At 43.6% G+C, this 60,948-nt stretch overlaps 1 long non-coding RNA gene and 8 other non-coding genes across 9 annotated transcripts; all 9 read left to right on the top strand.

Annotated features, from left to right (window-relative positions):
- Window positions 1–10,990: 10,990 nt before the first annotated feature.
- On the top strand, window positions 10,991–43,236 carry LOC137522433 (uncharacterized). Its single transcript, XR_011022295.1, has 10 exons — window positions 10,991–11,066; window positions 12,308–12,347; window positions 14,963–15,005; window positions 18,179–18,221; window positions 20,002–20,044; window positions 22,637–22,679; window positions 23,119–23,161; window positions 23,863–23,905; window positions 41,479–41,668; window positions 42,667–43,236. It is a non-coding gene; the product is annotated as an uncharacterized lncRNA (long non-coding RNA).
- LOC137523166 (small nucleolar RNA SNORD103/SNORD85) lies at window positions 12,423–12,501 on the top strand. Its single transcript, XR_011022528.1, has one exon. It is a non-coding gene; the product is annotated as a small nucleolar RNA SNORD103/SNORD85 (small nucleolar RNA).
- Window positions 15,079–15,163, top strand: LOC137523163 (small nucleolar RNA SNORD103/SNORD85). The gene has a single exon (XR_011022525.1). It is a non-coding gene; the product is annotated as a small nucleolar RNA SNORD103/SNORD85 (small nucleolar RNA).
- On the top strand, window positions 18,297–18,381 carry LOC137523158 (small nucleolar RNA SNORD103/SNORD85). Its single transcript, XR_011022520.1, has one exon. It is a non-coding gene; the product is annotated as a small nucleolar RNA SNORD103/SNORD85 (small nucleolar RNA).
- On the top strand, window positions 20,116–20,199 carry LOC137523159 (small nucleolar RNA SNORD103/SNORD85). Its single transcript, XR_011022521.1, has one exon. It is a non-coding gene; the product is annotated as a small nucleolar RNA SNORD103/SNORD85 (small nucleolar RNA).
- LOC137523164 (small nucleolar RNA SNORD103/SNORD85) lies at window positions 22,745–22,829 on the top strand. Its single transcript, XR_011022526.1, has one exon. It is a non-coding gene; the product is annotated as a small nucleolar RNA SNORD103/SNORD85 (small nucleolar RNA).
- LOC137523160 (small nucleolar RNA SNORD103/SNORD85) lies at window positions 23,239–23,323 on the top strand. Its single transcript, XR_011022522.1, has one exon. It is a non-coding gene; the product is annotated as a small nucleolar RNA SNORD103/SNORD85 (small nucleolar RNA).
- LOC137523161 (small nucleolar RNA SNORD103/SNORD85) lies at window positions 23,986–24,070 on the top strand. The gene has a single exon (XR_011022523.1). It is a non-coding gene; the product is annotated as a small nucleolar RNA SNORD103/SNORD85 (small nucleolar RNA).
- On the top strand, window positions 41,745–41,828 carry LOC137523165 (small nucleolar RNA SNORD103/SNORD85). Its single transcript, XR_011022527.1, has one exon. It is a non-coding gene; the product is annotated as a small nucleolar RNA SNORD103/SNORD85 (small nucleolar RNA).
- Window positions 43,237–60,948: the final 17,712 nt, after the last annotated feature.

Here is a 60,948-nt window from a genome sequence, read left to right as displayed (position 1 = left end):
CCTCTAGATTGTAAGCCCGCAAGGGCTGGGACCTCCTCCTAGTGTTTCTCATACTGCTGTTATTTTAACATATGTACATGTACCAACTACATATCAACTATGTATGTATCTGTATTTATTCTATTCAATGTCATGACTGTACAGTGTCTTGTATTTCTTATGTATATTTGTTCCCCATTATTTGTTTGTACTATGTACAGCGCTACGGAAGATGTTGGCGCTATATAAATAAAAAATAATAATAATAATAATGGCTATCATTCATGAAGGTGCTGTCGGTATGGAGAATCAGTGCGGTAAAACACCGCTGGCGGTGTTTTAGACTTCTGGCTGATGATTCTTAAAAAAGTATCCAGTTGCGGTAGCAGTGCGGAGATTCCTCGAACTAGGCTGGCGGTAGGCTTGCGGAGACACGGAAGCTGCCGAGTTGATACATTTCTCCGTGTTCCGCTCGGCTGCAGCTGCCTAGGACGTCTGTGTCTCCATTCACTTACATTGGTATCGCCACATCAGAGGGAGCGGTACTTCCCGACCTCACACCGCTTGCGGTGATCTTTATGAATTAACATTTTGCTACATTTTTTTTTTGTTTCATTAGTTTTTATTGAATTTTCTGAATAAACAGGTTTACATTTATCCGCAATAACAGTTGCGTATTAAACAGACGTTCTGTACATATGCATTACTCATTCATCATCAACTTGAAAAATATAGAAAATATACTATGTCTTAATCATATCTCCTGTTTTCCCCAATTTACATGGCCTCTCTGGGCTTGGGTATGCAGGAGGTTAGGCATTCAGCTAGATTATTAGACATAGCGGGAACCATGAGAGATAGAGAGAAGGAAAGAGCAAGGAAAGGGCAAAAGCCAAGAAGACAAAATAAAGAGAAAGACCAGGCCAAACTGGGAAACGGGAGGAAGGGATGGGAGAACCTTTTATGCAGCATTTTTCAACATGAATATAGGTTATTTGGACTTCCAAGGGCAGCGTTGCTGTAGTTAGGCTTGTTTTCTAGGGGAGAATACTACACTAGAGTATGTTAGTGAATTTAGTTTGGGGCAGACCTTCATGTGGGTTGTAAGGTTTTATGGGGTCTTTACAGATTAAGGAGTGGTGGCTCACGTGTTCCTTGTGTAAGATTAGATTTCTATGAAATCCCTTATCCAATCACACATTTTACTACATTTCTTACAATATTAACCGCACAAGGCGGTGATTTATCGCTGTGCTCGGTAATGTCAGCTTTTGATGCGGAAGGAGCCTTTGAGAATGCAGATTTTGCTACGTGTGCGGTAAAGTCAGCTGTTTAAAGCATTTCCGCATGCGGAAATGCTTTATGAATGATAGCCTATGGGCTCTATTCTCAATCACACATGCAGTAACAGATTTTTTACCGCTATATTACCGACAGTGATAATTTCCGCATTTTTTCCACATTCACTAAAAATGTTCCGCATGTTTCCCGCATGCGGGAACAATGCGTAAAAAAATTTGGGAAACATGCATAATTACATAGTAAACATGCGGAAACCATGCGGAAAAAAAAGTTGCATAAAAAAACTAGTCCAAAAAAAAAACCAAATTAACCTATTTTGGTTTCTGGACGTAGAAACTACGTCCAGGAACCATGCGCGCTGCCTCGCGCTCCCGCGGCCGATCGCGCGCGTGCACGCGTGCTCCTGGCCCGCGGTTCGTTAGCCAGGCAATCAGTGAATCGGGCTACGGTGCCCGATCACTGATTCCTCTCCCCCGCTGAAAAAGCGACAGCTTCTCTCGGAAGCTTCGCTTTTTCTGGCTGTTCCCTCCCCGATGCGTCACTCTAAGCGTGTGTTACGCTTAGAATGACGTCAAGTAAACAAACTCATGGCCGCCATCTTGTGGCCAAAAAGTAATACTACAACCAAAAGTAAAAAAAAATTAAAATCAACACACATTTACATTTTAAACCTATTGTTTACCTCCCACCCTCCCAAAACTACCCAAATAAAATGTTTAATATAAAAAAAAACCATTACAATAATAAAAAAAAACATGTAAATATTTACCCAAGGGTCTAAACTTTTTAAATATCAATGTAAAGATGATATATTTCTATATTTTTTTTATTTTAAACTTGTAAATAGTGATAGATGCAAAACAGAAAAAATGCACCTTTATTTCCGAATAAAATATTGTCGCCATACATTGTGATAGGGACATAATTTTAACGGTGTAATAACCGGGACATATGGGCAAATACAATACGTGACTTTTAATTATGGAGGCATGTATTATTTTAAAACTATAATGGCTGAAAACTGAGAAATAATGATTTTTTCCGTTTTTTTCTTATTCTTCCTGTTTAAATGCATTTACAGTAAAGTGGCTCTTAGCAAAATGTACCCCCCAAAGAAAGCCTAATTGGTGGCAGAAAAAACAAGATATAGATCAGTTCATTGTGATAAGTAGTGATAAAGTTATAGGCTAATGAATGGGAGGTGAACATTTCTCAAGTGAAAACGACAGAACGCGAATGGGTTAAAGTCCACCAAAGGCCTCTTGCACACTGCAAGCGATTCCGATTTAGATTCCGCTTTTTAATCGGTTTTTACATCCGATTCAGATTCTGATTTGCAGTGTGCAGGGAGCAAACTGCAAATCGGAATCGGATGTAAAAACCGATTAAAAAGCGGAATCTGAATCGGAATCGCTTGCAGTGTGCAAGAGGCCAAACACAGCACGCGAGGCTCCAGACTCGATTTAAGTCAATGGGAAGCGAAATATATCACCAAGTACTAGTAGGTGATAAAAATTCGGTAGTTAAGTCAGAAATAAGGCGCCTCTTTTTTGCGGAAACTACCGACTTTTGCGGACTTTTATCACATTTTTTACACATGCGGGTAATTAATGCGTAAAATTGTGCGCATGCAGTAAATGTTCATGCGTAAACATTTGTGAATGTCAAGATGGTTTTTTTTCAGTCGGGAATTTACTGCAAGTGCATTTCCGCATGCGGTAAATCATTGAGAATAGAGCCCAATATCTGCAGGATCTCTCACCATCTGACTCACTAGCAAAAGGGAGACACTATCTGCAGGGTCCCTCACCATCTGACTCACTAGCAAAAGGGAGACACTATCTGCAGGGTCCCTCACCATCTGGCTCACTAGCAAAAGGGAGACACTATCTGCAGGATCCCTCACCATCTGGCACACTAGCAAAAGGGAGACACTATCTGCAGGGTCCCTCACCATCTGGCCCACTAGCAAAAGGAAGACACTACCTGGGGGTCCCTCACCATCTGGCTCACTAGCAAAAGGGAGACACTATCTGGGGGTCCCTCGCCATCTGGCCCACTAGCAAAAGGGAGACACTATCTGGGGGTCCCTCTCCATCTGGCCCACTAGCAAAAAGTAGACACTATCTGCAGGGTCCCTCACCATCTGGCTCACTCACAAAAAGGAGACACTATCTGCAGGGTCCCTCACCATCTGGCTCACTAGCAAAAGGGAGACACTATCTGTAGTGTCCCTCACCATCTGGCTCACTAGCAAAAGGGAGACACTATCTGGGGGTCCCTCACCATCTGGCTCACTAGCAAAAGGGAGACACTATCTGGGGGTCCCTTACCATCTGGCCCACTAGCAAAAGGGAGACACTATCTGCAAGGTCCCTCACCATCTGACTCACTAGCAAAAGGAAGACACTATCTGCAGGGTCCCTCACCATCTGGCTCACTAGCAAAAGGGAGACACTATCTGCAGGGTCCCTCACCATCTGGCTCACTAGCAAAAGGGAGACACTATCTGGGGGTCCCTTACCATCTGGCTCACTAGCAAAAGGGAGACACTATCTGGGGGTCCCTCACCATCTGGCCCACTAGCAAAAGGGAGACACTATCTGGGGGTCCCTCACCATCTGGCTCACTAGCAAAAGTGAGACACTATCTGGGGGTCCCTTACCATCTGGCTCACTAGCAAAAGTGAGACACTATCTGGGGGTCCCTTACCATCTGGCTCACTAGCAAAAGGGAGACACTATCTGGGGGTCCCTCACCATCTGACTCACTAGCAAAAGGGAGACACTATCTGGGGGTCCCTCAACATCTGGCTCACTAGCAAAAGGGAGACACTATCTGAGGGTCCCTCTCCATCTGGCCCACTAGCAAAAAGTAGACACTATCTGCAGGGTCCCTCACCATCTGGCTCACTCACAAAAAGGAGACACTATCTGCAGGGTCCCTCACCATCTGGCTCACTAGCAAAAGGGAGACACTATCTGTAGTGTCCCTCACCATCTGGCTCACTAGCAAAAGGGAGACACTATCTGCATGGTCCCTCACCATCTGGGTCACTAGCAAAAGGGAGACACTATCTGCAGGATCCCTCACCATCTGGCTCACTAGCAAGAGGGAGACACTATCTGCAGGGTCCCTCACCATCTGGCTCACTAGCAAAAGGGAGACACTATCTGCAGGGTCCCTCACCATCTGGCTCACTAGCAAAAAAGGAGACCTCAATAGGATCCTGAGGCTTCCCTGACTGCAGCTAGATATGTCTATTTACCTGAGCTTCAGCTCGGTTAAACTTTAATGCGGATCTGAACTCAGAACTCCCTCTCTGCTGTAAAAGATAACAGTTAAATAACCTTTAAAGAAAAACATTTATGTGTTACAGCTGATACAAATCCTGCAATAAATCTGCAGTGTGTCTACTTCCAGCTTTCAGGGAAGCAGACATTGGGGTAACATGTTTTACCAAACATGTTACAAATTAGCTGCTCTGCCATTACATCTTAATCCATCTCTGTTCCTGAGTGCTGGTGTATTCCGGGAGATGTGGCATTCATGGGCATTGATATATGTCAGGAGATGGAGCATGCCTGACCCTTAGGCTGGTTTCACAGTGGGACGTTGCGTTTTAGGGGACGTTATGGTCGCATAACGTGCCCCTAACGCAACGCCTGGTGGTGTTGGAGCAGGACGCTACCAACAGTAACGCAACGGGGGCACTGTGAACAGCCCATTGATTTTTCATTGCTGTGCGTTGGGGTGCGTTACAGGCTGCTCTAACGTGCGCCTGTAACGTCCCACTGTGAAACCAGCCTAAGTCCATGTAGAGAGGTAGTCTACTTCTCCCAGCATGCACAGCGGCCATGTGCATCTCCCGGCATACATCATCATCATCCAGGGACATGCTGGACTCAAAGGCTATCATTCATGAACAGGCTGTCGGTAAAGAGAATCAGCGCGGGAAAACACCGCTGGCGGATTTTTAGACTTCTGGGTGGGCATTCATAAAAAAGTATCCATGTGCGGAAGCAGTGCGGAGATTCCCCGAACTAAGCTGGTGGTAGGCAGGCGGTAGGCTTGCGGAGACACGGAAGCTACCGAGTTGATACATTTCTCCGTGTTCCGCTCTGCTGCAGCTGCCTGGGAGGTCTGTGTGTCTCCATTCATTTACATTGCACACTGCAAGCGATTCCGATTTAGATTCCGCTTTTTAATCGATTTTTACATCCGATTCAGATTCTGATTTGCAGTGTGCAGGGAGCAAACTGCAAATCGGAATCGGATGTAAAAACCGATTAAAAAGCGGAATCTGAATCGGAATCGCTTGCAGTGTGCAAGAGGCCAAACACAGCACTCGAGGCTCCAGACTCGATTTAAGTCAATGGGAAGCGAAATATATCACCAAGTACTAGTAGGTGATAAAAATTCGGTAGTTAAGTCAGAAATAAGGCGCCTCTTTTTTGCGGAAACTACCGACTTTTGCGGACTTTTATCACATTTTTTACACATGCAGGTAATTAATGCGTAAAATTGTGCGCATGCAGTAAATGTTCATGCGTAAACATTTGTGAATGTCAAGATGGTTTTTTTTCAGTCGGGAATTTACTGCAAGTGCATTTCCGCATGCGGTAAATCATTGAGAATAGAGCCCAATATCTGCAGGATCTCTCACCATCTGACTCACTAGCAAAAGGGAGACACTATCTGCAGGGTCCCTCACCATCTGACTCACTAGCAAAAGGGAGACACTATCTGCAGGGTCCCTCACCATCTGGCTCACTAGCAAAAGGGAGACACTATATGCAGGATCCCTCACCATCTGGCACACTAGCAAAAGGGAGACACTATCTGCAGGGTCCCTCACCATCTGGCCCACTAGCAAAAGGAAGACACTACCTGGGGGTCCCTCACCATCTGGCTCACTAGCAAAAGGGAGACACTATCTGGGGGTCCCTCGCCATCTGGCCCACTAGCAAAAGGGATACACTATCTGGGGGTCCCTCACCATCTGGCTCACTAGCAAAAGGGAGACACTATCTGGGGGTCCCTTACCATCTGGCCCACTAGCAAAAGGGAGACACTATCTGCAGGGTCCCTCACCATCTGACTCACTAGCAAAAGGAAGACACTATCTGCAGGGTCCCTCACCATCTGGCTCACTAGCAAAAGGGAGACACTATCTGCAGGGTCCCTCACCATCTGGCTCACTAGCAAAAGGGAGACACTTTCTGGGGGTCCCTTACCATCTGGCTCACTAGCAAAAGGGAGACACTATCTGGGGGTCCCTCACCATCTGGCCCACTAGCAAAAGGGAGACACTATCTGGGGGTCCCTCACCATCTGGCTCACTAGCAAAAGTGAGACACTATCTGGGGGTCCCTTACCATCTGGCTCACTAGCAAAAGTGAGACACTATCTGGGGGTCCCTTACCATCTGGCTCACTAGCAAAAGGGAGACACTATCTGGGGGTCCCTCACCATCTGACTCACTAGCAAAAGGGAGACACTATCTGGGGGTCCCTCAACATCTGGCTCACTAGCAAAAGGGAGACACTATCTGGGGGTCCCTCTCCATCTGGCCCACTAGCAAAAAGTAGACACTATCTGCAGGGTCCCTCACCATCTGGCTCACTCACAAAAAGGAGACACTATCTGCAGGGTCCCTCACCATCTGGCTCACTAGCAAAAGGGAGACACTATCTGCATGGTCCCTCACCATCTGGGTCACTAGCAAAAGGGAGACACTATCTGCAGGATCCCTCACCATCTGGCTCACTAGCAAGAGGGAGACACTATCTGCAGGGTCCCTCACCATCTGGCTCACTAGCAAAAGGGAGACACTATCTGCAGGGTCCCTCACCATCTGGCTCACTAGCAAAAAAGGAGACCTCAATAGGATCCTGAGGCTTCCCTGACTGCAGCTAGATATGTCTATTTACCTGAGCTTCAGCTCGGTTAAACTTTAATGCGGATCTGAACTCAGAACTCCCTCTCTGCTGTAAAAGATAACAGTTAAATAACCTTTAAAGAAAAACATTTATGTGTTACAGCTGATACAAATCCTGCAATAAATCTGCAGTGTGTCTACTTCCAGCTTTCAGGGAAGCAGACATTGGGGTAACATGTTTTACCAAACATGTTACAAATTAGCTGCTCTGCCATTACATCTTAATCCATCTCTGTTCCTGAGTGCTGGTGTATTCCGGGAGATGTGGCATTCATGGGCATTGATATATGTCAGGAGATGGAGCATGCCTGACCCTTAGGCTGGTTTCACAGTGGGACGTTGCGTTTTAGGGGACGTTATGGTCGCATAACGTGCCCCTAACGCAACGCCTGGTGGTGTTGGAGCAGGACGCTACCAACAGTAACGCAACGGGGGCACTGTGAACAGCCCATTGATTTTTCATTGCTGTGCGTTGGGGTGCGTTACAGGCTGCTCTAACGTGCGCCTGTAACGTCCCACTGTGAAACCAGCCTAAGTCCATGTAGAGAGGTAGTCTACTTCTTCCAGCATGCACAGCGTCCATGTGCATCTCCCGGCATACATCATCATCATCCAGGGACATGCTGGACTCAAAGGCTATCATTCATGAACAGGCTGTCGGTAAAGAGAATCAGCGCGGGAAAACACCGCTGGCGGATTTTTAGACTTCTGGGTGGGCATTCATAAAAAAGTATCCATGTGCGGAAGCAGTGCGGAGATTCCCCGAACTAAGCTGGTGGTAGGCAGGCGGTAGGCTTGCGGAGACACGGAAGCTACCGAGTTGATACATTTCTCCGTGTTCCGCTCTGCTGCAGCTGCCTGGGAGGTCTGTGTGTCTCCATTCACTTACATTGGTATCGCCACATCAGAGGGAGCGGTACTTCCCGACCTCACACCGCTTGCGGTGATCTTTATGAATGAACATTTTGCTACATTTGTACCGATAATCACCGCACAAGGCGGTGATTTATCACTCTGCTCGGTAGTGTCATTTTTCCATGCGGAAAGAGGCTTTATGAATGCTGACTTTGCTAAGTGGTCGGTAAAGTCAGCTGTTTTAAGCATTTCCGCATGCGGAAATGCTTTATGAATGATAGCCAAAGACCCTGTAAAATGCAGCCACAAAATGCATGGAGGGGTTGTAAGGTAATTTGTGGTAGATATTTCTGTGTAGATTGTGCCTAGGTCGCTCTGTGCTGCTGCACTCACCAAGTGGACAAAGATGCAGCTTAAAGCGGACCCAAACCAAACATTTTTTTAGTTCAAAATATTTAGTAGCACCACTCTGACACATACAAAGATAAATAAACACTCCTTTAAGCCTATGAGCATTTCAGTGCATGCTTTTCACCCTTCTCTTTTCATAACTAGGTTTATACAGGAGGCAGCCATTAGCAATTCCTCCTTTGCCGGACACCATCTACTCCACCAGTTTACCGGATGCTGCCCCGGCAATATAAAAGAAAGGGAGGGGTTCCTCCAATAAATGTAAAATATTTTATATTTGTCATCATGAAGCTGAAAAAAGGCTGCTATTTATTATAATTTAGGAAATAGGTTTTATTTCTGAAATCTTGCATTTTTAATTTGGGTCCACTTTAAACCTTTTGGAGACCACGGACATTGAATCAACGTCCAGCAGGTGGTGCTACCGTTCTGACCGGACGTTGATTCAACGTTCGCGCTAACAAACCGTCCCAACGCGATCGTGCGCACCGGAGATTAAGCTGTCATGACAGCTGGCATCTCCCCCGAGTGATCAGCAGCCATCGCGTATGGCTGCTGATCACGTGATCACTACGATCGCCGTCGGATCGTAGTGATCACTTTGACAGCTGCGGCGTTAGGGGGGAAAAGAAGAGGATCCACTCACCACCGTGCCGTTCCAGCGACAATCGGCGCCTCCCTCTGCTCTGGCCGGCATCTTTGCTCCATGTGTCAGTGCCGGGTCCCGGCTTGATGACGTCATCAAGCCGCGACCCGACCTGAGCGTCATTTGGAGCGGAGATGCCGGTGTAATGTCTGATCGCACTGCCCGGAAGCTCCCTTCCACACTGAGTAGCACGCATGCTCAGTGTGAAGTTAATTATGCTGCTGATGATAAAATAATAAATATCTCCGCTTCCACACATCATACGCTCACCAAATTTTCAGGGTAGGGAGAGGACCCCCAGTACTACCTCTATGCCAAATTGCAGCCCCCGAGCCCCGCTGGTTCAGGAGATAGATTAGAGAAACCTATATCAGGAACCAGTGGGTCTCGGGAGCTACAATTTGGCATAGAGGAATTTTGGGGGGTCCCCTCCCTACCCTGAAAATTTGGGGAGTGGAGGATGTGAAGAAGCAGAGATATTTAGTATTTTACCATCAGCAGCATAATTAAATAGGAACTGTGGCCGCACAGTCTCCTACTGCGCATGCGGGGCAGCGCAAATCCAAAGGCAACGTAATCAGACACAACACCGGCTGGAGAAGAGGTGGCTACCGCGGCTCTTTGCTGGAGCCTGAAAGATGAATGATAGCTGCCAGCTCCAGGGGGGACACCTGCCTCCATGAGGGACACCATGCCCAGCCAGCCACAGACCGGGACCGCCCCCCCCCCCCCCATGCAAATTGCCCTGGTCCTTAAAGAGAGTCTGAAGCGAGAATAAATCTGGCTTCAGACCTCATAGATAGCAGGGGCATGTGTGCCCCTGCTAAACCGCCGCTATCCCGCAGCTTAACGGGGGTCCCATCACCCCCAAATCCCCTCCGTAAAGCGGGGGAGCGCTTCCGCATTGGGGCAGGGCTAACCGCCTCAGCCCTGCCCCACGCACGTCTGTCAGACGCGTATCTCCGCCTCTCCCCCGCCCCTCTCAGTCTTCCTTCACTGAGAGGGGCGGGGGAGAGGCGGCGATGCGCGTCTGATAGACGCGACTGGAGGCAGGGCTGCAGCCGTTAGCCCTTCCTCCAGGAAGGGAAGATTTACGACCAAGACTACGACCAAGTCTTGCAGGAGTGGGTTTGGGGGTGAAGGGACCCCCGTTTAGGTGTCTCTTTAAGGGGGGTTAGGCAGGCGGGCGGTCCTGAAGTGGTTAAGCATGGACGTCGCCATCCAATCACCCCTGCCATTGCAGGAGGGCCCTACCTTCTCCCTCTCCCCAACCACAAGTGCAGCCAGTTAACAAAAAAAAAAACCTTCCCTGTTCACTCACATAAAAAGTTTGCAGGAGCAAGTGTAATTTTTTCCCGCCTATTCTGCAGTTCGCTGGCTCCTAATCACGTGACCTGCATAGGGTACAGGCCAGGACGAAGTGGGCCCCTATTAAGTCTAGTTACGCTGGTGCAGCTTAGTGATCATATAACATGAAACCATTTACTTGTTTACAGGGAATCTCATGCATTGTTTGCTTTACTACTCAAAACAGAAGTTTGCCTTCTTAAAATAGAAGCTATTTACGATTATTCAGGTTGGAGTGAGCTCTGAGAGGTAAGGCTTTTGGCCTCTTTCAGCCCCCCCTGCGAATTCTATTTCATCATGAGCTTGCTTACAGCAGGGAACACATGATGATGGCTGCTGATCACTCAGTCTATGAGTCTAATGTCTGTCTATACCAAGAGAGGGGCGGCACCCTCTTGGACGTCAGCAAGGTCCTCTGGCCCACTAGGGTGTAGCATCCACTCTTCCTGCAGCTAATGATCACGTGGATGGCGTGGCCACTTGGCTCTCTGACGTCAGGCTGCAGGCAAGGTCTTTTGGATTCGGGTCTGCAGCGTGGAGCACGTGTGCGGCTGGGTGCTGCTCTGTGCGGACGTAGCGATGCAGGTAGGATAAGATGCGCTCCTTCTACAAGTGTGTATTAGGAAGCCCGGATACGGGTCACGTGTGCAGCGGCCAGGTGGAGATCCAAATTCACTGCGGGACCTCCAATATGTAATCTGTAGCAGGGACTGGCTGATCCTTGTATAACTATGGATCAGACGCTGTTGAAGACAAGACAGGTAGTTTGTAGAATCTACAGTAGGATGATACGAATAGCGTGTGCATTTTCAGATGCAATTTTTTTTGCGTATGCATTTGCAATTTTTTTTTTTGTGTGAGTAATTTTTAATGTAATGTAATGGTTAATTTGCATATATTGAGCAGTGGTGCTCTGGGAGACCTCTCGAGCTCACTCCAACCTGAATTATCGCAAATTCTTTCTGTTTTAGGAAAGCAAATTTTTGTAATTTTTACAAAGGGGGTCCTATTTCGTACATGTCAAACTCTGGCCCTCAGAGCCATTACATTTGGCCCTCAAGTGGTTTCCCCACTCTGCATTGTTTGGCCCACTCTAGACCACCAGGGAAGCTATATTTTAGGTGAAGCTTTAGAATAGCAGGGAAGCCATGTGGGGAAGTTAGGGCAAATGCACTAAACACTAAGGAACTGTGTAGGGGCCTCTAGACACCAGGGAACTCTATAGGGGTTGGCGGGAGGGGGCCATTAGACACCTGAGAACTTTATAATGGAGGTTGGCCCACCACTTGGTCCCAGTGTGCCATTTGGTCCCACTTTTTGCGTTTCACACCCCTTTCTATGCGAAAATGCTATCATTGCATTACAGCATTTTTCTGCATGCGTTGGCTGAAAAATAGAAACATGGTGGTGTTTGGTACTTATCCGTTAGCCGGGCGCAGGTGGCGACAAAACTCCACCAGAGTTACATCTTTCCCTACTATCCATGTCGGCCTGGAGGGGGAATAGTAATTAGCGCCACCTGCCGGATGCCCCTGGCTAACGGATAAGTACCTGGTGTTTTTTTTCTGGATGCAATTCACGTATTTAATGCAGACTGGCCCATACCAATTCATTGGTGTGCTAATCTGTGAAGAAATGCATAAGTTTGCACCTAGTGGAGCAGGCTTTAAATATTTGAAACACCCTAAAGTCTAATTTGCATTTTCAAAGGTGGCTGTAATTTAGCAGTGACCACATTTAAATTTATTAATATGTTCACTTTACACTGCCACATCAGTAGTGAAATTGCATACCACCCAGCATGTGATGCTTTCCTTTCTTTTCAGTCCCCTGGAAGTTCAAGAATGAATCCCACCAGACCACATGGTAAGAAGAAAATCTCTGCTGTTGTAGACATGAATAGTTGGTTGTTTCTGTGTTTGGGGATATTGATGCTTTAGGTCAAGTAGTGATGACACGCTTGTCCTCACTTAGAAAAAGGTTCAAAAATGAGGACCTTAATCGAACTATCTGAGCTTGACTACTGATAGTTTTAAAGGACCACAGAAGTGAGAAGAATATGGAGGCTGCTATATTTTTCACTTTAACCCTTTGGGGACAGGCAGCTGGATCCCTAGTATAGCTGCAAAGGCATGGTGTCCACTGTATTGCCAGCAGCCTTTACTCACCTTCCAGGCTCCAGTGATGAGCAGCTCTGGCCGGCATCCCCGCTCGCATTGCCGTTAAGTTCCGGGTCATGTCTTGATGGTCGCAAGGATGTCGGCCAGAGCGGAGATCGCTGGGGGAACGTCAGGAAGGTGAGTTCCTGTCTTCTTCCCCTCATACCACCGCTGCTAATACTAGTCCGCCGATCCGCTGGCGACCGTAGTGATAGCCAATCGCGATGGCTCCTGATTGATCAGAGGAGATGCCAGCTGTCATGACAGCTTAAGGTGCGTACACACGCCGGACTGGAGGCAACGACGGGTCCGTCGTTACCTCCCGCTGGGTGGGCGTGCCAACGACAGTCCGGCGTGTGTACGCACTGTCGGCGAACTGATACGGCTGCTTCTGAGCGATCGGCCAGGCGGATCGCTCAGAAGCAGCCGTATCAGTCCGCCGACAGTGCGTACACACGCCGGACTGTCGTTGGCACGCCCACCCAGCGGGAGGTAACGACGGACCCGTCGTTGCCTCCAGTCCGGCGTGTGTACGCACCTTTAATCTCCCCTCTGGTGTGCACGACTGCGTCGGGAGCAGAAATGGCAGGTGGCGTAAATCCTACGCCGCATCAGGCTTAGACAGCCACAAGTGCGGCGTAGGATTTACTATACGTGGACCCCAAAAGGCCTGGCAGCCCTGCTGATCTATTTGGCTGCAGTAGTGTCTGAATAACACCAGAAACAAGCATGAAGCTAATCTTGTCAGATCTGACAATGTCAAGCGCCTGATTTGCTGCATGCTTGTTCAGGATCTATGGCTGAAAGTACTAGAGGCAGAGGATCAGCAGGACAGCCTGGCAACTGGTATTGCTTAACCACTTAAGCGCTCAGTCGTTTTCACTTTATGCATCTGAGCAATGTTCACCTCCCATTCATTCGCCTCTAACTTTATCACTACTTATCACAATGAACTGATCGATATCTTGTTTTTTCTGCCACCAATTAGGCTTTCTTTGGGGGGTACATTTTGCTAAGAGCTACCTTACTGTAAATGCATTTTGACAGTAAGAATAAGAAAAAACGGAAACAATTCCTTATTTCTCAGTTTTCGGCCATTATAGTTTTAAAATACATGCCTCCATAATTAAAACCCACGTATTGTAATTGCCCATTTGTCACGGTTATTTCACCGTTTAAATTATGTCCCTATCACAATGTATGGCGACAATATTTTATTTGGAAATAAAAGAGCTTTTTTCCCGTTTTGCATCCATCACTATTTACAAGCTTATAAAAAAAAAAATACATAGAAATATTTCATCTTTACATAGATATTTAAATAGTTTAAACCCTTAGGTAAATATTTGTGTTGTGTTTTTTATTGTACGTTTTTTTTTGTTTTTTTTTATTAAACATTTTATGTGGGTATTTTTTTTGGGGGGGGGAGTAAATAGTGTTTTTATTTAGGGAAAAGTGTGTGTAATGTAATTTATTTTTTTTTTTACTTTTAGATGTAGTTTTACTCTTTGGCCACAAGATGGCAACCTCGAGTTTGTTTACATGACGTCACTCTAAGCGTACAATGTACGCTTAGAGGGACATAGGCCTCAATTCACTAAGCTTTATCAAACACTTTATCAAACGTTTGATAATTTACCTCATGGGTAAAATCTCATTTTGAATTCACTAAGGTGTTATATATTTATTGAATGTTTTATTGATAAAACGTTCAATAAATCTATAGCACCTTAGTGAATTCAAAATTAGATTTTACCCATGAGGTAAATTATCAAACGCTTATAAAGTGTTTGATAAAGCTTAGTGAATTGAGGCCAAAGTCTCTGAAAAAGCGTAGCTTCCGAGAGAAGCCGTCGCTTTTTCAGCGGGGGAGAGGAATCAGTGATCGGGCACCATAGCCCGATACATTGATTCCTGGGCTACCAAATCCGTGGCCGGGAGTGCGCGTGCACGCGTGCGATCGGTCGCGGGAGCGCGCCTGTCCTCGACGTTTTTATATGGCCAGGAGGACAAAGTGGTTAAAAGGAAATAAATATGGCAGCCTCCATATCCCTCTTGCTTCAGGTGTCCTTTTTAAGGAACAATTTTCAAAGGTATAATGTATGTATTTACCCCATTCTTCACTATAAGGGTGATTAAACTTTAAAGGCAAATGTAAACAAATTGTAGAATGGCTTGTGTTGTCATGATTTGTCACACTGAGGTGTTTTTTTGTTTGTTTTTACAAACTCGTTAATTTCAGTTATCACTCACAAGCATGTAGTAAGATGTCATTTGCACGTGTGACATGTATTTAGACGTGACGCTCTCTTTTCTTCTTAGCTGTCCATAAAGGTCAGATGACTGAAGTCTTCCAAAACGCATGGTAAGTGGAATATATCTTCAAATTGTAGCTAATGAAAGAGAAGCTCTTGTGTTGTGCATTTTGAAGTACCCTGTCAAGCAGTGATGACACACTTGCCCTCACTGAGAACAACATTCAATAATGAGAACATCAACGTACTCAAATATATCTGAGCTTGACGTGATACTGTTTGTTTTTTTTTTTTTTGTTTTGTTTTTTTGATCATTTTAGAGCAGCCTTTCTCAAAACAAAGTTTTGCTTTTTTTTTCCTATACCTTCCATTGTAGCAAAATCACGCCTAAAATGGTCCATGCAGCCCTTCTGAGTGGAAAGCGGACGGATCGTCCTAATCTGAACGAGCACATAGAATAGCATGGTGTAAGCGCTTTCAGGGCGATTTTGAAAAATCGCAGGTGCTTAAAAAAAAATAGCCTCCAGTGTGAACGAGCCCTTAGGCTGGTTTCACAGTGGGACGTTAAAGTCCCACGTTACAGCAGCCAGTAACGCAGCCTAACTCACAGCACTGTAAAATCAATGTTGCTGTTCACAGTAACCTGTTGCATTACATTGTAACGCAGCACGTTAAAATCAAAGTGCTGCATGCTGTACGTTATACTGGGCTAAGCCACGTTAGACTGTTTGAACATGCTCAGTAATGTTGGAGGAGGAGGTCTCCCCTCCTCAGCGGCCAGCCACATGGCTAATTAAGATTCACTGCACTGCAAAGACTCGTAGTGTTGTCCGAATCGTTCATTTGATCCGGATCTTTTTTTTTAGTCAAATCATCCGGATCATCACAATGAAAGATTTGGTTCACAGTGGATGTCTGTCTGGAAGAAACGGGAATGTACAGTGCAGGGAAAGTCCTGTCCTGCTAATCATTTCACCCAGTCTGCTTCTCTAGTAAGTCAAATGATTCTGTTCAAAGATACGGATCTTTTCAATGATCCCATCAAATGATCCGAATCCTTAAAAAGATCCGGACTTCCTATGAGTAACCTGGAGTGGCTGCTTTGAGAGCTGCATAACGCAGCTCAATCTGACGTCCAACTTCAACACCACCATGCGTTGCGTTAGGGACACGTTATGCGACCATAACGTCCCCTAAGTTATGGTGTAAGTAGCCTTAAGGAGAGGGAAGGCTCTGGGTCCTATAGAGCTGTGTTCACAAACCCTGTCCTCAAGGCCCACCAACAGTCCATGTTTTGTAGAAATCCACAAAGGTATTAATCGGCTCTGCTGAGACATTAATTGCCTCACCTGAGAATGCTTGTGGTTTTCTGGAAAGCATGTACTGTTGGCCTTGAGGACAGGGTTGGGGAACTGTGCTATAGAGCCTTCCCGTTCTCATCCATGTCTCCGCATTCCCCTGCAAGCTCCCTCATTAGCAGTCCACGACTGTACGGCCGTAGACTGCTTTTTTTTTTTTTTTTTTTTTTTTTTGCGTACGAGGAATCGGCGCAGGATACAGTCGGTATATTTTTCCTTTTTTTTTTCTACCTCATAGACATGATCCTGCTGCAGCACAAGTTCCCGGCCGTGTTAAATACTATTCCCCCTCCAGGCCGCCATGGATAGTGGGGAATGAAATAATTCTGCTTCCAGCAATTGCTGGAAGCCAAATTATTGTGTTTTAAAAGTAACCTCAGCTCTGTCGTCTGACGGCGCCAAAGTTACTCCCTGTGCGCTGCTATAGCCGTAATTCCTATTATGGCCTATGGTGGTGCTGGCTGTGCCCAAGTCTCCTGCGCTGGATTCACTGTGTTCGGCTTTTTTCTGGGTTGGACTGGCTTCTGCAGACCGGCCGTTTCGTACTACACATGCGCGAGTGCAGTACAGAGCTGCCAGTCTTCGGGAGCCCGAATGCTTCCGAAGTCTTCCACTGCAGGAGATTCAAACAGAGGAACCTGCACGGGAACGCGGAGAACGGGAACTCTCTATAGGACCCAGAGCCTTCCCTTTCCTTAGGTGAGTATTTTTTATTTTTTTATTATTATTTACACTTACAAACTTGCTTTAAGGTGCCTATTCATCAGAAGATGTAGGGGCAGATTGACCAAGAAACAGATCTGTTGGGTGCCATAAACCGCAGGCCAATTCCTGAATATTTTAGCATAAAATCTTTTGGGAATCTTCCTAATGACAGGCCTTTCCGCCCCTGGCACGGTCCCCCCAGTGTAAAATGTGATGCAATGAGCTGCAATAATCGTAATCTCTATTTCCTGGTAAAAGATGGATATTAAGACCGTATGGTAAATTTTGGTTGCTGTAGTGAAGTGGCGGAAGATCGGCCCATAGCGGTGGTTAGGGGGAGCGCCATTGCTTACCAAGGGAGGGCTGCTGATTTTTATACGACAATACACTTATTACAATTAAAGTGAACAGTTTACGAGATATCATGCTTTATTCTCCAAACATTTTTCAATAAGAAAAGATAAAATATCAGAAAAGGGGGGAAAAAATAAGACCAGTAAGGAAAAACAGTTTACCGTGTGGAAAAGTTGTTGTAATCCATCCACAATCTTTGGATGAATGAACCCATAATTCTACTTATCTGTTAACCTATATACAGTAACTAGACCAGGGGTCTCAAACTCGCGGGCCATTTGCGGCCCTCGATACAATATTTTGTGGCCCTCGCCGGCAAAAGCTTCCTTATAGTTCGCTTCAGTGCTCCCAAGTAATCTACCGCATCCCCGCCACTAAACAAGGGCTGCAGAGCCCCCAAATCGCCCGGGGGGGCAATCCGCCGGCATTTCCTGTAAGGGGCAGAGCTTTCAGCTTCAGCTCTGCCCCTCCTGACGTCAGTCCCTGCACGGATCGCCGCCTCTACCCGCCCCTCTCTGTGAAGGAAGAGTGAGAGGGGCGGGCAGAGGCGGCGATGCGCCGCGATTGTGAAATTCCTTATGCGGCCCAGCCTCATCCTGACTTTGCCTCCGGCGGCCCCAAGGTAAATTGAGTTTGAGACCCCTGAACTAGACTGTGCGGACGAGCATTCCATATACCTATTCTGCAAATCCACCATCCAGCTACTATCTTGTTCTTGACCCTCCCATAGACCCTCCATTATTATAGATATATAGACCTTTGGTTTCTATAAATCCCAGTTTACATTGTGTCATTTGAACTACAGAGAGAGACGTAAAATACTTGAATGTCTGGCATTAAGTAATTGTAACCCTTTCTCTATTTAGCTCTCCAGAAGGATGAGATGACTGAAGTCTTTAAGGCCACATAGTAAGTAGAATATCGCCTCTGTTTATAAATGTGGTAATGGAAGCTCTTGGTTTGTGAATTTTGGTATTTTTCAGGTCAAGCAGTGATGACACACTTGCCCTCACTGAGAACAATGTTCAATAATGAGAACTTCAACGTACTCAAATATATCTGAGCTTGACCAGTGGCTGCAGCCAAGAAGTTGTCAGTGTGTAACAATGGGATGCTGCTGCTTAGAGAATCTGTAGTTAAAAAAAGTGCCCCTGAAGGGTACTTACTTTGGTAAATATTGCTGTCTGGTGTCCCATCACTGGATCCATGCTGAACGGGAGGAAGGGAGAAGCCTCATTAGGATCCAGAGGTTTTCTCCTGTGCGGCATAGATCGAGTACTGGCACCCCCGGACAGCAGCAGACATCCGATCTAGCACAGTAGCATCTTCCCACTCGGGCTCCGGCAGAAATACTCGAGCCTGATGGAGTCTGCTCTACTGTGCAGGCGTACGATGCCTGAGCAGTACAGTGGACCTGATCAGGCTCAGCTATTTCCATTGTAGCCTGAGGGGTAAGATGGTACTGCACCTGCGCTGGATCCCCAAAGATAAATATCGCCACGTGCTGCAGGCGCATTTGCAAGCTTGTGGGCGGATTTTTGTGGGGAGCAGCGCTGGATCGAGGCTATACAGGACGGGGAAGCATCCTTAGCATCCAGAGGCTTCCCCTTCCCAAGGCAACTACCCACCAGGAGCATTTTTATTTTTTTTATAGTACAGATCCTCTTTAGACGTCCTGATGCCTGAAAATGTTAAATACTTGAGAGGGAATTGTCTGGATTGTGTAGAGGCTTCCCATGTTGTCTTCTGGTCGGTCGCTGGGACCCCCCCCCCCCTTAACATCAGGGCCGCTCTCCTCTTCTGGTGTGCCTGCACAATAGCACGCGTGTCTCCAGCTTACTGCACAGGTACGGCTATACTCGCACTGAGGTAGGGCGGCCGCGCTCTTGCCTGAAGAGGGGTGTGGTTACTGACGAGCCCTTGTCGCTAACTGCATTGGGGGGCCGGAGCATAGTGTGGGAAGCCTCTATAGCAGGGGTGTCAAACTCCAATACAATTTGGCCAAAATTGAGCTTTGGGACCAAGTTGCGGGCCGACCTCCATGTCTAGTGGACACCTCTCTCCCTTATAAAGGTTTCTGGTTTATTAATAGCCCCCTTCCGTCCCCTATACAGTCCCCTCATGTTTAGTGGTCTTACCTTCTTCCCCCTATACAGGTCCCTGGTGTCTAGTAGCCCCCCTTCCCTCTCCTATACAGTTCCCTGGTATCTAGTACTGTCCCCCTCCCCCATATGGCTTTCCTGGTGATCTACGGCTTACACTCCAATATAGCTTCTCCGGTGGTCTAAAGTGGGTCAAACAATGCAAAGTGGGGAAACTACCTGAGGGCCAAATCTGATGGCTCCGAGGGCCAGATTTGGCCCACGGCCACAGTTTGACATGTATGCTCTATAGGATCCATAGGCTTTCCTCTTGGGTAAGAATTTTCTTCAATTTTTAAGGCCTTGCGTTCACTTTGCAACTAAATCATTAAAAGTCACTTGTATTACCTTACAAAAACATACATGATTCTATGTAGTGGCACAAGCCATGCAGAGGCCCTGTAACCTGTATAATACAGCAAGCGGGCTGGCTGAATTTTGAACTCGAGAAGCAGTCGCAATTTTATTCATTTAAGTTACATTTTAAGGATCAGGATTTACAATCCGGCAGTGAAACATCTTTTAAATGCCTGATTTCTTCTCTCTAGCTCACCAAGAATCTAAGATGAGTGAAATCTCACAAGCTGTATGGTAAGTAGAATGTCTTACAGTTGTGGAGATATGCATGGAAGCTACGGTTATGGGGATTTTGATGTTCCCTGTCAAGCATTGATGACACACTTGCCCTCACTGAGAACAGTGTTCAATAATGAGAACAACAACGTACTCAATAAATCTGAGCTTGACTAGTGACCCAATTCAGCCTAGGTTTATAGGCTAGATCATATTCTGATTTAGGGGTGGCTGGTTAAAGACACCACCCTTGACACAGGAGACCATGGTTCGAATCCCGGCTGCAGCCTATTCAGCACGGAGTCCTTAGTCAAGACTCCTTGAAATGAACTACTTAACGTGAGTCCTTTTAAAATCGGACCTGAACTCTTGAACGGTTGAGAAGGAAAACATGGAGCAATCCACCTTGTGTGTGCTTATAGAAAACAGCCTGTTTAATTATCCCTTATCTGCAATTAATGAGCCAGTGTAATTTGAGCTGTCAGCTCTCTGCCATTTCTGAGCTACTATGGAAACGCAGGTTAACACTTTCTGTGCTCCCAGGAAGTAACCACACTGCAGCATTTCAGAGAATTTCTATAAATTGTAAGAAATGGTTTTTAAAGGTTATGCTTGCTGTTGCTTATCTTTTAGAGCAGAGAAGTTCTGAGTTCAGGTCTGCTTTGAACAATACCAATTGCCTCGCAGTCCTGTTGATCTTCTGGCACCTGTAGTGTCTTGAGTCACAACCCTGTACAAGCATGTTGCTAATCAGTCAGATCTGAGTCAGAGCACCTGATTTGGTTGTCAGGGTGTATTTCTCAAAGTAATAGACACAGTATCACTGGGACATCCATGCACATCCATTGTTTAAAAGGGAATTAATATGGCAACCTCCATATCACTTTAACATCTGGCTTGCTTTAAAGCTGACCTAAACTCAGAACTTCCTCTCTACTCTAAAGATTATGCTGTTGCTTATCTTTTAAAGGAAAAAACTTTTTTCTTGTTACAGCTTATAGAGATCCTACAGCTATGCTGCAGTGTAATTTCTTCCTGGTTTGTTGGGAGCGCAGCAAGAGTTAACCTCCTGTATTTACCTATTATGCTTGCAACTCAGCAGACAGTTGACGGCGCAAATTACACTGGCCCATAACTTGCTGAGAAGGGAAATTGGACAGGTTGTTCTCTATTAACACACATCGGGTGCATTTATCTTTCCCCAATCTTTCCCCTTTGTTCGGTGCAAGAGTTACGTTCTCTTTATTCACTTAAGGACCACAGTGGTAACCCCCCCCCCCCCCCCCCCCCCCTAGAGACCAGGCTGTTTGTTTTATAGTTGGCCAATGTAGCTTTAAGGCACAGCTGCAGGGCCGAACAACACAGCACACAAGTGATTTCACTTCCCCCCCCCCCCCTTTACTCCACACCAACAGAGCTCTCTGTTGGTGGGGTCTGATCGCTGCTGCTGATTGCAGCGCTGCGCTGTGTAAATAGACGGCGATCACGCAGTCCGCTCTGAGACTGAAGAGGGGGCGGAGCTTCATCCCGAGAAGCAGATGTGCGCTCGATCTCCTGCAAAGTGCAGCCCCAGGATTTGACTCCAATTAGCGTTAGGGGGTCGTGGGGCTGCTGCCACGCCCATTGGCGTTAGACGGTCTTAGAGTAGTTAAAGGGGCACTACAGTAAAAAACTAAAATTTAAAATGTGCAAACATATATACAAATAAGTACGTTTCAGAGTAAAATGAGCCATAAATTACTTTTCTATAATGCTTTCACTTACAGTAGGCAGTAGAAATCTGGCAGAAGTGACAGGTTTTGGACTAGTCCATCTCTTCATAGGGTATTCTCAGCAAGGCTTTTATTCTTTATAAAGATATTCCCTAAAAAGGATTTAAACAATGCTAGGCAGCTTCCCTGCTTGCTACACAGTTTTTTGGCAGTTGGACAAAGCAACTGCCATTCACTAAGTGCTTTTGACAATAAATATATCCCCGAGAATCCCCTGTAAAGAGATGGACTAGTCCAAAACCTGTCGCTTTTGTCAGATTTCTACAACCTACTGTAAGTGAAAGCAACATAGGAGAAAAGTAATTTATGGCTCCTTTTACTCTAGAAAAAAAATGTACTTATTTGTATATGTTTGCGCATATTTTACATTTTACAGTTTTTTGCTGTAGTGCCCCTTTAGCACTCCAGTGTGGCTTATTGACTGCGCTGCTAGTAGCTGCAGCTCTCAAGTGCTTTACAGGCGTAAAACGCTATACAAATGTTTGCATTATTGTAATCTCCCTCAGTAGCGAGTTTTGGCCAGAGATGCAGTCCTTTACTTACAAATGAGTTACAACTTTTGATACATCTTCTCTATGTATAACACTTGCATCAACTCCAAAAACAAATCCAACTTGCAATCTCCAGAATGGTACATGTTTGTAAATGGGGTACTTCCTGTAGTCTGCATGTCTGGAAACTATAGCAGGCAGCAGATTGAGCTTGGAAAACAATGGTTAACATTAAATTGTAGAATGGTTTTGTGTATTACTTCTCATATTGACCTTAGACTCACAAACCAGTAGTGAAATATTTGAAAGCCTGACCTGCAGTAAATCTGACTCTCTGTTCTCCTCAGCTGCCAGGATTTGTGGTATGACTGAAGCCTTACAAGCTGCATGGTAAGTAGAGCATCTCTGCTAGTTAGATGGTAGCACTGCTGTCTTGTGAATTTTCATGTTTCCTGTCAAGCAATGACGACACACTTGCCCTCACTGAGAACAGTGTTCAATAATGAGAACATAAACGTACTCATAAATATCTGAGCTTGACTAGTGACCCTCTTCAGGCTAGTTTTTATAGGCTAGACCAGGGGTGGCCATTGCATGGATCCCAAATGATTTCTGGGTAAATCCCACACCTCCTAGAGTTTGGGCCAGAGAGATGTATTCTGAAATATTTTGGCATGTGTGGAAATCTCAGAAGGTTGAGCTTGGAAGACAAATTTTACCGTTAACTTGCAAAATGTGTATAACTTGTCATATCGGACTTAGGTTTACAAACTAGTAGCAAAATATTAGATATCCTGACCTGCAGTTACTGTGACTCTCTTTTCCTCAGCTGTCTGGACTGGTTGGATGTCTGAAGCCTTGCAAGCTGGGTGGTGAGTAGACCATCTTCTAGTTGTAAACATATACAATGCAAACTATATTCTTGTGTTGGGGATTTTCATGTTCCGGGTCAAGCAATGACGACACACTTGCCCTCACTGAGAACAGTGTTCAATAATGAGAACATCAACGTACTCAAATATATCTGAGCTTGACTAGTGTCCCTCTTCAGGCTAGTTTTATAGGCTAGACCAGGGGTGGCCATTGCATGGATCCCAAAGGATTTCTGGGTAAATCCCACACCTTCTATCTGAGTGATGTGCATGTGCTGCGGTTGTGTCTTCTGTAGATCGATTCTACCTGGGTGATCATTATCATTTTGTAGCTTGTGAGCTGAAAAAGTCTACCTCTGGGCTATACCATGTTCTGGTCTAGGGGTGGCTGGATAGTTGTATTGGTTAGAAGCCACCTTTGGCACAGACCAGAGTTTGAAGCCTAGCTGGCACTAGTTACCTAATGAGCATACAGATGTTAATCTGTATTATATTCTCTCTTATTGAGTTTGGGCCAGAGAGATGTATTCTGAAATATTTTGGCACGTGTGGAAATCTTAGAAGGTTGAGCTTGGAAGACAAATTTTTTACTGTTAACGTGCACAATGTGGATAACTTGTCATATCGGACTTAGGTTTACAAACCAGTAGCAAAATATTAGATATCCTGACCTGCAGGTAATGTGGCTCTCTTCTCCTCAGCTGTCTGGACTGGTCGGATGTCTGAAGCCTTGCAAGCTGGGTGGTGAGTAGACCATCTTCTTCTAGTTGTACAGATATACAATGGAAACTATGCTCTTATGTTGGGGATTTTCATGTTCCGGGTCAAGCAATGACGACACACTTGCCCTCACTGAGAACAGTGTTCAATAATGAGAATAACAATTGTACTCATACTATCTGAGCTTGACGAGTGACCCTAACACGTGCTTCATTTTGGCAATATTTGTAACTATAGACAACGGAATGGACCATAGTAGACACATCATGAGACCTTGGGCTTGATTCACAAAAGAGTGCTAACTGAGTGCTAAATTTGGCCTATTGGCTAATCACGAGACATTGCTCATGCAAATATGCATTTGCTTTCGCATGCCTAAATATGCAGGGTCAAAAACCGCAAAACAATCGCCCTGCAGGAATTAGTTCATGCTACATAGCACTATCCAGGGGCGCCACGAGGAGGCTTCCCATTGCCCCCATACAACCGGGGGTCCCAGGCGCTCTCACCGCCTGGAACACACACATCGGCACCCCGGAGGGGGAGGCTGGGGGGTGCAGGCGATCTCCCCAGTGTGGCCAGCGCCAGGAAGAGCCGCCCGCGCACACCTCCCAAGATTAAAAGCAGGCACTTACCTTTAACATCCATTGCGTTCTGCTACATGCGCATGACCTGGGCGCGACACATAAGGGGAGGACAGGCGCAAACAGCCTGCTCCAGTGCTCTCGCCTCCTAAAACAAGCCATTCACCACTTGCCTCCAAAGGAAATGGCACGTGAATTTTCGTGTTTCGTGCGATCGTGAATTTTCATGCCCAGCGATAACGGTTTTGTGCCCAAACGTGAATTTTAGCACGTAAACTATCAGTTTCGTGCAGAAATTCGCGCTTACACGTGAAAACGTTATCGTTGCTTGCAAAAATTTGCGCGAAACGCAAAATTCACGGGAAACCGGCTGTGCTATCAGTTAGCACTCTTTTGTGAATCAAGCCCCTTATGTTTAATGTGTGATTTTTTTTTTTTCAGGAATGTGCTAATGCCTAGGTTCTCAACATGTGGTATGCGTACCCCCAAGGGGTACTTCTGATGGTTCCAGGGGGTACTCAGGCTTGGTATACTTAACCAAGAATAACAAATTTAGAGTTTTTTTAGAAAATAACTCTTATTTAAACACAAAATTAGTGTTTTAGCTAATTAAAGGGAATAGTAAATGTTTGGAAATCGTTTAGAACCAATTATCACGTACTATGATTAAATATATATTTGTCAACTATGCTAGGGAGTACTTGGTGAGTACATGGTTTAACCTCCCTGGCGGTAACCCCGTGTGTGACACGGGGTAAGCCGCCGGAGGGTGCCGCTCAGGCCCTGCTGGGCCGATTTTCATAATTTTTTTTTTGCTGGACGCAGCTAGCACTTTGCTAGCTGCGCCAGCACTCTGATCGTCGGTGTCGGTGACGTCATCCCGCCCCGTCGCCATGGCGACGGGGGAAGCCCTCCAGGAAATCCCGTTCTATGAACGGGATTTCCTGATCGGAGATCGCCGAAGGCGATCGAAGCGGGCGGGGGGATGCCGCTCAGCAGCGGCTATCATGTAGCGAGCCCTCGGCTCGCTACATGATTAAAAAAAAAAAATTTTTTAAATAAACTGCTGCGCTCCCTCCTGGCGGTATTTTTCATACCGCCAAGGAGGTTAAAAGGGGTACATACCAATAACATGTTGAGAAACACTGCTAATGTGTCTATTGCAGTGACAAGAAGCACTATCTATACGGACACTGACTAGAAGTCGGACATGTCATGGTAGCAATGCTATTATGACATTTCGGAATGCATGTTCTGCTCAGTGGACTGTGAGAGCGCATGTGCTTCTATCAACAATCATAGCACTGAACACTGCAGCATACACCTGGCCTAATACAGCTTAATAATATTTTTAATGCAAAGGCAATAAAAATATTTGAAACATGCTGTACAGTTGTAAAGATGTGAATAATCAAAAACCATGTTCAACTTATCTGAACGTACCAGTGGGGAGGAGACTGCTGGGCACTTGATAGCCTTACGGCACTGTCATGTGATAAACGTACGTACATGGGCCCATATGCAATTAACATGTTCACGTGAGTTTTCCTAGGAGATCATTTTTCATCTTCTGTTTAAAATAACGTTCCAGCCCTTTGCAACTGAAGAAGTACCAAAAGTAGGTGAAAAGGTACTATGAAAATTTATTTAAAGTATTTATTTTTTTTGCTTACTGGTGGCTTATAAGGCGTTTTGACAAGTTAAATATCACATAGGAGAAAACTGAGGAGAAAAATAATTGCATATAGGCCATAGTGTACTAGTCTTGGTATTTTAGAAGTTAAATTCAAGCCTAGGTCCTGAAAAGTAAATCAAAACAAAACACTTCTTTTTGGCTGAGAGAACAGTGCTGATAATAGGGTTATATACAGTAGCTATTTATTTTGAAACTGAATAAAGCAGATTTTACATGAATCTGTCATTGCTGCTTTTTAGCATTGTGTTAGAAATTCAGCCCTTGGAGCTTTCCTGTAATCTCCTACCTTTTTTTTATTTTCAGTTCATTTACCATTAGTACTAGCCATATAATACATTTTTTTTCACTGGAGTCTCACACCTTTTTAATTTTTAGACTACGTTGTTTCAGATTTGCAAAATGGCTTGTGTAGTAGTAATCTGTTGTATCACAAATAAGCGATTACTTGTGAAGTTCAGGGTTCATGAGCCAGTGGTAAAATGTTATTTATATCAGACTTCTGGATAACTGGAGAGAGGAGACCCTTTAGAGACCACATAGTAAGCTGAGCATCTCCTCCACTTGTATCCATGTGGCTGGCAGCTCTTGTTGAGGTTCTTGATTAAGCATTGATATGTCACCTCACTGAGTAATGTGTTGAACAGTGAGGACCCCAATGAACTTTAACTCTGAGCTTTAAATTGCCAACACCCTAACACTGGAGTATTAAGGGGCATTGCACAAGTACTTCCTGTTGGTTATTGGCATCTGGTCTTCAAAGTTTAACCATTTATGCCGCCTGGATGTGATTGTCACGTCCAGGTGGCTGCTGTAGTGCTTCTGCGTGCTCCCGCACGTGATCACATGTGCTTGGCTTCTCCCCCATTAGCCCAGAGATCAATGAATGGGAACATAGTTCCTTTTCATTGATCTAAGTCCCTGGTAGAAAGACTGACTGCTTTTTATCAGTAATCACCGTCTTTCTGATGAGAGAGTTTCCCGTCCTAATGCTTCCTGGAAGCGAGAGTTCGCTTCCAGGATGAAAAATTTTTTGGGGACTGGCCAAATAGTAAAACTACATCTACATACATTTTTCAGTGATATAAACTCACATTATTACATTTGAAATTATCGGTTTACCTCCCACACAACATTACCCAAATAACATTTTTAATGGAAAAAAAAAATTACAATTAAAAAAAAACAAAACCTAACTAGTTACCTAAGGGTCTGATCTTTTTAATATGCACGTGAAGATGGTATATTATGAACATGTTTTAAATTATAAGCTTGAAAATATTGATGCACACAAAACTGAAAAAATGCACCTTTATTTCCAAATAAAATATTGGCGCCATACATTGATAGGGACATAATTTTAAATGGTGTAATAACTGGGACAAATGGGCAAATTACATGGTGCATGTATTATTTTTAAAGGAAACCTAAATAGAGAAGGATATGGATTTTTCCTTTTAAAATACGTTGCCCAACTCTCCTGCTGATTCTGTGTCTCTAATACAGGGGTCTCAAACCCGCGGGCCATTTGTGGCCTCGATACAATATTTTGTGGCCCTCGATACAATGTTTTGTGGCCCTCGCCGACAAAAGCTTCCTTATAGTTTGCTTTAGTGCTCCAAAGTAATCCGCCGCATCCCAGCCACTAAACAAGGGCTGCAGAGCCCCCAAATTGCCCGGGGGGCAATCCGCCGGCATTTCCTGGAAGGGGCTGAGCTTTCAGCTTCAGCTCTGCCCCTCCTGAAGTCAATCGCGGCACGTATCGCCGCCTCTCCCCGCCCCTCTCTGTGAAGGAAGAGTGAGAGGGGCGGGCAGAGGTGGCGATGCGCTGCGATTGTGAAATTCCTTATGCGGCCCAGCCTCATCCTGACTTTGCCTCCTGCGGCCCCCAGGTAAATTGAGTTTGAGACCCCTGAGTTAAAGGGTACCTGAGATGGATTGAAAGATGAAATGTATACATATGTGGGGCTTCCTTCAGCCCCCTTCAGGCTGATCGGTCCCGCGCCGTCTTCTATCGCTGCCTGAATCCTCCGGAATAGGTCCCGGTGATTCCGTCAGTTGGCCGCATGTGCTTCCCTGTCACTCTCCCGTACTGCACATGTGCACTACGCCCGGTCTTCTGAAATTACTGGTACCCATAGCAGAGGAGAACATCGAGGGACCAATCAGCCTAAAGGTGCGTACACACATGCGACTATAGTCGTTTGTAACGATCGTTCCCCGATCTTTACCAACGACGATCGTTACAAAAAACTAACCAACGACTATTAAGGCAAACGACGAACGAGGCAAATCGCTACAAAACAAAGTTCTGTCTTGGCGGATTTTTACCACCGACGATCGTTAGCAAAAGTGGTACATCGTTGGAAACGTTCGTTCGTACCAGGCTGGACATGCGTATTTCACTTTTTCTCCAAGGAACTTTACAATTTTATGCGCAGGCGCATTAAGTGCTTTTGCGTGGTGTAACGTTCGTTCTAACGATGTGATCGTTACACACTTTTTACAACTAACTTTACTTCGGTCGTTCTTTCGTCAATTAAAAGTTCGTTCGTCGTCCTCAACGAACGATCGTTGTCGCATGTGTCTACGTAGCATTAGTGGGGCTGGAGGAAGCACCAGGTATGTATACATTTCTTCTTTCAAATCTCAGGTTTACTTTAATGGCCAACTTAAAGGGAACTAAGCACCATTTTTTTCCTGCAGTTTCTCCTGGTTTCTACTTGCTATAGGAGCTGCCATGTTCTCACCTCTCATTCAAGCTGCCCTTATATATCCAGGGGCAGTTATAAGATACCATATGTGACTTTTCTAAACTCTTTGCAGCACAATGTACCATCTCCACCCTACCTAAAACCACTGATGAAAGATTTTGTATGCTCTCTGTGTGCAATAAAATAATTACAGCAGTCCTTATCTGCCTGAAATTTCTGCAGTGTGGCAGGCCTTGCCTTTTGCAGAAGTAGGGTAATAAAGGATAAAATTTCAAATGTTAAAAGAGATCTGTATACAAATTAAGTGGCACAATGTAAAGTCAAAACTATCGTTGGTGATGGATTCAGGTGGAAGTCTCATGTCTTGGAGGCATTCTCTATAGCTGCATTTTTATGCTGTGGGCCTTGCTGTATTTATCTGGCCAATATGGTGCAGTGGGAGGTTTCCTGCACTTCCCTTTACTCCATAGTACTGTTGTTTTCCCTCAGATTAGTCACATGCTCAACTAAGTACATCACTTCATTGCCATGCTCCCAAGTTGAGCTGAACTATCATCATAGGTTAACTTTGAAAGACTCCTTTATTACATTGTTAATGCTACTTGTTAAAAATCCTTTCTGAGCCGTTCAGAGGAAACTGTCTCTTTTACATGTTCAAACCATGCACAGGCACCTTCTCATTTTATGATTCAGCACAAACATTCCTCATTCAACCGTTCTCCATTCTTACCGCCCTTGACTCATTGATTTCTCCTTTATAGCATTATAAAAACACTTCAAAAAAATTTAACTGCTCACTCATTTTACCCTTGACTTTATTAATTGGCGGTATATGAAGTTCCTTTCTTTTTCTTTATTCAGACTCAACTTTTGATCTATAAGCTCAAAAAACGTCGTCTGAGTAAGCGTAGTATCCTTAAACCAATGCTCGTCCAGAACGGGTCCAAAGTCTGGGTTGTTCCCCAACGTCGTTAAACGGGAGATTTCTTTTTTTATGTTCAAAATCCAATAATTCCACAAAAGTCAGAAGGGTAGGAGCAAGAAGGGGATGGGAAACCTTGTAGTACCTTCCTGATGGTTTTGGGGTGCCAGGATTCTATCAATGAGAAATCTATTTCCTTTTCATATCTAGACCAGAGCTTGTGGGGAGATGCTATCCTTATATCTAATAACCTATTGAGTTGTATACTCCATAGTACTGTAATGCAACTGTGCAGAAAGATCCTTTAGCATATCCAATTGGGGATCATTGTTAAATTGTTACCTAAGCGATCACTAAAAATTGTTTTGAATGCAACAACAAAATTGATTCCACTTCTGCCCCCAGTCTGGATCTGGATCTCCACTCTTTTTGTAATTACAAGTTTAGGATTTTTTTTGTTTTTTGGTTCTTGCCACATATTTCTGTAATGGGCTTTGTTCAGAGAAGCACACAGAGTTCTCTGTACAGAAGGGTAATGGCAGGGTTGCATAATCTAATAGTGTACGTTGTACTTCTAAAGAAATGGTAGATCACTAAGCCTCCCTAATAACTAGCATGTGAGTAGAGAGTAGAGTCTACCTCTGTTATCTTGGACCACTCCTTTTTAATATTACAAACGTGACTCAAAGCCCAGTAGTTCATCGTCCAACTGTTAATGCATTTAAGAAATTTTCATTAAAAGGACACCTGACCCGAGAGTCTCAGCTACCCAGTGTAAGCACAGAGGTTTGTTCATGCTGGATCCACATTCCTCTGTGCGCTGTCTGTTCCTCTGCTCATTTCCACGTTCCCAGTAATCACTCCTTGAAAAATGCTAAAGTCAGATTTTTCACACAGGAAGAGGCGGGCTTGCTGCAGAGTTTCCTCCGGTCACTCTACCATTTTCTCTACCCCATAAAAGGAACTAAGTAATTTTTTAAAACTAAACAAATGAACCTCTCTTTAGAGAGGGTTGTAAACTGCGTGAGCTTTTAGGGGGTTGAGCAAATATTCACTTTCCTATGGGCGGTTGCTCTGTAGACTACCCCCCCCCCCCCCACCTGGAGATTTTATCAGGGCTGATAGCAGGCAGGCTGAGCAGTGAAGAATGAAAGTGAGCAGGGTAGTTGTTTTCTCTAATGTTCCCACTGATAAATATGGTAAAATACATGAGGGTGCTTTGTCTCTGGTTCACTTTAAACAATATCTCCCGGCATGCTTCGCCAGCATGCATTTCAGCGGCTGGGGACATGCTACAGTATATAACCGCAGGAATTTTACAAGCCTCCTTTAGGGGTATGTTTAATATGCTACTTGATCATAAGAACATCTAGGTACTCAGTGTACTTTAAAGAGTAACTATTGAGCATAAAATCAAAAATCAATTCTTTATCTGGTAAACAAGTAGTAAGGATGCTAACCAGGCTGTTATAATTCCCCAGTTTACCTGACTCTTATTTGGTACGCACAAAATTTGTACACAAAAAGGAAGTTGCAGCGCATACTGGGTTGTCTGTTTTTTTTTTTTTTTTTTTTTTTTTTTTTTTTTCTGTACCTCAGACTTAACTAATGCAGCCTGATTGGCTGAAGCCTCTTTCCCTCCTGGTTTCCCCTCCCACGCCTCTGTTCCTCTCTGGCCAAAATTTCTCATGCTGAGACAATGCACTTTCTATAGTGAAGGGCTGCCAAATCAGGCAGAGTAGACTAAGGGAGGAAATGACATCAGAATTGGCTTCAAAATAGCCACACTTAAAATGGGAAATGTTAAGGATTTTCTTCTTTATATATATATATATATATCTATATCTATATCTCTCTATATCTCTCTCTATCTCTCTCTATCTCTCTCTATCTCTCTCTATCTCTCTATCTCTATCTCTATCTCTATCTCTATCTCTATCTCTATCTCTATCTCTATCTCTATCTCTATCTCTATCTCTATCTCTATCTCTATCTCTATCTCTATCTCTATCTCTATCTCTATCTCTATCTCTATCTCTATCTCTATCTCTATCTCTATCTCTATCTCTATCTCTATCTCTATCTCTATCTCTATCTCTATCTCTATCTCTATCTCTATCTCTATCTCTATCTCTATCTCTATCTCTATCTCTATCTCTATCTCTATCTCTATCTCTATCTCTATCTCTATCTCTATCTCTATCTCTATCTCTATCTCTATCTCTATCTCTATCTCTATCTCTATCTCTATCTCTATCTCTATCTCTATCTCTATCTCTATCTCTATCTCTATCTCTATCTCTATCTCTATCTCTATCTCTATCTCTATCTCTATCTCTATCTCTATCTCTATCTCTATCTCTATCTCTATCTCTATCTCTATCTCTATCTCTATCTCTATCTCTATCTCTATCTCTATCTCTATCTCTATCTCTATCTCTATCTCTATCTCTATCTCTATCTCTATCTCTATCTCTATCTCTATCTCTATCTCTATCTCTATCTCTATCTCTATCTCTATCTCTATCTCTATCTCTATCTCTATCTCTATCTCTATCTCTATCTCTATCTCTATCTCTATCTCTATCTCTATCTCTATCTCTATCTCTATCTCTATCTCTATCTCTATCTCTATCTCTATCTCTATCTCTATCTCTATCTCTATCTCTATCTCTATCTCTATCTCTATCTCTATCTCTATCTCTATCTCTATCTCTATCTCTATCTCTATCTCTATCTCTATCTCTATCTCTATCTCTATCTCTATCTCTATCTCTATCTCTATCTCTATCTCTATCTCTATCTCTATCTCTATCTCTATCTCTATCTCTATCTCTATCTCTATCTCTATCTCTATCTCTATCTCTATCTCTATCTCTATCTCTATCTCTATCTCTATCTCTATCTCTATCTCTATCTCTATCTCTATCTCTATCTCTATCTCTATCTCTATCTCTATCTCTATCTCTATCTCTATCTCTATCTCTATCTCTATCTCTATCTCTATCTCTATCTCTATCTCTATCTCTATCTCTATCTCTATCTCTATCTCTATCTCTATCTCTATCTCTATCTCTATCTCTATCTCTATCTCTATCTCTATCTCTATCTCTATCTCTATCTCTATCTCTATCTCTATCTCTATCTCTATCTCTATCTCTATCTCTATCTCTATCTCTATCTCTATCTCTATCTCTATCTCTATCTCTATCTCTATCTCTATCTCTATCTCTATCTCTATCTCTATCTCTATCTCTATCTCTATCTCTATCTCTATCTCTATCTCTATCTCTATCTCTATCTCTATCTCTATCTCTATCTCTATCTCTATCTCTATCTCTATCTCTATCTCTATCTCTATCTCTATCTCTATCTCTATCTCTATCTCTATCTCTATCTCTATCTCTATCTCTATCTCTATCTCTATCTCTATCTCTATCTCTATCTCTATCTCTATCTCTATCTCTATCTCTATCTCTATCTCTATCTCTATCTCTATCTCTATCTCTATCTCTATCTCTATCTCTATCTCTATCTCTATCTCTATCTCTATCTCTATCTCTATCTCTATCTCTATCTCTATCTCTATCTCTATCTCTATCTCTATCTCTATCTCTATCTCTATCTCTATCTCTATCTCTATCTCTATCTCTATCTCTATCTCTATCTCTATCTCTATCTCTATCTCTATCTCTATCTCTATCTCTATCTCTATCTCTATCTCTATCTCTATCTCTATCTCTATCTCTATCTCTATCTCTATCTCTATCTCTATCTCTATCTCTATCTCTATCTCTATCTCTATCTCTATCTCTATCTCTATCTCTATCTCTATCTCTATCTCTATCTCTATCTCTATCTCTATCTCTATCTCTATCTCTATCTCTATCTCTATCTCTATCTCTATCTCTATCTCTATCTCTATCTCTATCTCTATCTCTATCTCTATCTCTATCTCTATCTCTATCTCTATCTCTATCTCTATCTCTATCTCTATCTCTATCTCTATCTCTATCTCTATCTCTATCTCTATCTCTATCTCTATCTCTATCTCTATCTCTATCTCTATCTCTATCTCTATCTCTATCTCTATCTCTATCTCTATCTCTATCTCTATCTCTATCTCTATCTCTATCTCTATCTCTATCTCTATCTCTATCTCTATCTCTATCTCTATCTCTATCTCTATCTCTATCTCTATCTCTATCTCTATCTCTATCTCTATCTCTATCTCTATCTCTATCTCTATCTCTATCTCTATCTCTATCTCTATCTCTATCTCTATCTCTATCTCTATCTCTATCTCTATCTCTATCTCTATCTCTATCTCTATCTCTATCTCTATCTCTATCTCTATCTCTATCTCTATCTCTATCTCTATCTCTATCTCTATCTCTATCTCTATCTCTATCTCTATCTCTATCTCTATCTCTATCTCTATCTCTATCTCTATCTCTATCTCTATCTCTATCTCTATCTCTATCTCTATCTCTATCTCTATCTCTATCTCTATCTCTATCTCTATCTCTATCTCTATCTCTATCTCTATCTCTATCTCTATCTCTATCTCTATCTCTATCTCTATCTCTATCTCTATCTCTATCTCTATCTCTATCTCTATCTCTATCTCTATCTCTATCTCTATCTCTATCTCTATCTCTATCTCTATCTCTATCTCTATCTCTATCTCTATCTCTATCTCTATCTCTATCTCTATCTCTATCTCTATCTCTATCTCTATCTCTATCTCTATCTCTATCTCTATCTCTATCTCTATCTCTATCTCTATCTCTATCTCTATCTCTATCTCTATCTCTATCTCTATCTCTATCTCTATCTCTATCTCTATCTCTATCTCTATCTCTATCTCTATCTCTATCTCTATCTCTATCTCTATCTCTATCTCTATCTCTATCTCTATCTCTATCTCTATCTCTATCTCTATCTCTATCTCTATCTCTATCTCTATCTCTATCTCTATCTCTATCTCTATCTCTATCTCTATCTCTATCTCTATCTCTATCTCTATCTCTATCTCTATCTCTATCTCTATCTCTATCTCTATCTCTATCTCTATCTCTATCTCTATCTCTATCTCTATCTCTATCTCTATCTCTATCTCTATCTCTATCTCTATCTCTATCTCTATCTCTATCTCTATCTCTATCTCTATCTCTATCTCTATCTCTATCTCTATCTCTATCTCTATCTCTATCTCTATCTCTATCTCTATCTCTATCTCTATCTCTATCTCTATCTCTATCTCTATCTCTATCTCTATCTCTATCTCTATCTCTATCTCTATCTCTATCTCTATCTCTATCTCTATCTCTATCTCTATCTCTATCTCTATCTCTATCTCTATCTCTATCTCTATCTCTATCTCTATCTCTATCTCTATCTCTATCTCTATCTCTATCTCTATCTCTATCTCTATCTCTATCTCTATCTCTATCTCTATCTCTATCTCTATCTCTATCTCTATCTCTATCTCTATCTCTATCTCTATCTCTATCTCTATCTCTATCTCTATCTCTATCTCTATCTCTATCTCTATCTCTATCTCTATCTCTATCTCTATCTCTATCTCTATCTCTATCTCTATCTCTATCTCTATCTCTATCTCTATCTCTATCTCTATCTCTATCTCTATCTCTATCTCTATCTCTATCTCTATCTCTATCTCTATCTCTATCTCTATCTCTATCTCTATCTCTATCTCTATCTCTATCTCTATCTCTATCTCTATCTCTATCTCTATCTCTATCTCTATCTCTATCTCTATCTCTATCTCTATCTCTATCTCTATCTCTATCTCTATCTCTATCTCTATCTCTATCTCTATCTCTATCTCTATCTCTATCTCTATCTCTATCTCTATCTCTATCTCTATCTCTATCTCTATCTCTATCTCTATCTCTATCTCTATCTCTATCTCTATCTCTATCTCTATCTCTATCTCTATCTCTATCTCTATCTCTATCTCTATCTCTATCTCTATCTCTATCTCTATCTCTATCTCTATCTCTATCTCTATCTCTATCTCTATCTCTATCTCTATCTCTATCTCTATCTCTATCTCTATCTCTATCTCTATCTCTATCTCTATCTCTATCTCTATCTCTATCTCTATCTCTATCTCTATCTCTATCTCTATCTCTATCTCTATCTCTATCTCTATCTCTATCTCTATCTCTATCTCTATCTCTATCTCTATCTCTATCTCTATCTCTATCTCTATCTCTATCTCTATCTCTATCTCTATCTCTATCTCTATCTCTATCTCTATCTCTATCTCTATCTCTATCTCTATCTCTATCTCTATCTCTATCTCTATCTCTATCTCTATCTCTATCTCTATCTCTATCTCTATCTCTATCTCTATCTCTATCTCTATCTCTATCTCTATCTCTATCTCTATCTCTATCTCTATCTCTATCTCTATCTCTATCTCTATCTCTATCTCTATCTCTATCTCTATCTCTATCTCTATCTCTATCTCTATCTCTATCTCTATCTCTATCTCTATCTCTATCTCTATCTCTATCTCTATCTCTATCTCTATCTCTATCTCTATCTCTATCTCTATCTCTATCTCTATCTCTATCTCTATCTCTATCTCTATCTCTATCTCTATCTCTATCTCTATCTCTATCTCTATCTCTATCTCTATCTCTATCTCTATCTCTATCTCTATCTCTATCTCTATCTCTATCTCTATCTCTATCTCTATCTCTATCTCTATCTCTATCTCTATCTCTATCTCTATCTCTATCTCTATCTCTATCTCTATCTCTATCTCTATCTCTATCTCTATCTCTATCTCTATCTCTATCTCTATCTCTATCTCTATCTCTATCTCTATCTCTATCTCTATCTCTATCTCTATCTCTATCTCTATCTCTATCTCTATCTCTATCTCTATCTCTATCTCTATCTCTATCTCTATCTCTATCTCTATCTCTATCTCTATCTCTATCTCTATCTCTATCTCTATCTCTATCTCTATCTCTATCTCTATCTCTATCTCTATCTCTATCTCTATCTCTATCTCTATCTCTATCTCTATCTCTATCTCTATCTCTATCTCTATCTCTATCTCTATCTCTATCTCTATCTCTATCTCTATCTCTATCTCTATCTCTATCTCTATCTCTATCTCTATCTCTATCTCTATCTCTATCTCTATCTCTATCTCTATCTCTATCTCTATCTCTATCTCTATCTCTATCTCTATCTCTATCTCTATCTCTATCTCTATCTCTATCTCTATCTCTATCTCTATCTCTATCTCTATCTCTATCTCTATCTCTATCTCTATCTCTATCTCTATCTCTATCTCTATCTCTATCTCTATCTCTATCTCTATCTCTATCTCTATCTCTATCTCTATCTCTATCTCTATCTCTATCTCTATCTCTATCTCTATCTCTATCTCTATCTCTATCTCTATCTCTATCTCTATCTCTATCTCTATCTCTATCTCTATCTCTATCTCTATCTCTATCTCTATCTCTATCTCTATCTCTATCTCTATCTCTATCTCTATCTCTATCTCTATCTCTATCTCTATCTCTATCTCTATCTCTATCTCTATCTCTATCTCTATCTCTATCTCTATCTCTATCTCTATCTCTATCTCTATCTCTATCTCTATCTCTATCTCTATCTCTATCTCTATCTCTATCTCTATCTCTATCTCTATCTCTATCTCTATCTCTATCTCTATCTCTATCTCTATCTCTATCTCTATCTCTATCTCTATCTCTATCTCTATCTCTATCTCTATCTCTATCTCTATCTCTATCTCTATCTCTATCTCTATCTCTATCTCTATCTCTATCTCTATCTCTATCTCTATCTCTATCTCTATCTCTATCTCTATCTCTATCTCTATCTCTATCTCTATCTCTATCTCTATCTCTATCTCTATCTCTATCTCTATCTCTATCTCTATCTCTATCTCTATCTCTATCTCTATCTCTATCTCTATCTCTATCTCTATCTCTATCTCTATCTCTATCTCTATCTCTATCTCTATCTCTATCTCTATCTCTATCTCTATCTCTATCTCTATCTCTATCTCTATCTCTATCTCTATCTCTATCTCTATCTCTATCTCTATCTCTATCTCTATCTCTATCTCTATCTCTATCTCTATCTCTATCTCTATCTCTATCTCTATCTCTATCTCTATCTCTATCTCTATCTCTATCTCTATCTCTATCTCTATCTCTATCTCTATCTCTATCTCTATCTCTATCTCTATCTCTATCTCTATCTCTATCTCTATCTCTATCTCTATCTCTATCTCTATCTCTATCTCTATCTCTATCTCTATCTCTATCTCTATCTCTATCTCTATCTCTATCTCTATCTCTATCTCTATCTCTATCTCTATCTCTATCTCTATCTCTATCTCTATCTCTATCTCTATCTCTATCTCTATCTCTATCTCTATCTCTATCTCTATCTCTATCTCTATCTCTATCTCTATCTCTATCTCTATCTCTATCTCTATCTCTATCTCTATCTCTATCTCTATCTCTATCTCTATCTCTATCTCTATCTCTATCTCTATCTCTATCTCTATCTCTATCTCTATCTCTATCTCTATCTCTATCTCTATCTCTATCTCTATCTCTATCTCTATCTCTATCTCTATCTCTATCTCTATCTCTATCTCTATCTCTATCTCTATCTCTATCTCTATCTCTATCTCTATCTCTATCTCTATCTCTATCTCTATCTCTATCTCTATCTCTATCTCTATCTCTATCTCTATCTCTATCTCTATCTCTATCTCTATCTCTATCTCTATCTCTATCTCTATCTCTATCTCTATCTCTATCTCTATCTCTATCTCTATCTCTATCTCTATCTCTATCTCTATCTCTATCTCTATCTCTATCTCTATCTCTATCTCTATCTCTATCTCTATCTCTATCTCTATCTCTATCTCTATCTCTATCTCTATCTCTATCTCTATCTCTATCTCTATCTCTATCTCTATCTCTATCTCTATCTCTATCTCTATCTCTATCTCTATCTCTATCTCTATCTCTATCTCTATCTCTATCTCTATCTCTATCTCTATCTCTATCTCTATCTCTATCTCTATCTCTATCTCTATCTCTATCTCTATCTCTATCTCTATCTCTATCTCTATCTCTATCTCTATCTCTATCTCTATCTCTATCTCTATCTCTATCTCTATCTCTATCTCTATCTCTATCTCTATCTCTATCTCTATCTCTATCTCTATCTCTATCTCTATCTCTATCTCTATCTCTATCTCTATCTCTATCTCTATCTCTATCTCTATCTCTATCTCTATCTCTATCTCTATCTCTATCTCTATCTCTATCTCTATCTCTATCTCTATCTCTATCTCTATCTCTATCTCTATCTCTATCTCTATCTCTATCTCTATCTCTATCTCTATCTCTATCTCTATCTCTATCTCTATCTCTATCTCTATCTCTATCTCTATCTCTATCTCTATCTCTATCTCTATCTCTATCTCTATCTCTATCTCTATCTCTATCTCTATCTCTATCTCTATCTCTATCTCTATCTCTATCTCTATCTCTATCTCTATCTCTATCTCTATCTCTATCTCTATCTCTATCTCTATCTCTATCTCTATCTCTATCTCTATCTCTATCTCTATCTCTATCTCTATCTCTATCTCTATCTCTATCTCTATCTCTATCTCTATCTCTATCTCTATCTCTATCTCTATCTCTATCTCTATCTCTATCTCTATCTCTATCTCTATCTCTATCTCTATCTCTATCTCTATCTCTATCTCTATCTCTATCTCTATCTCTATCTCTATCTCTATCTCTATCTCTATCTCTATCTCTATCTCTATCTCTATCTCTATCTCTATCTCTATCTCTATCTCTATCTCTATCTCTATCTCTATCTCTATCTCTATCTCTATCTCTATCTCTATCTCTATCTCTATCTCTATCTCTATCTCTATCTCTATCTCTATCTCTATCTCTATCTCTATCTCTATCTCTATCTCTATCTCTATCTCTATCTCTATCTCTATCTCTATCTCTATCTCTATCTCTATCTCTATCTCTATCTCTATCTCTATCTCTATCTCTATCTCTATCTCTATCTCTATCTCTATCTCTATCTCTATCTCTATCTCTATCTCTATCTCTATCTCTATCTCTATCTCTATCTCTATCTCTATCTCTATCTCTATCTCTATCTCTATCTCTATCTCGCCCACCCAGCACAGATCCCTTCAAACAGCGCTGGTCCTTAAGGCTGGGTCCTCAAGTGGTTAAAGGGAGTGGAAGGGGAAGAGGAGGGGAGTGGGAAGAAACATTGCGGCAAGCCTGCCACTTCCTGTCTGGAACTTTTGACTTGAGCCAGAACTTAAAAACTAGTGGGAATGAGGAGAAGAAAGGACAATGCACAGAGCTGGGTCCAGCATGTAAATAACCTTAAGTAGCTTTGTCTTTTGTTAGGTATGCATATAAAATGCATAATTCTCCTCTCTTCATAGTCCGCAACATGCAGTGTTCTCCCCAGGCCCTTTTTGGGGAAAACCTGACTGTCATCGTCTCGCTTCCTTCTACACTGTAAGCAGAGTTGCACCGACCTGCATTCTTGCCACCCGGCTGGGAAGCAATTTCTGGGGAGAACAGTGAACATGAACCACAAAGGGTGATCATTTTGGCAGCCAGTATTGACAATGTGCAAGTCTTGTTTCAGACTGCCCTAATGGATAACAATGGGGCCTGGCAATGACGAACTTGCCCTCACTGAACTTGTGTTCTGTGATGATGATCTTATCGTACTCATTGTAATAAATCTTTGTTGGTTGCTATGGGCAACACTACACCTTCGTTCGGCTCCATATCACAGGAAGTGTGATAACTCGACTCTCATTACAGCAACAGCATAGGAAATAGAACTAATGGCAACCAGGCTTTCTCTTATGTTACATCTATGCTACGTTGCACTTAGGCCTATATACAGCATACAGTTAGATAAGACATTACATCTGAGCATGGACGGATTAATAACTCATCGCCTGCTTTTGGCTGATAAGAACCCGTGATATGACAAGCACAGTCTTTACTGTGCATGCCCTGGAAAATTCCATGTGCCAGGGACCTGATTCTTAATCTCAGAAGAACATTGTTTAATGTACGTAGCTTTTGTTGACCTTTAGGAAATATGAAAACACTTGATGTTTACAGAAAAAGACTGCCTCTCTGTCTGTACATTGTAGCCTTGTGCAGTCCGAATCACGCTGTTCTTCAGTGCTTCTAGAAATGCTCCTTAAAGGTATACTCTGCAAATCATGTCTTTTTAACTAAACTCAGTTAAAGTAACTGAGGCCTATGAATTCAAGAATATAATACTTAAATTCTAACACTCATGTGAATCTGAGCCAGAACTCCTCGCCCTGCAGAAGTTGTCTTCTACCCTCTCTCCCGCCAGTTTGTCTGTAGCAAGTGGAGGGGAAAAAAAACACAGTACACGTACATATGTAGATGTATTGTGATTCTTGAAACCGAAATGCATAATCCCCCAAACTGGATTATGCTTTATGTTGAATGTTTGCTTTTACTTTTTGTATGGTTTAAAACTAATGCTCAATTGATTTAAAATGTTGTGAACACTTGTACTGACAGACGTCTTCTCTTTAGCTTGGAAGACTTCAACGACTGAGGATCTTCCTGGACTTATATGGTAAGAATCGATGAAGAACCGCACACCGAGGTGTGTGCTGGACTCCCAGGCTGCTGGATACAAGCAATCGATAGGAGTCCACACAGGCTTTGCAGGAGCAATTTATTGTCCCATCACCGTTGGACTCCTCTATCGATTTCTTATATGGTAAGAAGCCATATTCCAGCTATAGGCTTGTGAAGTGTATGGCTGCTTCTGTACTATGCATTGTAATGGCTCCTGGTCAGGCGGTGATGACACACTTGCCCTCACTGAGAACTCTGTTCAGTAATGAGAACACCAACGTACTCATGTAAGCTGAGCTTGACCAGTGTTCTTTAGGCCTTGTTTATATGGCTATGTAGGTTCGTAATGGTGTGTGCCATGGGGGGGTTTGAGTGTTGGAAAGGGGGGGGGGACACCATTACTTACCTACAGGTTGCTGCTCCTCCTATCATATGAGATGAGCCAACTTCTCCACCAGACCATCAGCTTCTGCCGGCATTTGCAATTCCTGGCAATGTGATGTAGTCCGTAGATTCGAGTACAGCTCTGTGCTCGCATCCACAGACTAAATCTCCCAACATGCATTGCGTTGCACATGCCACAGCAGAGTTACAAATTCCTGCAGAAACTATCAGAGAGGTGTGGGAATGACATCACGCATGTGACGTAAGAGTTGGGAGAACAGATATGGGCAAGATGATCTGCCGGGTGGGAGTCAGGACTTCTGTACATATGCTGGATTCTCAGCAGAGATGTGGCCGCCTCAGCCGAGGGTTTTTTTTTTTTTTCCCTTACATGTATAGGTCTAATGCTGTAAATACACAAGTCGTTTCCTCCTTATCAATCGAGCCAATGATGGCTCGATTGATAGTTTCCGACGTGTCCGATACCCCGCCTGATCGATTCTGCACTTGATCCCCGCGGGCGGACAATGGGAAGAAAACAAGCGGCTGATGAGGAGCGCCCGCGGGGACGAGCGGGAATCAATCCGGGGAGACGCGGCGGGAGTCGATTCGGCGGCTAATCGAGCCGCTGGTTCGACTCGTGTATTTACAGCATAACTGTTAAACACCGATAGACTTTTAATGTTGTTTGGTTAAATTTTGTATGCTTATTTGCAAGATTTCAGGTTCCTAACTCAAATGGTTTATTATTTGCAGGCAGCTGAGTGGGACTTGTTACAGTAAATTCTGAAAATGAAGCTTGCTGAATCTGGCTTGTAAGCAAAAATAATGAAACCTACATTGAAGTCTATGAAGATGTTTTGAATACTTTAATGGACTCCTCCTCCCTCCTCCGCTGTACACAGCTATGAGAAGATGTCCCTGTTTCAGGCTCTGTAGTGGATCTTGTGATGGTGCTTCATGTCCTTGTTGTCTCAGCACAGTGACAGATGAAAATGTCAACAATGTCCACATAATGGTTATGACTTCTACAAGTGTTTGGTGACCATGGATGAGACTTGGATGCAACACTTTTATCAAGAGATGGAAATGCAATTGATGGAAACACCATGGTGCCCCCATTCTACTATTTTTGCCTAGTGAATGGAAGATGTTGCGCACAACTCCATGATATGACTACTTGCTGCAATTGCAGCCCATAATCTGGCACTATTGCACCAAGTTGATTAAAAATAAACTTGTAGGAAGCTATCAGAGACAAGGCAAGACAAGTTGAGGCGCTTCTGTGCCTGCCATACATTATGCTGGCTTTAAAGGGAAGGTTCAGGGAGGGGAGTGAAAAATAATCAATTTCCACTTACCTGGGGCTTCCTCCAGCCCGTGGCAGGCAGGAGGTGCCCTCACCGCCGCTCCGCAGGCTCCCAGTGGTCTCCGGTGGCTGGCCAGGCCGGCTGCCAGGTCGGGCTCTTCTGCGTCCCAGGCTGGCGCGCTGTCGTCATCGGATGTCCTCCGGGCTGTACTGCGCAGGCGCAGAACTACTGCGCCTGCGCAGTACAGCCCGGATGACGTCAGCGCGCCGGCGTGGGACGCAGAAGTGCCGGGCCTTGGAGCGCAGAAGAGCCTGATCGGGTCGGCCACCGGGAGCCTGCGGAGCGGCGGCGAGGGCACCTCCTGCCTGCCACGGGCTGGAGGAAGTCCCAGGTAAGTGGAAATTGATTTTTACTTTTTCACTCCCCTCCCTGAACCTTCCCTTTAAATTGCTAGATCACCAGCTGTATTCATGTGTCTTTGAAGAGACATTTGAGTTCCATTGGTTGGGCCTGTAGTTCCGCACTGCTTGGTGGGATTTGATTGGACCATTTAAGGCTGCATAATTTTCCATACAAAAAAATGCATAATCCTGCATCAACTCAGAATTATTTGCATCTCAATGCCTATCCCCAGCCGTGGAAGTAGTAAAATTGGATGTTTGTACCAGGCTATAGATCAGGGGTGTCAAACTCCAAACTCAAATTTGGCCAACATTGGACCCTGTGACAAACCAATGTCTAGTGCCCTCTTCCCTCAGATATAAAGTTCCCTGGTGTCTATTGGCACTACCCCCCCCCCCCCCCATACAGTTCACTGGTGTTTATGGCTCCCTTATACCGTTTCCTGATCTTTAGTGATCTTCCCTTACCTACACAGTTCCCTGGTGTCTAGTGGCCCCCTCCCTCTTCCTTATGACTTCCTTGGTGCTTTAGTGTGGACCAAACATTATGCCAAGTGGGGAAACCAATTGCGGGCCAGTATTTGAGATTTATGTTATAGATTGTAAACCCCACCAGGGGGAGGTGGTCTTTTCCTGTATTGTAGTTTGTACTTGCTGCGTGATGATTTTTTTCTGAATTTGTTTATTGCTGTGTAATGTCTTTTTTAAATAAAAATGATCAAATCCAATATAAGAACAAGTTGTGAAAGTAATATACCAAAGTTTTGTAAATACGGACAGAGTATGTCACCAGCTGAGTTACCCGAGACCCAAGTCACATGACTTCCTTGATCTTTACAATTTTTACCTTTTTCGCCTCCCTGGCGTTATGATTCCTTCCTGATTTTAGTGTCTAAAAGCTGTACAATTTTTCATGTGCTTTTAGACCATAAAAGCAAGAAAAAAAATTCGTACCACGAGAGAGCTTGGAGCACCCCGTGCACTTACTCACCTTCCTGGGATCAAGCGCTGCAGTTCTCCCTCTGTCCTGCGGGTGTCACTGTAATTCTACAGTGAGATTGACGGCTGTCGTCTCACCAGGGGAATGCAGAGCCTCCGTGGACAGGAAGCGGAATGGCTCCCAGCTTCTGGATCGCCCGGGAGTTGAGTGAGAACGCCCACTGTGTGCAATACTCTGCATGGACCACCTGGCGACTACCCCGGGTGTAGCTCGGGGTTACCGCTCTCAGCTGTGGTTTTCCACCTTGTGTAGCTCGTGGTTACCGCTAAGGAGGTTAATGACCTGGATAATTTTGCATTGATCCTATTTCCCAGTCACTGGAGAAAACTACAAGCAGAATACTGTTGATATAAAAGTGAACTAAGTGATATAGAAGCTGCCATATGTATTTCCTTTTTAACCGCTTGCTGACCGCCCACTACCTATGGGCGTCGGCAGGGTGGCTCCCCCGGGACCGCGTAACGTTGATCGGCGGCACCTGGGGGACTGATTAGCCAGAGATTGCGCACAAGGATGCCCGCGCATCCGTCAGCATTAGACTCTGCCCTCCCATCAGATTAGACCCTAACCTGCCCCTTGCTGGCACCTGATCACCTGCCCACACCCTCAGATTGCCCGCAGACCCGCCCTCAGATCACCTCCCAAGTGCATTGTTTACATCTGTTCTCACCTCTAATCGCCCACTGATCACCCCCTGTCACTGCTACCCATCAGATCAGACCCCAATCTCTCCCTTGCGGGCACCCAAACACCCACCCACACCCTCAGATCGCCCTCAGACCCCCTCTGGTCACCTCCCCAGTGCATTATTTACACCTGTTCTCCCCTCTAATTACCCACTGATCACCCATCAATCACCCTGTCACTGCTACCCATCAGATGAGACCCTAATCTCTCCCTTGCAGGCACCCAAACACCCGCCCACACCCTCAGAACTCCCCCCCCCCCCCCCCCCCCGATTATCTCCCCAGTGCATTGATTGCATCTATCCTCCCTTCTATTCACCCCGAGAGACCAATCAATCACCTCCTGTCACCCGTCCAGAATGCTAGGGAGGTTAAAGAAGCCGTGTAAGGCCCCTTCCCTACTTGTGCATTGCTGATTGTGTTTTTAGCAACGCACGGTGTATATGATTTGGAAGGCGTGCATAGACTGCACTGTCTTTAGCACTGAATCACAACAGTGTTGCATGCATTTTTGTGCAAATCCAGTGCAATTCTATTTGTTGTAAATGGGATCACAACTGCATTGGGGAGAATTGCATAACGCAATGCCATGCGTTAAGACAACCACCTGTTGTATGCAGCATGGAAATGAAAGGGAACTTAAAAGGTTTTAACAGAAAGATTGCTTTAAAGGAGAACTGCAGTGAGAGTTATATGGAGGCTGCTGTATTGATTTCCTCCTTAAGCAATACCAGTTGCCTGGCTATCCTGATGAGCTATTTGTCTGCAGAAGTGTGCATCACACCAGAAACAAGCATGCAGCTAATCCTGTAAGATCTGACAAAAATGTCAAACACCTGATTTGCTGCATGCTTGTTCAGGGTCTAGGGCTAAAAGTATTAGAGGCAGAGGATCCGCAGGTTAGCCAAGCAAGTGGTATAAATATTTATACTGGTGGAAATAAATGTGGCAGTCTCCATATACCTCTCACTACAGTTCTCCTTTTAAATGGATTGTTTAAAGAGAAGCTCTGACCAAAAATTGAACTTTATCCCAATCAGTAGCTGATACCCCCTTTTACATGAGAAATCTATTCCTTTTCACAAACGGACCATCAGGGGGCGCTGTATGACTAATTTTGTGGTGAAACCCCTCCCACAAGAAAAGTTCAAACTTTTGTGGGAAATAGCTGTTTACAGCTGTTTCCAACTGCCAAAAACCATGCAGCAGCTACATCACCTGACAACAGTAAAATGTTCACTGGAGTTCCTCTTTAAGGAAACCTGAGATGAGTAATGGAACATTTTTTACAAAGCTGGTGCTTCCTGCAGCCCCCTTCAGGCTAATCAATCCCTCGTTGTCTTCCCAGGCCGCCTGGATCCCTGCTAAGTGGCCAGGGAACTACTGCGCATGCTCAGCCATGTGCTCCATTACCCTCCCTTTGCTGGGAGAGTTCTGCACAGGAGTGTGCGTGCGGCTGTACTGCGAACTAATGGAATTACCAGGGAGGAATCCAGGTGGCGTTAAGCCTCAAGGAGGCTTTTTTTTTTTTTTTTTTTAAACTTCTCTGGTACACCTTTGCACTGGCGCAGTTACCGCGCCGAATCTGTAGAGTTTACCCGCAGGCAAATTGCGTGGGGAAACTGCTATAAGATACAATGGTGCCTCCGGCCGAATTGTGCTAGCGATTCGGCTAACAATTCCATCTGTTTCGGTGCGGGAGGCTGCGAATCCCATAGCCTTGCATTGCACAAGTGGAATTTGGGCCTTTACACAAGAACACTGGCCTGGCAGAGATTGGGATTGATTGGCAACAGTTGCTTACAGACACATCTCTGCCCTTCAGGTGAGAACACGCTCAGAAGTCATTCGGATGTCTCTGAATATCTGCCATCTGGGTACTTATAGGACTTGCTGTACACATTCTAGATTTTTCTTAGACTAGTCATTGGCAGTCCTTATTGGCTATCCCTCCCAAGTTTAATCTAGTGTGTGTACGAAACGTAAGCGGTGTTTAGAAGGCGACTGGCCGTTTAACCATAAATGTCGGCCACCTTAACGGAAACATTTACAATATTACAAAAATTCACACTGGCTACACCAAAAGCTGATTTGACCTGTCTTTTATTTGGAGTTAGATCCAGACTACCAAAAGTAAAAATGTTCAATAGAAGCCCTATTATTTGGGGGGATAAAGTAATATGCTGAAAAACTACAGGTGACTTTAGACCGCATTCATGTTATTAAGGCACTGGGAATTTTGGGCACAGGGCAAAGCCAAAAAAACTCACCCTGCTCCTGCATTAATTACAATTCCCCTCCAGGCTGCCATGGGCTCGGGGTAAGATGTAATATGGCTTCCAGTTATTGCTGGTGGTTGAAATACACTGTTATATAGTAATTTGGGCTCTGTCTTTTGACAGCCCAAAATCAAAAATTCTGAGCGCTGCTATATCCATAATTAACATTATGGACAAATGTCTGGTGCCCTTTTTGCCTGTCTTGTTTGTCTCCCACTTTTTGATGCAGGCACAGATGTTTGGTAGACTTTACAGGCATCAGACTGATCATGGAAAAGTTCACAAATAAAGGAACATCAGGTCTGAGCTTTCTTTACCCCGGAATGTTCAAATGCGTGGAACAAAACAGCATCCCACAGGGGGATGCAATTCCAGAGAGCGGTTTAGGAAGTGGGCATGTACAGTATACCACAAGGAAATCATTTTTGTGGTATACAACCAGAGGCGGGACAAGGTCCTCCAGCACCCAAGGCTGAGACTGCAAACTGCACCCCCCCCCCCCATCCCTCACACACTGATAGCTATTAGACTAAGAGGGGGCCCCCAACACCTTAATCTCTAGTTATCTGGCTTTCAGTCACTGCCATGTATCCCCTTTTCTTATTTCTCTATGCTTCTAACACAATAGGGGAATGATGGCTGAGTGAGTTGTGCGCCCCCTCCTACACTGCGCCCTGAGGCTGGAGCCTCTCTCGCCTCTGCCCGGCCCTGTATACAACAATGCTTTGGCAGTATATAACCAAATGTCTGGTTGGTGTAAGGGGCTGTAGTTAAAGTGAATCTTCTGGCTACAAGTCTACTCAGCAGCACTGAAAAGGCTTGGTGTTACTTTACCTGTGTTTCACAGCATCAGAACTTTGTTGTTTTTCTTACCCAAGCCTCAATTTTAGCTGCACAGAAGAAAACTGCCCGGGCATTTTCCCCCTGATGCTGTGCGAAGCATGATGGGATTTCTGGTGTTCTCGTTCTGCTCTTTTGGTGCAAATTTATTTTTTTATATTTTTAATTTGAGATTTGAAGCGTACCGTGCACAGCTGGGAGGGGTGATCAGGGCACAGGACAGTTGGAACGGTCTCATGCTCCGTTTCACATCCTTTTAACCAAAAAGATGGCTGCCCCCATGAATTCATAAACATTTGCCTGTTCTTTTAAAAGATGGTGGGTAAGAGATTTAATTTATTTTAATTAACATAACTAATGTAACTTAATGACCGTATGTTTGTTTAGGCTAAAGATCTCCTTTAAAAACTAATTTCACAATGTTTGAATGTTGTATCCAAAAAGCTTCTTCAGTGGGGACCATAGAATCTCATGCAAAGCAGTGAGATAAATGAATGGCTCCCGGATGCCTGTAGCCGTGCCATAGTTTTTATCACCAATGAGCAGCTGGCAGGAGCTGGAGCAACACATTACTGCTTACGCAGCTGTTCGCAGGAACCCTTCCCAATGGCCGTCCAACTTTGTTGGATTTCGCTCCTCTTCTGACGGCAGATAAAGGAATATTAGTTCCGTTGATGACCTTGGCTGATACAGAGCGCTCTCCCCGCTGGACTGGCCTATCTCCGCAGTGTCCTTTCATTGCCGTCCAAAGTAAACAATGCTGCGATAACGGCTGGATGTGTCTCGGCATGTTCCATAAATGAGTCTGCATGACAGTAACAGGCTGCAAAATTCCCCATACTGTTATTACACGACTTTCTGACTGATCTGTGCTGGTGGGTGAGCAGTGTCCACCATGGCTCTGTATAGCTGGCGGCTCTGGACAGTAGGGAATCCTGCTGCTAAAGAATGACTGGATGTGGTGCAGTTGTGTGCAGTGTATTGATCTATATAGCACTAGAAAGTTTCGCAGCACTCTGTACTGTGTAAAGGCAATTTAAAGTACTCCTGTACTGACATTTTTAGACCTGTTAAAAAGAAAAAAAAAAAAAAAAGCACGGCGCACCCACTACTGGATCCCTTCGCTGTCTTTTTCTGCTGTCAGCTCTTCCATTCTGTCTGCTGACATCTTCACTGCTAAGGCGTTGACCTGAAAGTAACCCGAACGTACTTCCGGGTCAGCGCCGTAATGGTGAAGATGCCGGCAGACACGAGGACACAACGGTGGAATGGGAGACCCGCAAAACACACAATTGCTCACTCCCAGCTAAAGCAATTTCCTACCTTTACTTGGTCAGTAAATGCCAGTCAAGCCAATCAGGTGTACTGTCATACACCCTTTGCCTGCCGTACCAAATCTAGCAGGAATTGCATAAATTAGGTAGCATTCAGGTGGGAGGCTTCGGTTGGACGTAATTGTAGATTACATCTTTTAGGGCCCGTTTCCACTTGTGCGGTGCGGAATCGCCCTGCGGATTCCCCGCTAAAGAAATCGCATGTGGGAGCAAAAACCCATGCGAATTTTACTGCGATTTTGCATAGGTTAGTTAGTGTATATGCGATTTTAAAGAGACACTGAAGCGGAAAAAAATATGATATAATGAATTGGTTGTGTACTATGAATAATTACTAGAAGTTTAGCAGCAAAGAAAATATTCTCATATTTTTATTTTCAGGTATATAGTGTTTTCTAACATTGAATCATTCTATAATATGTGCAGATTACACAACACTCGGCATTCAAAATGATTCTTTCAGAGCAGTCTGTGAACTAATGACCTCTCCTCTAGCAGAGAAACCGTAAATAGTTCGATAACACTTGAGATAATAAAAGTCAGATAACAGCCCTCTCCACCACTTTGAAAGTCGCAGAGTTTAATTGCTTTTTTGCATAGAGATAACTGGAGTTTCTTAACTCTTCCTGTACTGGAAACAATTAGACTGATGTATCTGATCTTAATGTTTTATTTCTTAGCCGTACTACACATACAAATCATAATATCATAATTTTTTTTCCGCTTCAGTGTCTCTTTAACCATGTCCGTGCCTGTGTGATTTTACATTGGTTTCATGCAAAATCGTGGTAAAATTTGCATGCCAAAACCGCATGCAATTTCCTATTAAGTACATTGTATGCGATTCGCATAGTGGCGTGCGGCAAGCGAATTCTGAGGGCTCTGCCGTGCAGATTTTTTCAGCACAGAAAAACGCTCAGATATTGTGACAAGTGGAAACAGTCCCATCCACTTGTATTGGCTATGCGAATCTGCATGCAGTAAACGCATGCAGATTCGCTCTAGGGGAAATGGGCCCTTACAGGGACGCCCCGTCTAGGCACATCTCCCACGTGGTCCCTTCCCTAACCACTTACCTGTCAACCGCATCCTGGAAGCTGCAAGAAAATTTTTAATCACAAACAATGGTTCGCACGACAGCTGGTGGCCCCAGTCTCTCTCACTGTGGGTGGGCCCTGGACCTCTCACCCCCAGGGAACTCACCCCCACTGCCTCTGAACTGAATGCTAACTGCAAAACACACAATTGCTCACTCCCAGCTAAAGCTAAATTTCCTACCTTTATTTGGTCAGCAGGCGCCATTCAGCCAATCATACACCCTTAGCCTGCCGTATCAAATCTAGCAGGAATTACATAAATTAGGTAGCATTCAGGTGGGAGGCTTCGTTGGACGTAATCGTAGAATACATCTTTTACAGGGACGCCCCGTGTAGGCACATCTCCCACACGGTCCCCTCCCGAACCACTCACCTGTCAACCGCATCCTGGAAGCTGCAAGAGGTTCAGGGCCCAGCCGGTGAGAGAGACTGGGGCCCCCGGGTGTCGTGCGAACCAATGTTTGGAATAGGAGACCTGACGGGTCGGAAAAGGACAGCAAAGGAATCCAGGAGTTCTGGTCAGTCGAAGATTCCGGCTGACTAGAATTGGGGGTACTGGGCTGAGAGAATGGTGCTGTGACATATTCACAAAATGGCACCTATATCAATTAAACTCAGTTCAGGGGTACTTAAAGAGAAACTCCGACCAAGAATTGAACTTTATCCCAATCAGTAGCTGATACCCTCTTTTACATGAGAAATCTATTCCTTTTCACAAACAGACCATCAGGGGGCACTGTATGGCTGATATTGTGGTGAAACCCCTCCCACAAAGAAATTCTGAGTATGTACTCTTGGCAGTTTCCTGTCTGTGAACCTTGCTGCATTGTGGGAAATAACTGTTTACAGCTGTTTCCAACTGCCATAAAGACATGCAGCAGCTACACCACTTGCCAACAGTAAAAATGGCACCATGTAATAAATGTCAGAATGTAAATCAGGGATTTAAAAGATTTTACAATGGGCAAACACTGACTAAATCATTTATACATCATTATTGTAAAAATGAAGCACTTTTTTATTACATTATTTTCACTAGAGTTTCTCTTTAAAGGGGTTCTCTGGTGGTTTTTTAAAAAGCAAAAACTGACACTTACTTGGGGCTTCTATCGGCCCCATGCAGCTGTAATGTCCCGCGCCTTCCTCCTTCGATCACTTGTTCCCCACCGCCGGAACAGGTGTAAATATTCATCTAACTAGACGAACAGAACTGCGTATGCGCAGTAAACTCCCGACGACGATTGTGGGAGCGAGCATGCGGCCGCGCAGGCGCAGTTCTGTTCGTTTAGTTAGACAAATATTTACACCGGTGGTGGGGATCAAGTGATCGGAGGAGGATGGCGTGGGACATTACAGCTGCAGGGGGCTGATAGAAGCCCCAGGTAAGTGTCAGTTTTAGCTTTTTAAAAGACACTGGAGGACCCCTTTAAAGTAAAGCTTGGTAAATGCATCCAATTTTAACTGGCCAATGTTACCACTTCCGTGTAGTATAAGGGCCAACAGATTTTAGAATATTATGAACAGATTTTATAAGTAAGCTGTCATACTGCATGGGGGTGTTGAAACTGGTCAGTCATTGACCAATCGAAATTGAATGTGTGTACCAGGTGTAAAGCCTGGAACACACTTTCCATTATAATTGGCCAGTCACTTACCAATTTTACCACCTCCATGCAGTATGAGTGTTAACCTATACAATCTGCTTATAGCACAGCAAACGCACAGTACAGATGTGCTAGTCTTCTAAAGATCCAGATGTTGCTTGGGGCATGATTAAGGTGTGGCTGGAAGAATAATGGAGGTGTGATGAAGGCATGACTGGAGGTGTGGTAGGTCAATATCATACCCTTAAAAAAGGTGTCCTTTGTTCTTGTTTACAGTCTTTCCATTGTGCCTGGTACACACATGCAATTTCCCGTCAGATTAATTGGTAAAATCTATACTTTCTGACAGGTCTGGTCCGATTTCTGATCGATTTTGTACAGAAGTGATTGGAAAATCGATCAGATCAACGACCAGAAATCAGATCCAACCTGTAGGAAATGATCAATTCGACCGGGTGATTTGATGGGAAATTACATGGTATACTAGGTATTTGAGATGGTATCAGGGACTGGGGATGAAGGTTAGGCTTTCCAGTAGCATAAGGCTGGTTTCACACCAGGACGTTGCGTTTTAGGGGACGTTATGGTCGCATAACGTGCCCCTAATGCAACGCCTGGTGCTCTCTGATGTGGACGCCAGAGTGAGCCGCGTTGTGCAGCACACTCTGGCGTCCGTGATGCCGTGATGCATACTCTTGTGCGCATGCGGCATCACGTGGTCCCGCCGGCCAATGGCTGCACAGAGCGGCCGCTCCAGGAAGTAAACACTGCACGTCACTGAGTGCAGTGAATATTAATTAGCCATGTGCCTGCCCGCTCTCCGCTCCTCCCCAACGTTACTGAGCATGTGCAAGCAGTCTAACGCGGCTCTGCCGCTTAGAAAGTACTGCATGCAGTACGTTGTCTGGTGGCGCAGCATTACTATGTAACGCAACGTGGGCACTGTGAACAGCCCATTGATTTTTCATTGCTGTGCGGTGGGGTGCGTTACAGGCTGCTCTAACGTGCGCCTGTAACGTCCCACTGTGAAACCAGCCTAAGACAACAGTAAAATTAGATAAAGGTTTTGACCCACTGAACGTTCTATATGAAAGTAAATAAAGGCTTAAGTTCCACTTAAAGCGGACCTGAACTTCCTGCTCTAAAAGATAAGCAACAGCATAATAACCTTTCTCTTTTTTTTTTTTTTACAGCTTACAGAACTCCTGCAATATATCTGCCCTCTTACTTCCTGCTTTCATGGAAGCAAAGGGTTAACATCCTGTGTTTACATATTAGCTGTATCTGCCGAGGAGTGACGAATTTCTGTGCTGACGCAGCCGAGAGATCAAATTACACTCGTGATTATTTGAACATGTGGGTGGAATTAGACAGGCTCTTCTCTCTAAAAACACACAGGATGCGTTTCTCTCTGTTTTTCCTTGTGTCCTGTGCAGGTCCACTTTAATGAATTTGTTTCAAAATGGCAGGGAAATCAGTGGAAGGAATTCTCCATCCCATCTGCATGTTATTATGCCAATTGTCTAATAAGGAACGTATTGTTTGCACTTGTGAAATGGAATCCACATGCATTTGGCTTGCCTTATTCCAGCTGCTGCTTAATATTCATAATACATGAGGGTGAGCATTCCACACTATGGGGCTGATTTAGGCCTCTTTTCCACGAACTGTTTACAGGCAGTGAAATGCCTCTCAAACTCTCACAACTGCTTGCTGCTGCCTGGTAACTGCTTGCTGCTGCCTGGTAACTGCTTGCTGCTGCCTGTTGATCTTAATTCCAATCATAATTACTTCACATCAACCTGTGAATGTAAACCGCCGGATGCGCCCGGCTTAAACAGATCAAGCTGCCGGCTTGCTTCGTGTCTCGCTCTTCTCCCCCTCTTGCCCTCTCTCCTATAGAACACTGGGCAGGGGACATACGTGTCCCCCCAGAGTCGTTCGTCGCAATGCCGCGACGAACGACTCTGGGGGGACACGCATGTCCCCTCCCCAAGGCTCATACGAGAGAGGGCAAGAGGGGGAGGAGAGCGAGACACTCACGAAGCAAGCCGGCGGCTTGATCTGTTTAAGCCGGGCGCATCCGGCGGTTTACATTCACAGGTTGACGTGAAGTAATTATGATTGGAATTAAGATCAACAGCGCCACCTGCCGGATGCGCCCGGCTAACGGATAAGTACCAAAAATTGCTTCCAATAACGCAGAACGCTAACGCGATTGGTACGCATTGTGAACAAGGCCTAAGGCCTGGAACCCACTACAAAACGCTATTGCTAATCGCTAGCGTTTCGTGTGAGCGTTTTGTAAGCGATTTCATGAGCGTTTTTGGCAGTGATTTTAAAAAATGCAAGGTTTTTGCCAGCGATTGTGTAGCGATTAGCGTTTTAATTCTGATTGGTCCTTTCAATTTTATTTTGGTCCTTTCAATTATTTTACGGTGTGCAGAAACTTCAAAACACTAGCAAAATCGCTCTGTGTAGTTTTTGATGAGCGATTACACCAGCGTTTATATACTTTACATTGCAGAAACACTAACGCTAAACGCCAAAAATGCTGCATGTTTTGCATTTTGGTGATCGCAATCTCTCCAGTGGAATTTGGCCCATCTATTAACATTAGCTGAGCGTTTAGGGAAATCGCTAGCGGTTTGAATCGCTCACAAAATCGCTCTAGTGGGTTCCAGGCCTAAGGGCTCGTTCACACTATGAGTGTTTCCGTTTTTTTAAGCACTGGCAATTTTAGAAATGGCCCTAAAAGCGCTTGTGTAATGTTTCCCTATGAGAGTGTTCACATGTGTGCGTTTTGATTTCTTAGAAATCACATACACGCTACATGTACCATTTTCTGAGCGCTTTGGCTCAATGGAAGGTATAGGGAAATCGCAAAGCACTTGAAAAAGCGATTTCCTGAGCGCTTTTATGAATAATTGTATTTATTCATTTCTGGATCAAAGAGTTCACTTCCTGGCTGACGTCAGGAAATGAAAAAAGAAATCGCTCAGCAAAAGCGCTTAGAGAAGCACTTTTCTAAGCGCAAAGTGCAGGGAAAAGCGCTTTTACAAAAGTTCGATAAATGGCTTAACGCTTGCGATAGCCTAAAGGTGTTGCCACAATCGAGCAATCAGTTTGCCCTCTGCTGAATAAAAAATAAAAAAAAAAGTCTAATTGGATGATCTGGTCATCTGTTCCACATTTGCTATCGTATCATTTGCACCTATCTTAATAAATCTACACTTTTCCAAATTAATTTACAAATAATCCTTTTACACCCATTACAAGGTCTCTAATCATGAAAAGTCTAAATAAGGACTAAATAAAGCACATTTATCAAAGCACTTTTGAAACAAAATTGTACCCTCCATGGTGCAAATTATGCAGTGGTCCCATGGGACTGCAGTGCCCCCTTCCCCTTATTATCATAACAATTTATAAAGCACAATGGCGTTTAGTCAGAACATTTCCTGAGGTAATTAACCACTTGAGGACTGCGGTGTTAAACCCCTCTAAAGACCAGTCCATTTTTTATAAATTGGGCCACTGCAGCTTTAAGGGCTCGCTGCAGGGCCGTGCAACTCCGCACACAAGTAATGATTCCCCCCCCCCCCCTCTTTTCTCTCCAACAACAACAACAACAAATAACATTTGTAAAGCGCTTTTCTCCCGTGGGACTCAAAGCGCATAAGCATGGCTCAGACCATCGTGGTACAGAGGAAGACATTTTATAAATCTGGAAATGCCATGCTAAACAGGTGGCTTTTCAGTCTGGATTTGAATAGCTCCAGGGATGGTGCTGTCTTTATTGGGTGTGGTAGGGAGTTCCAGAGAGTAGGGGCAGCATGGCGGAAGGCTCTATCTCCAGATTTTTTGAGGTGCACTCTGGGAGTGACCAAGTTTACAGAACTTGCTGATCTGAGGTTGTGAGAGGTGTGGTGCAGCTTCAGCAAGTCCTTCATGTATCCAGGGCCCAGACTGTGCAGGGATTTGAATGTCAGCAGTCCAATCTTGAAGAGTATTCTCCATTCTACTGGTAGCCAGTGCAGTGAGCGAAGGATCGGTGTAATGTGACAGTGGCGAGGCTGGTTTGTTAGCAATCTGGCAGCAGAATTCTGCACTAATTGCAGGCGACGCAGGTCCTTTTTGGGGAGGCCAACATAAAGGGCATTGCAGTAGTCCAGCCGTGATGTGATGAAGGCGTGGACTAGGGTTGGAAGATCCTCTGGGGGAATCAGATGTTTAATCTTTGCAATGTTCTTCAGATGAAAGAAGGAGGATTTAACTACAGATGAAATTTGGTTTCTGAAACTCAATTCCCCATCGATTAGTACGCCAAGGCTGCGCACAAAGTTGGAGCTGTTTATGTCTAAATTCCCAATCCTGATTGGTGTTGCTTTAGGATAGAGCTGTTTTGATGGCGGGCACTGGCCTTGGACAAACAGGACCTCAGTTTTGTCAGCATTCAGTTTCAACCAGTTATCATTCATCCATGCCTGTAGCTCAGCTAAGCAAGAGTTTATTTTTGGGGTAGGGTCTGTTCCACCAGGTTTGAAGGACAGGTATAGCTGTGTGTCATCGGCGTAGCAGTGGTACGTCAGGCCATGTCGTTGGATAAGTGTGCCGAGTGGCAACATGTAGATTGCAAACAGCAGAGGGGATAGGATAGATCCTTGTGGCACTCCGAATTGTAGAGGTGCAGGTTTGGACATTATAGGTCCTAGGGATACTCTCTGTGTTCTGTCAGTCAGGAATGATCTGAACCACTGGAGGACTGATCCACTGATGCCACAGTACTCCTGCAGTCTGTTAAGCAGGATTTCATGGTCAACTGTATCAAAAGCCACTGAGAGATCCAACAGGATTAGGATGGAGCATTCCCCTCTGTCCCTTGCCATGAGCAGATCGTTGCAGACTTGGATGAGGGCTGTTTCACAGCAGAGCTCACTGTTGGTGGTGGGGTCTGATAGCTCCCCAATGTTTGGGTATTTTTTACAAATATTTTTCTTATTTATTTTTTAATAAAAATGCCTATTTCTTTAATAATTTTCCCTCCCTCCCCCAGTCAGCCTATCACTGCTGATCGCTTCTGTGTCCCCCAGGGGGACAGCACTGCCTTAGATCGCAGCGCTATACAGGTATATTAGACGGTGGTTTTGCCATCTAAGATGGCCGCATTAGCGCGAGCGGTCCTGGGGCTGCCGCTGCATTCACGCCAATTGGTGTGGAGCGGTCGGCAAGAAGTTAAAACTATGATTGACCTTTAGGCCCTGTTCACAGTGCTCAGTTGCGCTGCAGAATAATTTTGCATGTCAGCTCACTGCCCATACAATTCTATAGGCCTGTTCACAGTAATGGATCATGTTATTCTAACTCACTGCATACAGGCTTTGCTTCAAAGTCTATGTCCAGTCTCCGTTGCAGTTCACACTCATTATAACAAGTGAGTTATGCAACTGATCACTGTGAACCTAGCCTCAGGCTAGGGCCATAGTGATCTGCTGTATCATGCACGTATTATAAAGAGTGTGAACTGCAACAGAGACTGGACATAAACTTTGAAACAAAGTCTGTATGCAGCGAGTTACTAACGTTTCTGCTGGCTTTTCTGTTTGGCTCTCCACTCACTACAGTTGTCTCTTAACCACTTTACCCCCGCCCGTACGGATTTCTCCGTCCCTTTTTCCATCCTTTAACCCCCATGGACGGAGAAATCCGTACTTTCCGCGTTCCCGACGCTGTCCGCGCTCCCGCTCGTAAACACGCCGCCCGCCGCTAGTAAACACGCCGCCGCCCGCTCGCCCGGAGATCAATGAACGGGAAGATCCATTCCCATTCGTTGATCTAAGCCCCGCAATGATCCGCTGCTCTCCGATGGGCAGTGCGATCATTGTGAAAAATAACAAACACTTACAGCCTCCTTATACTTCCTGCGAGCGTCCGGAAAGGACGCTCGCAGGTCGCAATACACAAAAAGTTACTGTTGCCATCTTGTGGCCAAATAGTAAAACTACACCCTAAGCATTTTTCACATAGAAATAAATGAGGGTTACACAAAAAATTAACTCATTACCTCCCACACTCCCCATTTTTATTATTTTTTTGTAATTAAAAAAAAATTAAAAAATTTACAATTAAAAAAAATACATAAATAGTTACCTTAGGGACTGAACTTTTTAAATATTTATGTCAAGAGGGTATAACACTGTTACTTTATAAACTATGGGCTTGTAATTAGGGATGGACGCAAAACTGAAAAAAATGCACCTTTATTTCCAAATAAAATATTGGCGCCAAACATTGTGATAGGGACATAATTTAAACGGTTTTATAACCGGGACAAAAGGGCAAATAAATTTCATGGGTTTTAATTACAGTAGCATGCATTATTTAAAAACTATAATGGCCGAAAACTGAAAAATAATTATTTTTTTCCCCACATTTTTCCTATTTTCCCATTAAAACACATTTAGAATAAAATAATTCTTGGCATAATATCCCACCTAAAGAAAGCCTAATTGGTGGCGGAAAAAACAAGATATAGTTCATTTCATTGCGATAAGTAATGATAAAGTTATAGACGAATGAATGGAAGGAGCGCAGAAAGGTGAAAATTGCTCTGGTGCTCAGGGGGTAAAACACCTCAGTGGTGAAGTGGTTAAAGGGGTTCTGAGGTGGTATAAAAAAAACAAACAAAAAAGTGTCACTTACCTGGGGCTTCTAACGGCCCCCTACAGATATCCTGTCCCGCACTGTCACTCAAGAATCCTCCGTTCCCTGCCGCGCGTCTTCATGCAATTATTTGTCTAACTAGACAAATGTCACCTGCGGCTGCGCAACCTCGCTCCCGATTGCGTCTCTGGGAGCTTACTTCACAGGCGCAGTAAGAGACAACTTCATACTACAGCTGCGCAGTAAGCTCCTGGAGACGGGAGCGAGGACTTGCGCGGCCACGGTTGTGCAGCCGCAGTGACATTCGTCTAGTTAGACGAGTAATTGGAAGGTGACCCACGGAAGGGAACACAGGATTTTTTAGTGATGGAGCGGGACAGGATATCTGCAGGGGGCTGTTAGATGCCCCAGGTAAGTGACACTTTTTTTTTTATACCACCACAGAACCCCTTTATGGCCCAGTGCACACCAAAAACCTCTAGCAGATCCGCAAAACGCTAGAGGTTTTTGAAGCAGATTTCAGAGCTTCTAGGCAACATGCCTAGCGTTTTTTGGAGCATTTTTGTGTAGCACACTACAAATATTTTAACAGTAACGCTGTTACTGAACAGCTTCTGTAACAAAAACGCCTGGAAAACCGCTCTGATCTAGCGTTTTTCATAGCGGTTTTCCACTTTCCTATACTTTTACATTGAGGCAGAAACGCCTCAGAAATCTAAAAAATGCTGCAGCCCCCGAGTTTGCGTTTGTGGAAAAAACGCCCCGCTCTGGTGTGCACCAGCCCATTCACTTTCATTAGCCAAGCGGTTTTCCCCCTGCAAGCGTTTTAAAAAAACGTTCCAGAACCGCTCTGGTGTGCACCAGCCCTAAGTTCTATACACACGCTAGACAGATCTCTGCTGAAGCAGACCTTTGAGCTGGTCTCGTATGAGAATTCAGCAGGTCAAGAATATCGATCCCCTCGTTAACCCGCCTGCCAGAAGCTGCTCTATCACACACCACACTATCATCCCCTTTCTATATGTGTTGCTTTATCGGTTTGGGATAAAGAAGGAAGCTGACTGGGGTGCCACAAACCACTGGAGGACATGCAACCTTCCTGCAGATAGGTGGGATTTGTACCTGAAGCTCGAGTGCTGCAAGCTGAGAGTCCCAGCAACTTAGCCACCATGTCTCCCCCGGTTTTTACCTAAAAGAAATTTTAACTGGTGTACTCTCAATAAAAAGGGGTACCTAATATGGCCCACAGCATCAGTTGGGTGCCAGGTGATGCCGCTAATAGTAAAATATTGGCTATTCTAACCTAACCCTCCACTTTAAGTGCCTAACCGTAACCCCCCAATAATATCTGAAACATCTGATCTGCTGCATGCTTGCTCAGGGTCTATGGCTAAAAGTATTAGAGGCAGAGGATCAGCAGGACAGCCAGGCAACTGGTATTGCTTAAAAGGAAATAAATATGGCAGCCTCCATATCTCTCTCACTTCTGGTTCATTTAAAGGACACCCGAAGTGAAAATAAACTAATGAAATAAACAATTGTATCTATCCCCTAAAAATGACTTTTGAAGATATTCCACAGTTTTATTTTATATTGAGGTCGCATTCACATTGGGACGTTGCAGCTTAATGCGATTATAGTCGCAACATGTCTGCATTAAGAGGTTTAACGTGTCTGCATTAAGACATTTTATTAACGCAATTTTAATTTTGCACTGTGAACGGTAGATAGGATTAGCATTGCAGTGCGGTAAGCTGTGTTATAAGTCTTTATAACGCGCGACCATAACGTCGCACTGTGAATGCGACCTTAAATCTACTTTTT

Source organism: Hyperolius riggenbachi, chromosome 6 (assembly GCF_040937935.1).
Source record: "Hyperolius riggenbachi isolate aHypRig1 chromosome 6, aHypRig1.pri, whole genome shotgun sequence".
In the NCBI taxonomy this organism is placed as follows: Eukaryota; Metazoa; Chordata; class Amphibia; order Anura; family Hyperoliidae; genus Hyperolius; species Hyperolius riggenbachi.
The sequence above is the reverse complement of the archived record's forward strand: the minus strand, read 5'-3'. Positions and strand labels throughout refer to the sequence as shown.